The sequence below is a fragment of the Rhipicephalus microplus genome, chromosome 1 (assembly GCF_043290135.1).
Source record: "Rhipicephalus microplus isolate Deutch F79 chromosome 1, USDA_Rmic, whole genome shotgun sequence".
NCBI classification, from domain to species: Eukaryota; Metazoa; Arthropoda; class Arachnida; order Ixodida; family Ixodidae; genus Rhipicephalus; species Rhipicephalus microplus.
This window is the reverse complement of record NC_134700.1, coordinates 255124424-255196512: the sequence shown is the minus strand read 5'-3', so window position 1 is coordinate 255196512 and position 72089 is coordinate 255124424. Positions and strand designations below refer to the sequence as shown.

The 72089-nt window shown below is 44.3% G+C and overlaps 3 protein-coding genes across 4 annotated transcripts in view; 2 read left to right on the top strand and 1 right to left on the bottom strand.

The window, feature by feature from the left end:
• Positions 1 to 29264: 29264 nt before the first annotated feature.
• On the bottom strand, positions 29265 to 40865 carry temp (protein prenyltransferase alpha subunit repeat-containing protein tempura). The gene is made up of 7 exons (XM_037435275.2): positions 40599 to 40865; positions 40039 to 40122; positions 39259 to 39419; positions 33845 to 33920; positions 33651 to 33755; positions 31275 to 31446; positions 29265 to 29906 (listed from the first exon to the last, which is right to left on the bottom strand). The coding sequence occupies exons 2-7, from the start codon at positions 40116 to 40118 to the stop codon at positions 29514 to 29516; spliced, it is 987 nt and encodes a 328-aa protein (XP_037291172.1). The 5' UTR covers positions 40119 to 40122; positions 40599 to 40865; the 3' UTR covers positions 29265 to 29513.
• Positions 40866 to 41129: 264 nt separating this feature from the next.
• LOC119186910 (uncharacterized) lies at positions 41130 to 56985 on the top strand. The gene is made up of 9 exons (XM_037435266.2): positions 41130 to 41217; positions 42052 to 42664; positions 43964 to 44098; positions 45120 to 45209; positions 48393 to 48524; positions 51739 to 51877; positions 52701 to 52907; positions 54062 to 54140; positions 56817 to 56985. The coding sequence occupies exons 2-9, from the start codon at positions 42056 to 42058 to the stop codon at positions 56935 to 56937; spliced, it is 1512 nt and encodes a 503-aa protein (XP_037291163.2). The 5' UTR covers positions 41130 to 41217; positions 42052 to 42055; the 3' UTR covers positions 56938 to 56985.
• A 10686-nt stretch (positions 56986 to 67671) lies between these two features.
• LOC119186889 (uncharacterized) overlaps positions 67672 to 72089 on the top strand; it is a 47361-nt gene continuing 42943 nt past the window's right edge. Inside the window, exon 1 of one of the 2 annotated variants that reach the window (XM_037435262.2) lies at positions 67672 to 67830. In XM_037435262.2, coding sequence (XP_037291159.2) covers positions 67713 to 67830 — 118 coding nt within the window. In that variant the 5' untranslated portion in view covers positions 67672 to 67712. The remainder of the gene's footprint in view (positions 67831 to 72089) is intronic. The other variant, XM_037435257.2, reaches the window with a different exon arrangement.

The window sequence follows — 72089 nt, the reverse complement described above, 5'->3', positions numbered from 1 at the left end:
CTGACGTCACGCCTTGTCACGTGGGCGCCTCGTCCATGCATTGGTGCTGACCATGCATTGCGGGAAGCCAACTCCTCAGGGAAACATTTAGCTCGAAACAAACGTACAGTACACCCACGTGAAAAGGTGGGACGTCAGACAAAAGTTGAACCTTATCAGGGGTGATAAGGACCTGAACTTTTTTCACCGGATTTGGCCATGCACTGCGCGGAAGCCAACTTCTCAGGAAAACCTTTAGCTCCAAACAAAAGTACAGTACGCCCATGTGATGGCGTGACCTCAGGCAAAAGTTAAACCTTATCAGGAGTGATAAGGGCCTCAACTTTTTTCACTGGTTTTGACCATGCATTGCGGGGCAGCCAATTTCTCAGGGGAACCTTTAACTCGAAAAAAATGCAAGTATGCGCACGTGAAAGGGTGTGACGTCAGACAAAAGTTGAACCTTATCAGGGGCGATAAAAGCCTCAACTTTTTTCGCCGGTTTTTACCATGCATTGCGGTAAAGCCAACTACTCGGGGCAACCTTTAGCTCGAAACAAATGCAAGTATGCCCACGTGAAAGGGTGTGACGTCAGACAAAAGTTGAACCTTATCAGGGGTGATAAGGACCTCAACTTTTTTCACCGAACTTGACCATGCAATGTGGTGAAGCCAACTTCTCAGGGGAACCTTTAGCTCGAAACAAACGCACAGTATGCCCACGTGACAAGGCGTGACTTCAGACAAAAGTTTAATTATATCCGGGGCGATAAAGGCCTCAACTTTTTTCGCTGGTTTCAACCATGCATTGTGGGGAAGCCGATACATCGGGGTACCCTTGCCCTGTGTTTCTTCCTTTCTAAACAACATTTCCCCGATTACCCTAAGCAATGCCGTATGGTCAGACGTTTGCTTGATCAAACGAACTGGGCGCATTCTCGCATTCTTTCGCTACGCTGAAAACCTTGTGGAATGGTCTATGGTTCTGCAGCGATGACGTGTAGAACGTCAGCGCCCAACGCAATCAACGACTAAAATTGCCTGCCTGTCTGCGTTTATGTCACCTATAAAGAATATAAGCAACAAAAACCAATGAAACGTGCTGTTTATTACTGCGATAGCAATTATATGGACACTCTCGGGTGGATTTTGCCGCTGGCGTCTGCGTCGACGTCGATGCGATGCACCGTATATGTATGCGTACATATTTATGTGAAAACGCAAGAAAGAAAAAAAAACCAGAAAAAGAACACTCCGTTGCGCGGAATCGAACATGGGACCTCTGCGTCGTGAAACCATGGCGTTAACCACTAAGCCACCCCGAAGAACGTTTCAGACCGTTCAAACAGCGAGGTATTTAGATCTACCGTTTACCACTGCTGTTTTTTCGGCATTACCAGAAAGATGGCGCAATGAGCGCACGTCGCCACATCGCGCCGTGGCGCCCGCTCTAATTTGCTACGCGTACTTTGCCCGGCTTACAGAAGGGGAGTGACGCTCCCTCATGCGCCCTCATCCCGCGGTGGCGAGGAGGAGAGCATCATACGACTTGGCTGGCCTCGGGCTTTACGTGGAACAATTCTGCTGTAGTTACCGGGAGCACAAAGGTCACTGCAATCATTACAGTCTCCGTTCGCGAAAAGCACGCGCTTTTCAGACTCAGCGAAGTAAGAAATGAGACGCTTATTCGCGTGCATCCGTACCTGTGAGTAGGTTTCCTGGATAATTTGTGTGCGAGAAACGCGGGGCACGTTTCGATCTGCCTTCCATTATGCGCGTGACTTTTCAAATTGTTGCTGACTTTTTCATTTCTTCGCCTTTGCAGCAAAGCTGCGACTTTTTTAATAAAAAAAATAAACTCTCATACAGTGTCGGGAGTCGAACCTAGCCCCTTCGCTCTGAAGGCAAGAATTTTAAGCGTTAAGATATGCGCCGGCATCTGCAGAGATCAAACGCCAGTGAGCCAGATAACTGGACCGTACCGGTGATAGAAATAATAGTACTAATAATATAATATTATTATTAATAATACTTCCTGCGGTGCCTTTGTGCTTCTTGTTTTACTGTAAGAGCGACGTGAGTGAGCCAGCTGGGATACACCATGGTTGCTGCAAATGTTTTTTAATTGGTATAAACGTGTTATAGAACTGTGCTGCACCTTTACTCACGACTCGAAAGAAAGAGATGCAGAGCGAGAAAGTGCATGGCTCATTCACAGCGTGGAACTGGTCGTACACCTAAGCTGTCCATGCTTGATGATTCCTTTGCGGTATTCCTTGGAGAGGCCTTTGAATAGTACCATGAACACTTCCTTACCGTGATTGCTCGGCTCCGTGAGCTTGTGTGAGCGGAGGCAGAGTATGTACGTTGGCTTCGAAATGCAACACTGCGTCTTACACGGAAACGTCTATATGTTGTCTAGCGAGCTCGTGTGATGTACTGAATACGCCACTGTAGATTTAAATGAGGAATGAATACTTTAATTAATGAGCTCTCCGCCGAATGCGCTGGAAGGAAGTGATCTCCTCTTCAAGGGAATCCAAATGCGTTTCTCGCCACCTGGCCCCTCGTAACGAGCAGCAGCCGGTCTTTTTGGGCGGAGCTGCAAAGAAATATCTTCCACCGCGGGAACATGTTAGTGGTGGGGTGACATAGGAGCAGTGGCGGGTGAGTTTGGTTGAAGCTACATACTTCTATCATGTGTTCTAGTGTTTTTTTTTTTTCGTTCTTGGCACATGGGCCATTCCTGGCTGTTCTGGCTCGGCTGCATTCTTTAAAGTATTCGGGAATGCAGTGTGTCTGTTTCCATCTCGCTATTTCTCCTGTCTTGTCTCTCTATTGCTATCTCTATTGCTCACACTTAAGCACGTGTACGGCGCGCACACATCCCATGCGTGCCCTGTCCCTTCATACATGAACACGATGCAACGACAAATCAACACGCCACACACGCGGACGCGTTGTTACGCGTACGTGTGGTTAAGGCTTAAAACCGCTTGACTCCACTAAGTATCATTTACTCAAGACTTGATAAGACGAATGCTTGGGCTAGTTGGCGATTGGAAATCAACATATTTGCACAGCGCAGGACTACGAGTAGTTATGACGCAACTACAGAAGAAGAGACAAGGACAGAAAGAGTGCTGCGCTGCTGTAGTTGCGTCATAACTACTTGTAGTCCTGCGCTGTGCAAATATATTTACTCAAGACTACACTAAAATTGCCATGTTCCGCGAATGAAGAATTACGGGTAATTGATTACAGCGCTGACAAAAGGATATGTTTTTATTGGGCGGGTAGAAAACCCACTTCAAGAAAGTTCATTTGGGCGGTAGAGGGTGGAAACGGGTAATTGGGGGACTTGTTCTGTGTTCTGAGCATGTTTTTTTTTTTTCTGGGTGGAGGCAAAGGGAGGCAGGCAGCAATATTATGGGGGGGGGAGTGCACTACCCCTTTGATGGCGGCGCCCCTGATCGGTAACATCCAGCAGGCCGAGCTTACCTGAGAGGCGAAGCTTACCTTTGCAAAGGCTTTTACGGGACATTCTACAATAGTTTCAAAAGATTCTGGCACATTGAAGCACGTGAAACATTACTTCCAGCACCTTAAATGCTTCTCAACTACTGTAAACGCCTTTAACGTTGTATCTTTAGGACTTGAACTGGTATAGCGCATTACGGGGAAGAAGAAACGGCCGAGCAGACCGACACAAGAGGACAGAGCGCTAACTTCCAACTGAGCTTTATTGTCAAACTGCATTAAATATGTAGACCGGCGCAAGCATACAAAACCACCCTAACGCAACGACAAGATAACACACAACATCGCACCGTCCCATATCACAGATTCATAGGCGGTTATCCTGATTAAGGAAGGCCACTTCATGTTCAGATAAAACTTCCGATCATTGCAAATATCTGAACCAACACCAACTTTGCTCTCAAACCCAAGGTGCTTAGGTCGATAATTTCAGCAGGTGTAAAAAGGGCTGCGTGACATCAAATATGACCGGCAAAATCGAAGTATTCGGGTACACAGTCTAAAAACAGACGTGTTTTTTTTTAGCTGCTTCCCAAGCAACCAGTGTTGGATACGAAATGTCATCACGGAAGAGATGTTGAAAATGGTGAAATCGCATCTGCATGTTAAGTTGTAAGCTCGCCTACCAAACATGTAAAATTATTACTTTGAACAACAGGTGGACAAACAGACATTTCCACACAAGGCGTACGTAGGACAACAAGTTACGGCATATTCACGGGGTGAATGATGATGAATGGGCGAAGCTCCGAAGGGATTCATCGGTAAACTGTGAATCTTCCGTGTAATTCGCCCAGTCGATCATCATGTAAAGACGTGAGAAACGCTGTGTGTGTATATACACAAATCAACTTTTATTTGTTCTTAGACGATGGATGGCTTGCGATGTCCCTTGCCTCGCGCGCTCGCACATCGGGATTCTGTCTGCGAGCGCGCGCTGCTGCCGCCTTGCGCTCTCTCCGCTGTGCAGCCTTATCTATCCGGCGACTCCGAGCGCGCGCTAACAGCGAACGGATTTTATTACAACGCTCCCCCTAGCATACGTCGCCGCACTAAATCGAACGATTGCCTTCAACCAATGACACGCGCCATATGTGACATCATTCCTATTTTATAAGATCTCGCGTCTTTCATCAACTACAAGTACCGCTTTCTACTTCATAACATCTTGCATCTTTTCATCATCAGCTACAAGTACCACCATCTAGTAAACACTACAAGAACTAAACGAGAGGTGGCTACATACAGGGGACGGTACCGCCATCTAGTGAACACTGCAAGAACTAAACTAGAGGTGGCTACATACAGGCTACAGGGGACGCACAGCCCACGCCCTAAGGAGCTTCGCCCCTAAAAACATTGTGTTTGAACCGACAATTTGGCAAGCCCCTCCTTTATGAAGCTAAGACCATTTGTCGAAACAACTCCGCCAACATTCAGTGTTGAATATTCATCTCTTGAAGCCTTTATCATCTCTTTTTTTTTGGTTGTACAACTTGTGAGCATGTTGCATATGTCGTCCCAATGTCTAGCAAACAATTTTGTAAATGATTTGCAGAACACTGCGTGATGCAACCAGGCTTGACGTACCAGTCAGGGCAGCAGAAATGCGCTCTACTGCCCGAGCACCAGCGAACGCTACGAAAATGTAAAACGCACATTACATTTTAATGTTATGTATTGCAGTAACCATAAAACTTAGAACAATGTATATGGACACAACTGCTCAAGCCCCAGGACAAAGAATCTGTTAAGAAACCTGCAGGTGTAGTCAGGTTTGATATAGAAGCTAGATGGGAACTCGCACTTACTGGACAAAGACGGCATGTGGTGGTACTATGCATTAGAATGAACATATTGCATACCGCTACACTCTCTCAATTGAACAAGCCATATGCCATGGCCAAACGAAGGAAAAAGTACTGAAATCATAGAAGAACGACATTGTACAAGTAAAGTACTTTTAGGCATCTGTTACTCCACATTTATCAACCGCAAATGAGCAGAGCAGCACATAATAAGAAATTAAACACAATCCTCGTCACTTCTGAAATTCAGGATGTTTCACTAATAAGGACACTAAATACATCTTTGCCCTCTACTACACTGCCTGATACAAGTCAACGGCACTTCATCAAAGGCGTTTGCACAGAAGTCAGCAGCGATGGGCATGTACTCCGGCTGTCAACTCAACAACCAGTTTTTTTTTTCTTACAGAATATCACACAGTGCATGAGCAGGACCATTTCTTTAGTCGCAGGCTACGTGCGCCCGTACTTCACTTATCTGGGCGGGGCTCCTACGGTGACCGTATTCTAAAGTTGTACCCGCCTACATATTGATGAACAGGGTTACGAAAACGTGTAATAAAAATAACCGCGGTGACAACAAACAGAGGTGGGCATGTACAGCTAGGAAGTAATCACCGGGTGAGCAATTGCTTGCAAATTTCGCAAGGTTAGTTCCACCAGCCACCTAAAACGTCTTAAATTCTAGTTGGCTAAAGCATGGCCCCTTCAATGCCTCCTTCAATACAATCAAAATTCACTTAGCGACACGTTTTTATGTTCCCCTGATTGAAAATCAACATTCTAGAACTTCACCGGGAAAAACTTCCCACCAAAAAATTAACGGCATATCCACACAGTAAATAATGGTGAGTTGGGCGTAGCGTTCGTTCGTGAACTATACGAAATCGTCAACTATACGAAAACCACTAACGCCATTCAGGGATGTTATTTACAAGGACATACAGACAATGCCATCGAGAGAGTAATTCTTAAAACTAGAAGTGGCTACTACTGCAACGTACTACGGCGAGGGACACGACCCACACCGTCAAACCCACGACCCCCTGAAAGTACATAAACATCCCACGGTGCTTATTGCCTTCGGGCCCATGTATTTCTTTTCTTCAAAAGCCTACACAGGGAAACAGTAACAGACTAAATAAATAGGGGCCAGTATTACGTGCCATACATATCGAAACCGACTCCCATCATAGTGAACGTTTTTGTTTGTCAAGATTATGGCTCGGCCCCGCATACCCTCCAGTCGAATCGTGCTCTTTTTGGCATTTTGATGCTCTTACATGTTGATTGATTAATATGTGGGGTTTAACGTCCCAAAACTACCATATGATTATGAGAGACGCCGTAGTGGAGGGCTCCGGAAGTTTCGACCACCTGGGGTTTTTTAACGTGCACCCATATCTGAGCACACGGGAAATGCAGCCGCCGCAGCCGGGATTCGAACCCTCGACCTGCGGGTCTCTTGCATGTTTACCGGCACGGCGAAGGAAGACTAAAGCACGCAAAGTGCACTGCCGAGTTGTAAAGTCAATACCAGCAGAAACAGACTGGAGGATGTAACAGGTAGTTGGGAGAAGCTCGTGGACCATAACCAGGTGACCCAAGTGTTAGCAACAGACCATATACGAATGCTGTGGATGCTCCCTAACCATGATACTAGAACAGATTCCAAAGAAATGAAGTATTAGCCAGACGTGACGGTGCTTCAGCTGAATCTCTTCATTGGACAAACAAGAATCTGCCGAGCACGTCCGCGCAATAACCTCAACACTGAAGCACAGAAGCACCAAGTTCAGTAGGCAATGGGCGAAACGGAAAAGCGTAAGATGCGCAACGAGCACGTACAAACACATGCACGCACAAAAGGAGTCACCCAGTGAAAGATTGATTAGATGGAATTAGCCGAGTTGCCCAGCTTTCCATACAGTTTAAAGCAAAAGAGAATCAATATACCACTACATGGCACAATGTGAAATTATGCTTCTATCATGGCTAAGAAAAACATGCAAATATGCTGACCGATTTCAGTGCAGTCGTATATGGCGCTGAAATACAAGCATGGCAAAAAGTTCCACCAAACGTTACGCTTGTGCAACTTAATAATATGGTCCGACATTATGACAGTCGCTAAAAACACAATGTTACGCTGTTCGGCCGTCATACAGAGAATATAAAAAGATGCAACATGATCTGCAAGCCTTGAGATCATCCCTGAAACATCACCGTGCGATACAACTGAGGTACACCAACGTCTGGATGTTTCACAGCATTTCACGGTCACCAGGGTGGATCTGGAGATTGATGGCGTGTTTCGCAGGGGCAAGGTCAGATACAGTCTATCGCCCAATCTTCATTCGCCATTGGTCACAGTGCAGTGATGAGCAACAACACAGAATGGGGTGCCTTAACGAAGTGAAGGCAGACGGGCAGGCCAGACCGATGGGCTGTGCTGCATGACGCATTGCCCAGAAGGCAAGCAAGAGCACGAACCCGAAGACGACTCGTAGCGGACGAAGGGATGGCATGGCCACAAGTTTCCACAGATAATCCATCGGGTGATAGTGAAGGTGGAAAAGCTGTAAGGACGCCAAGAACTATTGTTCATGTGTTGTGCACATACACAAAGTGCGCACGCATAGTAACGCTCGATCACGGGGAACAATATTGTAGACGTCTACTCCTTTCCACTTGATTGTTAGAAATAAAGATAAAGACTACAATGCCTTCTATGCTTTAGATATATATGTGGGGCTTAACGTCCCAGAACCACCATATGACTATGAAAGACGCTGTAGTGGAGGGCTCCGGATATTTCGACCACCTGGAGTTCTTTAACGTGCACCCGAATCTGAGCACACGGGCCTACAACATTTCTGTCTCCATCGGAAATGCCACTGCCACATATCTTCTGTGCTTTCTTTCGGCTGATTGTTAGATGCAATTAAAATAATTTAACAAAGAAATGAGCCTATGAGCCCCTTTTGTTCATTCGGAGAGGGAAGCTCGCCATACGGTAGAATTATCAGCCTAAGTTAGCACATGAGGTTTTATTAATAATCAGCCATCTCGAGCCAAAATCGCGTGCCGTCCTCAGATGAAAATGTTCCACACACCTCACTTTGCCCGCAAGTGGCGCTAGTTAATACTTGTAGGGATTACATGCATCAACACCCAAGTCGACGGGGACGCTCATCCAAGTTCGATTGGAACAGCGTTAGACGTGAACTTTGAAGGTTGTGGGTTCAGCTCCCAAAGATAGGTGGTACGCGTGCTTTTTGTCCACTTTAATTCGTTTTAATTTAAAGTAATACCCTGCGGTAGAGCAAATAACTTCACCTATGCTTTCCTTGGCTTAGTTGTCTGTTAATTTGTTTAAGTACACCTAAAACAAGTTCACACTGGACACTCTACTGAATGAAAAATGTCTTTAGCTACAGTAACTATATTCAGCTTTTCGAAACTCTCAACTTACACAAACGAACAGTTTAAATTCGGTTCCGCGCAAGAGTTCTTGTCCTACAGGCGTGTCTCCAGGTGCATCTATGTGCTCAACTTGGACGACATAGTCTAGTTGTTGAATTGCCAGTTAATGTATTCCGCATTAGAAGTTGCACCCATGAAACACTAAGTGCAGTGATAGTTGCGAGCACATGCAGTCTTTGGAATCCAATTTACAGAAAAAAAAGCATGCATTAGCACGCGACTTGATCACATGTACACAACAGTATAATTGCTGAAGCAACACAAGGTACTAAACTTCTTAGTGGCGTTGTAGAAAGAGTGTCCTTAAAATAGGGAGACTAGGTCTGTCAACGAATTGATTAAATTTGATCAGTCCATATAAAACTATTAAGATTAGTCTCCTGGGCATATATATGAGCCTTTGCCGACGCGGTTACAACATTGCAAGAGCTCCCAGAGAACGAACTGCCGTGAATGACAAATTGTCGCACACCAAAAGTTTAAGGACGGGGGCTTCCTTGAGTCTGGCCTATATCCCTCATAAGTTCATCAGCTATTATGTGATCCTGGCAGGCTTCTTCCTGACGCTCAAGTCTGAAAGGTCAGTTTCAATGTTTTTTCCACCATTTCGTGGGCTGTCGCTCTGCGATCAGTTACGGCAGCAGACTCAAGGAGCCTTTGTTTTTGCTAGAGAATCGAATGACAACAGCGTATACTTTCCCAACGAAATCATTTAAGAATTTATATTGATACATGCCGATCTGATCAAGGAATCTTTCAGCAGACTCACTCGTTGTATCACAAGGGCATACCGGGTAGATATACATAGGACAGCGGGCAGAGATATGGGAGCACATGGACATATTTCTCCTAACACACGCACATGATTTTTTACATGGGGAGCATGTTATACTAGGGACTAGTCATGCGCCGTCGCCGTGAAAAATACCTGAAACAACCACTGCAACGATGACCCTTCGTGATAGTTGGCGACTTCAACGTCGACGTCATCAAGGACGATTGGTTCCATCCCCTCCTCCCCCGTATACAATCTAAAGGCACCAAGTCTGCCAGTACGAGGCCCTCGTTAATGAATAAGGGAAACAAGTGTATACTTAAGGGCTCATTTCTTGTGTTTTTACACAATATTAATGAGATCTAACAGACAATAATGCCAAGGAAGGTATAGGGGAAGTTATTAGGCCAATTGTAATGTAAATGAAAAGAAAGAAAAGTGCGTGAAAAGGTAACTTGCCGTTGGCAGGATCCGAACCCAAATAATATATATATATATATATATATATATATATATATATATATATATATATATATATATATATATATATATATATATATATATATATTGCCGCGCGCTTGATCTGCCAGCGCAAAAGAGGCAGACGAAGTGGCAGTTCCCCTCGTGCCATTGTTCTGTTTTTGGCTGCGCTGAGCCGACCGCTCTTCGGACTTTTGTGAGGACGCCTTAAAAACGTCTCCTGTCTCTTTAACGTGACATTTTAATGGTGGAGGTGCGGGGTAACCTCACCTATGCAACAGACTCCTTCTAGCAGCCGGAACGTGACCCAAAACCCAGAGCTTACGCCGGTACACCGTTTCAGTCGGAGGATTCGAGGACTGTCCCCCGAGTTTGTGCCTCACAGTACAAGTACGTCGACTGGTATGGAGAATACTGTTGCTGTCACCGCTTCCCCTACCGCTGGAGCCGCCGCTGCTCCAACCGCTGCACCCGCAGCTGCACCCACTCATTATACGCTACAAAAACCACGTGTTCCGAGTCCCTTTCGTGGTGGCCTCTATGAAGATGTGGAAGATTGGCTGGCTGAGTACGAGTACGTAGCGGATTTCAACGGGTGGGACGAAGTAGCGAAGCTCAAGAATGTGTACTTTAGTCTTCTGGATGGTGCTCGCACATGGTTCCAGAACCGCAAGGGCCTCCTAACGTCGTGGCATGAGTTCTGTCACAGGCTCCGCGAAACGTACTCGAGTCTCGATCGTCGAGAGCGCGCTGAAAGGGCCCTCCAGTCCCGCATGCAGATGCCTAATGAAGGTGTGGCTACATACGTGGAGGATATGGTTCATCTGTTCACTCGCGCCGATCCAACCATGCCGGAAGACAAGAAGCTGCGACACTTGATGCGAGGTGTGAAAGAGCAGCTCTTCGCTGGACTCATTCGTAGTCCGCCTAGAACGGTCGCGGAGTTCCTCACTGAAGCCGTCGCCATGGAAAAGGCGCTGCAGCAGCGGAACCAGTACGATCGGCAAGTGAATGCTACCTATACCACCGGGCTAGGCTCGTTCCCGACCGACGTGGGAGCGCTTCGCGAGCTGATACGTTCGGTTGTTCGCGACGAGCTACAACAGCTGCAACAGCTGAACCAGGCGCAGCAGCAGCCTTCCACGAATTGCATCGCCACCATCATACGTGACGAAGTTCAGCATGCGCTCGGCACACTTCGCCGCGAGACACCAACGCAGGTTGCTGCACCACTTCAGGCGTTCGCAACTTCAAGTGAACCTCTAGGGGTGACCTACGCAGACGTATTGAGACGCACCGTTCCGTCGTCCACGACACCATCCCCAGTGAGTGGTTTCCAGCGTACCACTTATACCGACACGTTCGAACACAACGCACCTGCACCAGTCCCACTACCAGCCGCAACCCCGTACGCCACACTGCAGTCCGCACAGGTGGTCCCTTATTTTGCAGACACTCGACCCGTCATGCGTAAATCCGACATATGGCGCATGCCCGACCGACGACCGCTTTGCTACCACTGCGGTGAAGCGGGTCACCTCTACCGAGACTGCCAGTACCGCCGACTTGGGCTGCAGGGTTTTCCTGCCAATTCACCCCGCCCCCGGTTTGGACAGAGACCACCAGAAATTGAAGATTTTATCGCTCGGCAGAACGTCCCACTCAGGCGTCAGTCGCGCTCACCGTCACCGCGGTCGTCATCTTATTCAGGCAACGGAAATCGAAGGCCGCAAGGACGGTCTCCGAGCCCTCGCCTGGAAAACTAACGCCAGCGACCTTTCGAGGCGAGGCCGCTGATTCTCGACGTGATGAAGACCTCGCCCTCCAATCGACGCGACATCGGACCAACGGAAATTCGACTACGCCGGCGCCTGTATCCCAGCTGAGCGACTTTTCAATGGACATACCTGTGCTGCTCGACGGTCGCAATTTAACTGCCTTAATAGACACTGGTGCTGACTACTCGATTATTAGCGGACAATTGGCACGTACCTTGAAGAAAGTGATAATGCCTTGGACAGGATCGCATGTACGTACAGCTGGCGGACATGTTGTAACGCCGGTTGGTTTGTGCACGTCCAGGCTACAAATACGAGGCTGCACGTTTTTGGTCAGCTCCATCGTGCTACGTGACTGCTCCCGCGAATTAATTCTCGGCCTCGATTTTCTTCGGGAATATGGCGCCGTAATCGACCTACGGCGACGCTGCATTTCCTTTTCGACAGTCAACGCTACGTCAAGGGACTCCAACCGCCGTACAACCGCCCTCCGTGTTTCCGACGACAGTGTCACAATACCACCTCGTGCAAGTATCCTAATTCAGGTGACTTCCGAAGGAACCAGTGACGGTGAAACAGTGGCAGAGTGCAACGTCTCCCTGCTGCTGGCGCTTGGAATTTCTGTGGCACGAGGCATCATTGACATTCGGAACGGTACAGCCGAGGTCATGATTACAAATTACACCAATGAGCATCGTCACCTTTTCCGGGGCACTGCGGTCGCCTACGCTGAAGCCTTGGAGGACGTCATTGAGTGTTTTGCCTGTGAAGACAGTAGCCGCAATGGACAAACCGTAATAGATGTTGACATGAACAGTGCACTGCCAGAAGAGAACCAGAGGGCCTTGCGAGAGCTATTGTTTGAATTCAGGGCGTGCTTTGCTCAGTCGTCTAAAGTGAGTCAGACGCCAATTACACAGCACAGGATAATCACTTACGACGACGCAAGACCTATTCACCAACAGCCATACCGCGTCTCGCCGACAGAACGCGCAGCTATCAAGCAGCAAGTGAAAGAAATGATCGACGACGGCATTATCCAGCCTTCGAACAGTCCCTGGTCCTCACCGGTCGTTCTGGTTAAGAAGAAGGACGGTACGCTTCGCTTCTGTGTAGATTACAGAAAGCTCAACAACGTCACAAAAAAAGATGTTTATCCGCTGCCGCGTATTGATGACTCGCTTGACCGACTACGACGAGCGAAGTATTTTTCTTCCCTGGATTTAAAGAGTGGCTACTGGCAAATTGAGGTTGATGAGCGCGACCGCGAAAAAACCGCCTTTGTCACGCCGGATGGCCTCTACGAATTTCGGGTGCTACCGTTCGGACTCTGCTCTGCGCCAGCTACCTTCCAACGCATGATGGACACTGTGTTGACTGACTTAAAATGGCAAAGCTGCCTTGTGTACTTGGATGATGTGGTCGTGTTTTCAACCAGCTTCTCCGAACATCTGAAGCGACTACGACAAGTACTTGAGGCGATTCGGACGGCTAACCTTACGTTAAAGCCGCAAAAATGCCATTTCGGTTACGAAGAACTAAAGTTCCTTGGACATGTCGTAAGCGCAGAAGGCGTCCGTCCTGACCCTGAGAAAACCGCCGCTGTCGCAGCCTTCCCGACTCCTGCCGATAAGAAAAGTGTGCGGCGGTTTCTTGGTCTATGCGCGTACTACCGGCGCTTTATAGGCAATTTTTCGAAAATTGCCGAACCATTAACTAGACTCACTAGAGACGATACGCCGTTCGTTTGGAGTGCTGAACAAGAATCAGCATTCACAGAGCTTCGGCTTCGCCTGGCATCACCACCTGTTCTTGGACATTTCGACGAGGAAGCCGAAACAGAAATTCATACCGACGCCAGTAACGTCGGTCTGGGCGCGGTACTCGTCCAACGGCAGGAGGGAATTGAAAAGGTTATCGCCTACGCAAGCCGAACCCTAACACGCCCGGAGTCAAACTACAGTACCACGGAGAAGGAGTGCCTTGCTGTCGTGTGGGCAATTGCTAAGTTTCGACCTTACCTTTACGGCCGTCCATTCAGAGTAGTGACGGATCATCACTCGCTGTGCTGGCTTGCGAACCTCAGAGACCCCTCCGGACGACTGGCAAGGTGGAGCCTACGTCTGCAGGAGTACGACGTCACTATCGTGTACAAGTCCGGTCGTGCACACGAAGATGCGGACACGTTGTCACGCGCGCCAGTTGAGCCTGCCGCTCAGAGCTTCGAAGAGGACTGCCCTTTCCTTGGCTCCGTAAGCGTAACAGACTTGGCTTTACGGCAGCGAGCAGATGCTCAATTGCGACCTATCATTGAACATCTAGAGGGCCGCAACGTATCACTGCCCCAGCATATAACTCGCGGATTGTCATCCTTCTGCTTACGACAGGGCGTGTTGTACAAGAAGAACGCAGCCGCCAGCAACAAAACTTACCTGTTGGTCGTCCCCGCAGAGCTGCGTGAGGAAATTCTATTTGCCTGCCACAACGAGCCTCCATCGGGCCATCTGGGCATCACCCGAACCATCGCTAGGGTACGAAAGTCTTACTACTGGCCGAAACTTGCCGCTTGCGTTAAACAGTACGTTCAAGCCTGCCGCGAATGCCAGCGCCGAAAATCCCCATCTGTTAAGCCTGCGGGATTACTTCACCCTATCGAGCCACCCAGAACACCCTTCGATCAAGTCGGCATGGACCTCCTGGGTCCGTTTCCCTTGTCATCTTCCGGCAACAAGTGGATAATCGTCGCTACAGATTATCTAACCCGCTATGCTGAAACTAAGGCGCTTCCTAAAAGCACGGCTTGTGAAGTTGCTCAGTTTTTCATCGAGAGAATTGTATTACGCCACGGTGCTCCATCCTGTGTCATCACAGACCGAGGAACAGCGTTTACAGCAAGGCTCCTTGAACAAGTTTTTCAGTTAAGTTACTCCACGCATCGCAAGACAACAGCGTATCACCCTCAGACAAATGGACTGACCGAGCGGCTTAACAAAACGATGACTGATATGCTGTCTATGTACATAGACGTACAGCACAAGACGTGGGATGAAATACTGCCTTACGTAACATTCGCGTATAATACCGCTACGCAAGAGACCACACGATTCACTCCGTTTCGTCTTCTATACGGTCGGGACGTTCAGACGATGTTGGACGCAATGCTCCCATGCGACATTGACAACATCGAGAATCTCGACGAAGATGCTGAGTGTTTCGTGCAACGAGCCGAGGAAGCACGTCAACTAGCCCGCGTAAACATCAAGAAACAACAAGGCGTCGATGCACAGCGCTACAACCGCTGCCACAGACAAGTCGATTATAAACCAGGTGACCAGGTGTTGGTTTGGACCCCTGTGCGCTGCAAAGGTCTCTCTGAGAAGCTTCTCAGTCGGTATTTTGGCCCGTACAAAGTGCTACGACAAGTGAGCGACGTCAATTACGAAGTCCTTCCGGACGGAAGCCAACCACCCCGACGCCGACAGCTACGACCCGAGATTGTGCACGTGGTGCGGTTAAAACCGTACCACACACTGTGACAATGTTTTTTTTTTTTTACGATACACGCTTCGTTTAGCATCGAGGCGATGCTCTTCAGGGAGGAGGGGCAGTGCCGCGCGCTTGATCTGCCAGCGCAAAAGAGGCAGACGAAGTGGCAGTTCCCCTCGTGCCATTGTTCTGTTTTTGGCTGCGCTGAGCCGACCGCTCTTCGGACTTTTGTGAGGACGCCTTAAAAACGTCTCCTGTCTCTTTAACGTGACAATATACGTGAATTATGGCGGCGGCGAAAAACCAGCCGAGACTGTGCATATAATTGCTATTGCATTAAAAAGTCACAGCATGGCCACGAAGTGAATAATAATGAGTGGGGCGGAACTTCGGAGGGTTTAGTCGGTAAACCATGAATCATCTATCTATCTATCTATCTATCTATCTATCTATCTATCTATCTATCTATCTATCTATCTATCTATCTATCTATCTATCTATCTATCTATCTATCTATCTATCTGTCCATCCGTTTGTCTGTCTGCCCGTCCATCTAGTGAACACTACAAGTACCGCCATCACGCATCTTTTCATCATTAGAGTCACTGCAAAAAAATCTCTATTCATCATATACCGGTAACACCATCCAGTGAACGCTCCAAGAACTGAACTACAGGTGGCTACCTATAACTACATACGTCAAGGATGTACAAGCCCACGCTTTTTTCCTAAAAAGACAAAAAAAAAGACGAAGGCAGTGTTTAAGTAAGCATGGTTTGTAATGGCTCTTAAAAGCTGCTTTACACTATTCTGGTTGTAATTTGGTTACAAGGCCATAATCGCTGGTTACAAAGCGGCCCCAGCCGACATAACTATCCGGGAGAGAAGGTCGTTGCATGTCTTGTGCTGAGTTTCAAAATAGATAAATGAGGGATCTTTTGGCAAGCCTTAAATAGCGCAAGTGGGTGCTCTAAATACACGAATAGGTGGACAACGTCGTCACGTTCATTGGGATGACGCTGAGTTGGAAAAATTACTTTACTGGGGCCCTGCAAGGAGGTGGATCTTGAGCTCCCACGCTGGCACCAGGAAGCCGAGCGTGGTGACCTCGTGGGACCTCCAGGAGGCCAAGCATAGGTCGCAATGTCTGCCCCATGCACACGGTGCCATAAGAGAGAGGGGGGGGGGTGCTACGACAAACCATGTCCCCCCCCCCCTTATAAGGAACCCTGCGCACACCTATGTGAACTGCCGACTCCATCCACCCTCTGGTTAAGACAGTTAAGGCTCGTTCACACCGAAGGCGGGGCGGCCTAAGTGGCGAGGCGGCAATGCGGAAAAAACCTCCTCTCCAGGTGGCGAAAGCGGGAGAAAAAATTGGCCCGAAACTACATGTTACACTGTAAATGTCGTCAAAAGACGATAGTCTTGCGTCTGGAGAGAGTGAACAAAACGTTTATTTGATGTTCTGCGCAAGAAAATCGGTGAATGGTATTCTGCAGGCGCTGCGTCAGAGTGCCTCGAGCGTGTGGCGGAGGCGAACGAGCGCATCTAGGCACGTTAGACACAAGTGCCATTTGGCAGTTATCTTCGATAACGAAGGCGTGCCGCCCGCGGAGAAAGATGCGCGCCAGCCTCACAGGTAATAAGGTGTACAATGCAAAGCGACGGGTAGGTGCCACCACCGTGACGTCGTAGCAAAGCGTTGGAAACAACTTTTTGAGCATCGCGTTGCACTGTCAGCGCAGCGCGATTAAACGCTACATTCCTTAGAGTTACTTGTGTGTGCCTCTTTTAGTATAAAGGCAGACATAGAAAACATCGAAGAAGTAGAGAATTATACACACGCGTTGAGTCGAGAACACTGGCACCAAATTTGTGACCGGCTCAATAGCCAATTAGCTAACAAAAACTCCTGGTTTCTACTCAGGCATCCGATAGATCCCGAACAAACGAATTCTAACGCAAGTATGAACCTGCAGAAGCTCATCCATTCCTATCCTGGGGAGGAGAATGACCTAATACGGGAACTGCAAGGCAAATACTTCAACACCAACACGGATATGCCCACTCCGGCTAAATATGAAGGAGAAATCAATCCAGCTTTAGATAACGATATAGACGAAGCTGAAGTTTAAGCAGTGCTCAACCAGATTAAAACCACTGCCACAGTGAGGAAAGACAGAATAACAAACAAAATGCTCCGAAATTTAGATGACCACTCGATCAGCCAGATCACAAAACTCTTCAATACTTACTGGGCTCATGAAAAAGTTCCGCCTAGCTGGAAACATGCTACCGTCATTTTTATTCCAAAACCGGGCAAGAAGTTAGAACTAGGAAACCTTCGACCAATTTCCCTCACCTCCTGCTTAGGCAAGGTCATAGAGCATATCATATTAATCCGACTCAATGATTACATTGAGAAAAAGCATTTGCTACATGACACCCTAATCGGCTTCAGAGAGTGTCTATCAACACAAGATATTATGCTTCAACTGCAACAAGACATCCTTGACCCAGGCCCAGTACGAGCCACTCGGACCATACTGGGCCTGGACGTCAGTAAAGCTTTTGACAATGTCACGCATCAGGCCATCCTAAATGGCTTATCCCAGGTGAACGTGGGTGAAAGAATGTTCGCCTATATTTCCGACTTTTTCAGAGAAAGAACGGTCACCATCCAATTGGGTGAAGTGCGCGGTCAAAAGTTTACGCTGGGCACAAGAGGAATCCCGCAAGGTGCCGTCCTCTCGCCCCTACTCTTCAATATCACCATGATGAACTTACCACAACAGCTAAACAGGATACCACATATCAAACATGCCATATACGTGAACAATGTTACAATCTGAACAAACAGTGCCTCGGACGGTGCGATAAATGCCGCGTTACAGGAGGCAGCCAACGTTGTGCAAGAGTATGTTAGACACAACGGGTTAACATGCTCCCCCTCGAAATCCGAACTCCTAATCCTTAGAAGTAAGCCAAAAAGACGCCAGGCACGGACGCCCAACAACAAGCACCAATAAAAATTATATTGGAAAGCGGCCCGGTTCCTCTGGTTCTGACCATTAGAGTGCTGGGTATGCTTATTCAACATGAGACGCAAAATACCATGGCCTTCACAAAATTGCAGAACGCCGCCAAACAAATTGGTGGATTGCTCAGGAGAGTGGCCAACCCACATATAGGCATTAAGGAGATGGACTTGTGTAGGCTCATTCAGACCTTCCTAATCAGCCACATAGTCTACTCTTCCCCCTATTATCATCTCAAGAAATCAGACAAAGATAAAATTGAAGCTATATTTCGACAGGCGTACAAATGGGCCCTAGGTTTGTCTGTTTATACCAGCACCGAGAAGCTTCTCCAACTTGGAATGCATAACACCCTAGAGGAGCTGATCGAAGCACAGAAAACAGCACAAATAACACGGCTTTCAGACACGATAACGGAACTACATATTCTGCATTAACTGAAAATTCAGCCCATACACACCACGGGAGGCAGAGCACCACTACCTCCCACAATCAGACCTTACCTACAGATCAGACCAACACCCAAAAACATCCTGGCGGGTAGACACGACGCCAGGAGAAAAGCCAGAGCAGATAGGCTAAGTGAAAAGCACAAGCAAGACCAAACCGCGGTCTTCGTCGATGCCGCCAACCAGGAACACAACACATACACCCCGAGTGCAGTGGACAGAGAACTTAAAATCGTAAATGTGGCTTCCACTAGAGCCGCATCAATCAAAGAGGCCGAAGAAATGGCCATAGCGCTGGTCATTATGCATCCAACCACCCACACTGTCCTTAGCGACTCTAAGAGCGCTATTCTCAGCTTTGTAAGGGGAAGTGTGGGACTAAATAGCCAAGGTCCTGAGAAACATCAATCAGAATGATCAAACCAAAATCAATCTGGTCTGAGTTTCCGTTCACTCAGAAAACCCTGGTAACGAGGAAGCGCATAAAGTGGCCCGAGGGTTAGCAAACTGGGTCGCGCTTTCATTGGAACCGGGCTCCCCGATAAAAGAGGTAGTGACCTCCTATAACGAACTTAGGAATATGTATAAAGATGACAGCAGATTATATCCCATACAGCACAGCAACCCCACGAGAGCGCAGGCCACTATCCTCCGCTGAATTCAAATGAACAGCCTAACCACTCCTCACTGCTTAGCGATATTCAGAGGTGGAGAGGTTGACTCAACATGCGAAAATTGCGACAAAAATGCCATAGCAAACCAAAGTCACATCCTCTGGGAATGCGAGGGCCTTCGCCCACCCAGAGAGCTTCTGCCAGCTCCCTCGAAACTGAAACGACATGGGAGATCTTAATACGGTCCGCCGACGAAAAACTGCAGAAAGCAGTCATTGCATGGGCACAAGAGGTCGCCGCAGACAAGCGGCCAGCTCGAAACCCATGAAATTTCTTTTAATAAATTTGTATTCTCCTCCTCTATTTATCGGAACAGTGACATCTTCCGAGTGAAATTTCGAAGTTTCATTAGTTTTTCTAATTTTTGTTCACTATCCCTTTAAAGCTCCCTTCCCCTCCCAATTTTTAGTGACACTCCTCCCACTATGCACCATAGCTTTTCTTTATTCCGAACTGTAGCTCTATGATAGAACACCTGCCTCCCACTTGTACCAATACTTTAAGCATAAGATCTGTATTTTCATACATATAGATCAAATTTTTGCTCACGAATGCACTTTTTTTTTTCACAACCACCTATGCCGGAATCTGCGCAATATGAGCTATTATGCTATCACTTTAGTAGCTTAGCCTAACGACTGATAATTAGTGCTTTTCCTCTTTACTGGAGGTGCGAGGTGTCATAGAAAAGGTATCTCCTTGAAGAAGCTAATGCAGTAGCTAAGCGAAGCAGTTCAGTGAACAGAAAAATATTAAAGAGATGTGAAAACACTCGGAAGAGAGCCTCATTAGACCAAGCAGACCCAAAACCATATGCAAACCCTGAAATCCGAGACATTTGCCTTTAACTCTGGAGTTTACTTCAGTCAGACTAATATGAAACTTATATGAAAATGCTACCTAGCCCAACTGGCTTTCTTGGTAAAAAGGCTAGGCTGAATTTCCACATTTCAGTTCCATGTTTGCCATAAGACGAGTCCATCAGCATTGTTTTGGCAAGCTTACAGAGATATAAAGACATCTTTTAACACAAGTGTTTTATGCAGGGGTCTACCAAGGTTTCAGTGACGTAATCCTGTCACAGAAATGACAGTGAAATAATAGTACAGCCCCAAGACAAAAAAAAGCATGTTCCGTGAACAGGATTCTAACCCATGAACTCTGGGCCTACGGCAAGGGACACCGAGCTCGCGATATACTCTGGTCACATACTCTGCATGCTTTTTGCACATCTACAATGCCCTCTCAGAGCGTTCTTGGTTCATTTATATGTAAGGTTTAACGTCCCAAAACCACCATATGATTATGAGACGCCGTATTGGAGGGCACTGGAAATTTTGACCACCTGGGGTTCTTTAACGTGCACCCAATTATGAGCACATGGGCCTACAGCCCTTTCGCCTTCATCGAAAAAGCAGACACCACAGCAAAGATTTGATCCTGCGACCTGCGGGTCAGCAGCCGGGTACCTTAGCCACTAGACCATCGCGGCAGGGCCACAGCGTTCTTGGTAAACTGCAGTAATACATCAAGACTGTAGCATCTGTGATTGGTTCTTGCAGCGCGACATTTCTGAGTCCATTGCATTCAGTGCGTTTCCCACATAAGTGCAATTTGGTGAAGGCTTTAACACACACCCAGGTGCAGGGATCTTGCCTCAACTGTTGAAGTCGCTCATAGCATACATTCATATGGCTCTACAACTTCTGGAACACGCCTGTTTCGCCTAGATAAAGCTCCACGTTATTCACTTGAACTTGCCTCCTGAATAAACGCGACCGGCCAAAGGGAAGGCACCACACGCGTTGCTTTTCTTTCTGGTCGGGCGGTGTAGTTCAATAACTCTAACATGCGGCAAGTAGGTGACCTTCGCCCAAGTTCGGCGTCCAATCAGTCAGCTCTTCTGGCTGTCACATTGCTTTATCTGGTTTCGCTCTCACCGTTTACTACCACTACCACAAGCATTTTTGACCACAAGGGTTTCTTTACTCAATAATGGACGTAGTCGTCGGGATGTAGATGTATAACTAAACGTGAATGCATCCACATTAAGCGCTGCTGTGGCTGTCAAACACCAATAGACAATGCGCAAGCTCTCTTATATCAATGTACAGTAAACATTGAACTTCTGTAACAACACATTCTACTTTCATGTTTCACCAATACCTATGATAGAGAAATAAATCGCGTTTCCTTACTGCTCATCTTTGCTCATATGAGTGTCAAAATCACTGTTACCACACCTCATGCAAGTTCACCCGATACTTTGGTGCTTCACAGCTACTCTAAAAACATTTCTGCCTCTATATGTGAAATGATATGCTTCCTGGCCAAAAAGATCTTGCTTTCCTTTTTCGGCTAGTTTCCTTTCACCAACCTCCGCATTCACATCAGTGGGGCTATTAGTTTGACCCACTTTGGCGAGACACAAACCCTCTAAGCAAAATGTAAGCATGAATCAAGAACACAGCAACAGTACCAGTAAGAACACTTTCAAAAACACTCTCTTCTTTATTTTAACAACTCATAGGCTTTGTCATGGTGTCAAGTAAAAATATACAGATAGGTTAACAACAGATAAGTACAACCAGTTTGTACTGTGCACACACATGGTAAATAGAGCTTTCTGTCGGCAAGTTTACCTAATAACCTACTGTGTATTGCTTGAATGAAATTTTCATAGCAGATGAAAAACAATGCATGCACTCAAACATGGTTGTACACAGGCCACAGTTGCTAGAAATAAGAGCGTAATGTATTCACAGGAGCTAATCAGATAGTTTCAATGAAAAAGTTTTTTTTGAAGTGCTATGGCTTTCTCATGATCCGTTAAGCCATAGCAATTCCTTAGCAATTAAGTTCATTCCACTAATGTAAACTGTTATCAGTCATGCTATACACTATTATTCACACTGCAGTCAAAGTGTTCCAGCAAATCTTGGCATTACAGAATTCATGTACATACTGCTGGGACATATATTTCTGGCCAAACCATTCATGAAAAGAAAAAGCAAGTACAGCCAAGCCGCGAAATAAAGTCACCAGGTATTCCACACAATATTCAACTTGAAATAGAAAAAAAAGACACATAGATTACCAAAGGGTCATACAAAGAGGAAAACATACGCTTTTTAATAGGCAGTGCACACAATTTAGCCACAGCATCTTAACTTCTATGCTTTGTGAAGGAACTTTGTTTTTGACCAAGCTTATCTGTTAACACAACATTCAAGTACAGGCTGAATTCCACATAAAACTGATGCGACAAAATAAATGCTGCCTTTCAGAGATGAGGAAGCTTTTTTTTTAGTGGAATAAAAGCAAAACTTTAATATTTACATGTAGCTCTGGCAAATGAAAGACACCAACGAAAATTGAGCGAACGATCATTAAGCAGACAGTAAAGCATTTATGGCAAACAAGACATGGGGCTATCCCAGGTACAACTAGATACCTGCTGAAGAAAGATGCCTGCTTGATAAGTCGATTTTCAGGCCACTCCACCCACTAAATAACCACTAGTCCCGGACATCTATAAGCAGCATATAAATGCAGTTTCAGCAATACTAGCCACAACTCAACAGCAACAAGTGCAGCAGTTACACGAAGGAAAGCACCAAAGCACAACTGGTGACCTTGGTATGAGCCGAATGGACGGTGAAACCGCACATAATACAATAGCATGCACAAACTTCACAGCTTGGTGAAAACCTTCATGAACTCGTGCTACAAGTCCACGGCTGCAATCTGATCGACTCGTTTACAACTCTCCACCCTTTTACCACAGCTACAATGCTTCTTCGTGAAACTTTTTTCTAAACAAAACTCGCTAAACGCTTCTTCGTGAAACTTTTTTCTAAGCAAAACTAACAGGCAAGCTTCAGTGCCTTGCTGGCATGTGAGCTCTATTTATAACAACCTAGTAAAATGCAGACATTGGAGACGTCATCCTTTTGGCAACTGATAAAGGGTCACGCAGCTTTATATACCTGCATTTACGACAGCTTTTATTGAGGCCTGCAACACTTATTGATCAATGCAAACTTCTTGCAACAGCCCGCTAGGCAGGTGATGCTATAAACAACGAACCAAACCAAATCACAGAAAGATTTACATACACGATCTAACAAAAAAAAAACAGTGTTTATTTTTTTATTTTTTACTAATGACTGAAATCTATGTCATACAGTTAACCTCAATATAACAAACTTCTTTAATAATCCAAAGTGTCATGTACTACCCACGTCAAGTGAAACGCAAACAGTGACAAGCATTTGGGATGGTATAGCATACCTGCCAACCTAATGCTTGACTGACTGATATGTGAGGTTTAATGTCCCAAAACTACCATATGATTACGAGAGATGCCGTAGTGGAGGGCTCCGGAAATTCCGACCCTCTATGGTTCTTTAACGTGCACCCAAATCTGAAACAAGTCTTACAGCAAATTCGCCATCATCGAAAATGCAGTCGCCGCAGCCAATACCTGCTAATCTAGCAGGATTAAAATTCGGTGACCGTAGCATGAAGGAGGGGGGGGTGTACTTTTTTTGTTTTTGCATATCTGACATTGCGACGCACTGTCTCCATTTCCCGACGATGGCCGTTGTTCTCTTGTGTCGGCACTCGTACCGCTTCGCACCCTCGCAGTTTGGGAGCATTTCCTAAATAATGGCCCTGCGTGATCACTTACGCTCAGCAGCACGTTGTGTTTTACAAAAAAACCCTTGAATAAACATTCTGCGCTGATCACACTGTCTTCCCAGCTTTTTTAGATGAAACTTCTGCTGTTTTCCTGCCCAATTGCCGGCCTTGCCACCGTGCGATATGCTTACATCACAGGCGCTTTTGGTGTATAAAATCCATACTTGCCACGTTTCCATGAAGTCACAAAGCACAGAAAGTCAGTTGCTTGAGAGTCCAGAAGCTTCTGCGAATATCCTTTACTTTTCAAACTGCCATTGACCTTCCAACTAAATTCGGGAAAACACACAACTCCCCAATACCACGTAACAAACACAATTGACGCCTAGCAAAGCAGTGTAGGCCCAGCATACCTTGCAAGGCACACATATGCAAAATTTTTGGTCGCCTTCTTTCGGTACGGTGGCGACCGCCTTCGCCCAGATTCCCGGTACTACAGTGTCTAGAATACACTTAGCGATACTCTACGGTATCGCTACAAAGAACTAGAAGTGTAATGGCGAGTGCTATTCCACAGAATCGCAACTGTCGCAGCAGGAAAGACCGACGTACGCACATGATTTAAAAAAAAAAAAAAAGCGGCCCTGCTATAACGGTAACCTTACGGGAAATTCGAGACAGCACTTGTACAATCGGGAAGTCGGGCTGAAATTCAGGAGTCTTCCGGACAATATCAGGACAGTTGGCAGGTATGTTATAGTGCGAAGGCTTGCTGCTGTTTGGGTTTTCTTTGACACGGATAACCTTGATGCAAGAAAGTGTGTTTATGTGAGATTTCATTGAAAACATGGCCATGCTTTATTTTTAGCAGCTCTTCCACCGCCAGCTTGAATTTCGATCTCACATGAGCAGGGGTCCGCGCTCCAAATCTTGTAAGAATACCGTTCACTGTGGGGGAGGACTTGTCTGGGCTTTTATAGTAAGTGAGAATAAGTTTAGCAATTTCTAAATCTGACACAGGTTTTTCTTCGTGTAGGCACTGTAATGTTGTCACGTGAAAACATCTAGCTGCTCCATTTATGATTCTTTTTTTTATATTGAGGGAGCTCCACTGAACGGTGGTTTTAAGAATTGGTAGTTCTCTTATATCCCAAAAAGTTCCAGGGCAGTGGTGGTTTGTAGTCCCTGTAAATGCTTCCACAGGAACATTGTGGTTGCTTTTCTTGTTGAATGGGTTATGCAGTAGACGGCACACACATTCTCTTCGTAACTTTTTTGCTGTGCCTACCTCCACAACTATTGCATTTGATTTAAACATTCTTGCTCATCTGCACCTTGTTATAGCTTCATGCGACTGTATACTTCGCCTGTGTCACTCAGACATGGGAAGCTCTATGTTCTCATTGTCTTTGTAAACTTTTTACACACACCGGTGTGTGCTAATGCCAAATAAAATGTCGCATCAGCTGTCAGCAGCAGTTATGCTAGCTACATGTTTAGGTTTTGAGAGATGAAGATTTTTTTCTGGATGTTAGGAAGTTCCCACTTTAACTAAATTATTCCAGCATGGTCATCACTTCACTTAATTGAATTTAAACTGCATGCCTGATATCACAAAGCATGAAACATGGCCAGCATGACCAAATGACCAAAGGTGCCACAATTTATGTTTTAAAGACTACACTCCTTCTTGGGATACATGAACGCAAAAGTTTTGGCCCATCTGTTTTTCTGTAAACGTGTCTGTGACACAGACAGAAAAACAGACAGAGCAAAAAAATTTTTTGACCACGTGGTTGAATCATGTCTATTACATGATTAAGTCACATGGCCAAAGTTTAAGCACTATATGTATGCCCAGCAATTTCGAACTGGTGACTGCGTTCATACTCATGAACACTGTAGATAAAAGAGCAATTATTACACATATCTGAGGCACAATATTATAATACCTAAGTATTAGGTGGTGTGTTCCTCTACTAGAAAATACCTAGATACATAATTGTAACTACTCTAGTGTTTCTTACACTGCGCTGAAAATGTGACGCCATGCACAAAAAAGCCCTCTGCCGACAATAAGGTGCTGCCACCTGGCAGGACCGAAACGGTACGCGAACAGCATTGTGGGTGGCCGTGGATGAGAACAGGACTCATCTATTACGGGCGACAGAAGACAATAGTCTTTCAACATTTGCAGGGAATCGCGCAGATAAGCGGCCAATTTTTTGCCTCGCTTTCATTTTTTGCCTCACGTTTGTGGAACGCAACCATTATTTAAGCTTTTAATTCACTGCAATGCACAAAAAGTTAGTAGTCCTGTTTGCAGAACACATACAGCACAGGTATTCTACAACCCTTCACTACAATAAAAATTTAGCAACAAGCTACAGAGGCAGAAAGGGCATCAGTTCTTAACTTACACAGATTACCACGTCACACTGGACCTGCTTTTCTTTTGGCTGTACACGTGATGTATGGCTGCTATGAAGATGACTTTGCTAATATACATTAAATCATGGTTGCGGAACTTTAGGTTTAACAATGTTATCAAAACTAGTTTTTTTCTGTTTTTCATACTGCCTCATTCTAATATTTTTGCTAAGCTTCCCATGTAAAACCTCTTAGCAATTATATAATTATATACTACATGGTTTGCATAATGATCAACTTCAATATACCAAAGTTTCCAAATGACGAAGCATATAACTGATAATACCCGATATGTTATATTGAGGTTTCCCTGCATCATATTAAAGAGTGGCATAAACTAACTTTAACTAGTTATTTACTAGGTCTTATTCCACGCTAAAGGAAAGCTTGCAGACAGACACCTCAAACACTTGGAAAAGAGTAAAACCAGATAAAGGAACTAAGCATGTATTCACAGCTACCTGTCCCTAAATTCAGTATGCAGGATAGAAAAGCAGGTAAAAATAGCATCCAAATGAGCAACAATGCAAACTGCACTACATATACGTTGCCCTTGCTAACAAAGAACAGCAGAGTCTAGCATTCTAGAAAGTTTCAATGGACAGAAAAGCCTCGAGGTCACAAAGAGGAAAGACATGGCACATACCATTGCTCCGCTGACAGAAAATGCACATAAAAGTGTTATTTGAAGAAATGTGCGGGACACTTGCCCCTTATGTACCGAAGACATCACACAATAAAGTTAAAAAGTCTTGTGGTGCCCTCTTCACGCTAAAATAACTATGAAGTACATGACAGATATTGTGAAATCGGAAGTGAGGGTGCTATAAAGAGAAGAGCATTTTTCAATAAATAAAAACATTAAAAGATTATATGTTCACCTCGAACAGCGAAAATCATCCCCATTCGTAATGCTTGCACAAGTGTACATATTTGATGCAATTAGTGAATAAAGCTTAGTTGGAAGTTACTGCTCTGTCCTCTTGTGTCGGTTTGCTTGGCCATTTCTTCTTTACCGTAACGAGCTATACCAGTTCAAGTACGAGGAACCAACTCACCCAATATTCAACACTGGCAGAAAGCAAAGCAAAAGGAATGGCAAGCAGCACTATGCCAGATCTAGCGAAAATACTTCAAATAACTAAACAAGGTGAGATGCTATGCTGCAGGCAAGTATGTCCTTCAAAATCAATGTTTTGTGCACTCCTAATGACAAGACAATGTGGTACTAAAATGTTCAAATGGCATGGTAAAGTACAAATAGAAAATTAGAACACTTCATAAAGGTGATAACTAGCAAACTGCAATTCCACAATACTACTTATTCAGTCATCGAAAATTCTGTAGACCTCCAAACTAGTCTCGATAAGCTAAAACTACCGCGTCAACATTGGACAATAAGTTACCACATCAACCAAATGAATGAGTCCATACTTGTACATGACAAAACTAGCGCAAAGCCAAGGCTACAACAGTGCCACCATTGCTTTAATGTGGGCTATACCCAAAAGAGACTTAGTCAACCAATCGCAAAATGGGGAACTGTTGTCTGCATTTTCCATGCAACGAGCATCTTTGCTTGACTTCACACTTCAAAAATCGTTGCCTGCCTGAGATCATGTGCCTCTTTTGAAATGAAGGTGTTCCTATGAACGTAACCTTTTCTTTCTTTTATGTGGTACACATGATCACAACACGCAATATTGTTTTGCAGGTTCATTACCACATAACTTATGTGGCAGAGTTTCAGGCTTTTGGCTCAGAAAATTGGAAATGCAAAGCTACATGCCATGCCCAATACTCAACTTGACTTCCTTCCTCTTGGCTTCTGCTTCAAAGTGGACATGACATGCTTATCACATCTGACACAAACCATTAACAACAGCTAAGAATGATTGAAACTGGTTGATTTTACCTACAACTGCGATGTTTACATTATCCTCAGGCATGCAGTGAAAATGCAAGAATAAAAAAATTTCATATCACAAGCCAGTGTTTTCCATATAGACAAAATTTGTTTAAGAAAAAGATAAAATGCACTTTCCCCCGTCCATCCACCAATAAAAAGAACAAAAAGGCTTCGCATGTGGCTAGACAGAGTTCCAAATTTTTTTTTTGGTAGCTTCTTGCTAAGTAGTCAATGTCTTTTTTTTTTCTTTTTTTCTTTTTGTTGAAGACTTCAGTGAATTACCAAGTTGTTTGAAAGTCTTCATTAGCATATTCCTGAAAGTTCATCAACAAAGCTTAGCAAAAGGATAGCAAAAGGAATGGCTCACGTGAACTGTGCTAGTTGCCCACATCAGTAATGTTCCATTTGCAGGAGCACGTGAAATAGCTCCAGGTATGCCAATACCTCACAGTTAGCAACACCTAAATGATAACAATGACACAGCCATGCAGGCAGTTCTTGTTCTTTACATTCACTACAATAACCGTAATTTATGCAAGCTGACACACAAGTAGCACTACTGACAACTTCACCAGAGCAGTAGTCGAGCAGTGCTGTGACTAAAGTGCATCCGATACATCTGTTCCCACACGTAAGCCATTACGTACACTTCTTTGGCACGACTGCACATGCCTCTGGCTACCTTGATGGTAGGTGCTGACATCATGCTTTTTGGTCAAATTCCTCATTATTAAAAAAAAAAAACACACTTTTTTTTTCTTTCCTCCCAAGATAAAATCACAGCCATATCTCTCTTCCAAGCTCATCTACCTACACTTCAAGCACTGTTATTTCACTCTTGTAATGTCCCGTGACTTGCTTGAGACTTATCCGTCACAGTGGAAGCAAATGCAAGGTAGCACGAACTTCCCGCTGCCTTCAGACATTTATATTGTTTCTGACTACATCAGGAGCTCAAACCTTTTCTCCTGAGACGATAAATCACAGCCACTTCTCTCCCAGCCCGTGTCGCAGGAGCCACTGCACTGCTGCAGTCACGGTGCCGTACCCGTCCAGCCCAGGACACTGCGTAACCAACGAACGTGACGCACCACCAACTCGTCTTGCCATTCCCCACAGCCCGACGCTCGCTGCAGAAAGGCCTCCTCGGCTTCCGCCCAGTTGGTGGCACCACGAGCTTTCTTGGCCTGGGTCTCCCCATTCGTGGCAGTCGGATGCAGATGCCAGAGGCAGAAGCGCCGGTGCATCCAGATCGCTTCGTGGCCAGGGTACGAGAGGCAGAGCTCCTCGCACAGGGCCAGCTCCTTCGACAGCAGCGGAATACTTCCCACGCGGCGCAGCAAGTACTGCCGGTAATGGAAGCCGCTGCAGTCGGACACGTGACTGCGGACCCACTCACGGGTCAGTTGAATCTCGGATTCCAGCATCTGTATGTATCGGTGAGAATCGTCAATATCGAAGAGACCCTTAGGGCAAATAGCACATTACATCAGAGTGAAAGGAAAATAGTTGAGAAAATTTGAAACACTGATATTAGTACATGCAGCAGCAATTTAGTAGGCAAGAAATTAAGGTAATTGTTGGCCCCAGTTCGTGCCACCAACACGTTTAAAAACACAAGCCATATGACGTAGTATGGCTGCTGTAGAACTAATAACAAGTACCAAAACTACTAAATAACAGAAAAAAAAACATTTCAGTACATTACAAGACAGAATAAATTGGAACTAGCACATTTCGGTATAGTTCACAAAAAAAAAAAGATCTTGAAATGTATTTTTGCCATGCTGTGCTCAACTAAAGCTCCTGGTTCCGTTGCACCTACACACCGATTGTTGGGCAGTACAGCAAGTACAGGGCGGGCTTGGCTACATCGGTGGGCTGTTCTCAGTGGTGGGTGTTTGAATTGCACCAACAATACGCTAAGCACTAAGACGCAAATTTTTTTTTCAGATCAATCATTTTCATGGCATGGAACAAACACTCTGTGGTTTCTGGAACACCATTTTGACAATCAATGATGATTTGACATGAACCTTTAGTGCACCTTTAAGGTGGGATGTGGCAGTATGAATGATCAATTTGGTCAAAATATTCAATTTGTCAATATGTTTTTTTTTTTCTGCAATCGTCACACCATATTTTTTTCATGATGAAATATTAGATTAAAAAGAAATCTGACTGATCTCTATTTCTGGGAATCATTACAACACAAAAGTGAAATGTGTCTTCAAAGAGGTAGTTCAGCATTTATTGTGCATTGTTTTGCCAAAAGGGCAAAAGAATGAATGCTACAGCAACAAATTGCAAAGTAACACGAAGAACAGTAAGCAGCTCAAAACTTGCAGCTTGCACCTCAAGCAGAAAGTGCAGACTAAATGAGCATACATATGACATGCACGGCCTAACAACTGTCACCGCCCAAGTAGGTGACACGCTGCATGCAACTAGCCAGGGATGATCGGTTCCCCGTGGCAAGACCGCGCTTCAGTGCCATGGCATCCGTTCATTGTAAAGGTGGTTGAATTTGCTTGTGAGCATGCAGTTGGTTTCACTCAACTCGCAAAGAGGTCCAACTTGTCACTAAAGGAATTATTACTGCTTTTAATAAAAATGCGTGAAAAAAGCGTGGTCACTAAGTGCACGTTTCAAAAAGGGAGTCTGATTAGCAACCACTTAAAGGTGAGTTTGTATTCGCATTTGATCTCAAGTTATTCAAACCAAATCGCTATTTGCATCAAACGTACTATTTACTATTGAAGTATGGCACAAGCCTAGCAGAATTTTTTACTCACGAGAGGGTTACCATGGACAAAGGTGTCCATAAGCCATATCCTGTATGTCCAGGCATAGTAGTTGCACCTGTACTTCTCGGCAGCGGCAAGGCACACCTTGAGCTCCTCTTGTAGAATGTTATTGGCGCGGTCAGTGGTGTAGCTTCGCAGGTTATGTTGCATAAGCCATCGCCTAGAATAATAACCACAGCCAGATAGTGAGCTCAGTCAGCAGTACTCATTTCACGACAGACAACATGTGTGGAACTTAAGGGCCAAGCTTCCTCACTAAAGCTAATGCATCATGCTAGTACAGTGCCATAGTTACGGGGAAAACGACAAGTTGGAGCTGTAGGGGCATAGCCAGAAGTTCCTCTTGAAATGGAGGAGGGAGGGGTTCGAAGCTCTTCCCTCCCTTATGTACAGCAGTTAAAACTCCATCTAACGAAAGCCTATTTATTAAAGATCCCAATATAATTAAATTTCCTGTCAGGTATCTATTGAGCACAATGATGACATCAACCTGAATTAACATGACAAACTTGACTAAACTGACATTTTCCTTAGAATAAATAAGTAAAGACAGAGGTGACTTTTTTCCAATTTTGACAGAAACATGTATCTCTTCGAGCTTCAGCTCCAACGCTGTCATTTGAAAAAATCTAGGTGGCCCAGTCATGACCCTATCTTTATTTTGATAAGGCTACATGTCAAAAGAACAACGGATCTGCAGACCCAGCGGTCAATAGAGCTCTCAAGTACCGGATAGCACTGGGATCCCAGTGGTTCCTCATTAATTCACTGTGCATGCATCAAATGAAAGAGATCCTCTCCCAGCAATTTTGTTGCTCAACCAACTTGCACAATGAGTGCATTCATAAGCCCGTCCATGAGGACCAGCGTGCTGTCATAGCTTCACTTGATGCAGCCCAAGTGTCTACATGGCCTGCGTCGCTCAAACAGTGGATGTCACGGCTGCCCATATGGACTTCTCACATAAGCAGGCATTGGTCAGCAGCAAATACAGTGCTACAGTAGCTTTTTGATGCCGCCACAACAGAAGCTTGAATTTTCAAGAACTGAGAAACTTCTTTCTCAGTTTCAAGCAGCTTCCGATTTAAAGAAGTGGTTTAAGGGTTGTTATCACTTCGTTAAATTGAGTTTAAACTGTATAGAAATAAAAAGAACTACAAACAGTACGGCATCTGCATACTACACTGTTCACAATTTTTTAAGCAGTTGTAACCAAGCTGGTAAAACTCGCAGCATCTCTTAAGCATTCACTTCAAATGACTCGAAGGCAAAAGCCATCCTCTTTTCTTTCACGGTCGACATACCGACCCTGTTTTAGCCCTCTTTAAAATCTTTCCACACCTAAATCGATTTGCACTGCCTCGAAAACCTGAGGCACTTCCCTTGGTTTTGCATTGCCTCCGTGATTAGACCACCATAGACCAAGTTGCAATGCCACGTGATGTCATGCGACATTCCCCCAATGCGACGCCATAACCATGTTTTGGATTTCTGTTTGTACTTACTATTGTACTCCCTCCTTGTTATGACCCTCAAGCGAGGGTTGACAGTATTAAAATATAATAAAATAATAATAACAACATCACAATCTTTAGCAATCTGCGACGTCATCACGTGATAGTGATACAGTATGTTGCATCGCTTGCCCCCGACACCACAAGGTACCAACGGTCAAATTTTCCATTTGTTGACGCAGACAAGGCTCTTGCTCCATTAAAAAGCCACAAAGGTCGTGCATGATAATGTAGCATCTTTTTATTAACACCGACATAACAGCACGATGAAAACAAATCGAACGGCAAAGCCTTGACACTTCTTGCTGTTCACGTTTGTTTCATCACCCCAATGTGTTCATGCCTGTGTTTCTACATGCACATACATATCATAAAAATTATGACGTCGTTCAAACCTTACAAGTCGCCCTGTGGTTATGCCGCATTGGGTAAACATCATCTATTGATGGCATCATCGCAATCCCACTCTCAATTGAAGACCTCAGTTCCAGAATCTGACACATTATCTGAAGCTTCTCGTTTTATAAAGCTGCTCGTTACTTCACTAGAGTGCAAAGGCCCATGGCTATAGTTTGAAGAAAAAACTGTCTGCTATCGTGATGGAAAGCTTCAGCTGTGAAAAATACCATGCATGCCAGAAGAAGCTAATAACCATGAAAGATAACCTCGGAACTATAAAGTGAACAAGCACGCAGTCAGGCCATTGTCTGCTTGCTTATCTACAATGACAAATCCCACAGTGCTCTTCATAACTGCCAAAGATTCTCTTCGTTAATATGTTTGTTCTAACTCATCTAAAGATTGTAAACATGCAAATGAAAGCAATATGGGTAGTAGTTCCAAGGCTCACCTGTGCGAGAATACTTCTGAGCACTTTGGCTTTCGTGTCAGAACAAGCTGAGAAAACTGAAGCTCCTCGTGAAACGTTGTCTGCTTGCACAAGAAGAGCTCTTTTCTAAATGAGAGGAAATGCATTTGTCAAAAATCATTTATCATATTGTGCCTGCAGAACTTCATCGCACATTGTAAAACTGAGCTTCCCACCTGATATTCCAGGCAAGCTGTACATCCGGATTTATGAGGATAACTATTCTTGACCATCCAAGAACAACATCTTTCTCTGAAAAAGATTAAAATTGTGCAGTGTTAGAAGTGAAGATGATAACCACAATGTGCAAACTGATATCTGGTTACAACACTGACTTGTGAACGTGACACCTTTAACAATAATGCCCAGAACTAGGTCACTTTGTAAAATTATGCACTGTCAAAGTTTAAAGAGAAAATTTAATTAAGAAAAACTTTGCAAAAAAGTCCAGCAAGGAGAGAAGATTACATAATATATAAAATTATAATTTTTAGTGTTGTGGGTCAGTTCTTAATTTTTCATGTTTTGTGTTTCATAAAATTTTAATTACACACGGCAGCCCATGTTCCAGCATAATACACGACCACAGTAAGGGCACGTAGCCAAGTTTGCCAATTTCATGTCCATAGGGTTCCACATGGGTTCGGCATATTCGACAGTGAAAAAAATGAGCCACTTTTATGTAATTTTGTTTTGCATGTAGCAACTGTCAATGTACAATTGATGCAGCCTACAATTACTATAGCCCAATTTCTTTGGAGCTTTATTGCTGGTGTATTCAATATTGTCACGCACATTTCTCATTTTACTGTATTCAGTTTATGCCTCAAAAGACTGTCAGCATTGCTCAGAAGAAAAAGCGCCTTCAGTGTTCGAAAACCTTCACAGTAGTAGTACACCGTCATGCTAAGATTGTGCGCAAGAGCCGAACATTACAGATTCTTCAGGAACATAAGTGGCCGCTAGCGATAATGCTGGAATATTTGGAACCACATGCATAAATGACAATGCTCATCACCGCTTGTCAGTTGACCGACGGCCGACGCTCTGTTCGCCGCTATCAGTGCCAGTGTGTATTGCTGCAATTCGACTTTTCGTATACAGGCCACAAGTTCAGCCAAATAAGCAGTTTTGTCTTGGACACACAATCTGCTGTCGTTGCCACTGTCACGACCACATGACAATATGCTTGGACTAGGACATGCTGTACGCGAAGTTGACGCAAAAGAAACATTTGCATGAATATGAAAAATCAGAACTGAACCAGACTTCAAGAACTTATTTTACTTAAAAAAGCTCAAGAAATCTAAGAAAATTAAAGATTACGGATGCTCACATGCACCGTGAGAATCAACATTATGTGAGCAGTCTGAAAGGAGGCTGCTAGAATGCATTATATAATGTTATTCCAAGCATTATGAGGTTGGCCTCCTTAATAGGTTGTGAAGCTGCATGCATGACACAAGCATAACAGGCAAGAACACTGCCTGAAGTCTAGCTCAATGTCAAACATGGCACTGGCAGTTGCGTGTAAATCCAAACATCAGTTCAATCAGAAAGAGATAACTGCTCAGTGGCAGCATCCGTCCCAACCAGTATTTGTTGGCATGTTTCAGCGGGGATCAAGCAGCACTAGACTATTAGAGGAATCAACAGTATCAAAGCAGTGATGCGGATCTGGCACCTTAATGGTGTATGTATAAAACTAGAGAAAAAGCAAATCGTCAACACAATAAATAATCTGAAAAGCGTCTCAATGCAACTGCTTGCATGACGAAGTTTCCTCACAAAACCATCACAACTGTTGCAAATGCAACAGCTGCCTGGGTGCACAAGCTTTTGGCTGGTCGACTTGCGGTATTTAATGTCCCAAAGTGACTTGGGCTGTAAGAAAGGCCATATTGGACGACCCCAGACAATTTCAACCTGTGGTTCCTTTACTTACACTGACATAACACAGTACAGAGTCCTCTAGTGTTTTCACTACATGGAAATGCTACTACTACGGCTAGGATCCAACCAACAGCCAAGCACTGTAGCCATTGAGTCACTGCAGGGGCCAACTCACACAGGCCTGCACGAGGGACATTCTTAAGTGTGATCTATTCCACCTGGGTCTGTGACACGATGGCCCAGAGCTTTAATTTAGCCATTAGAACACCTTTACTCACAAATAATAGCATCACAACGTTGAAGACTATATGCGGTAAGAGCGCCATAGGCCAAAATGCTAGGAAATGCTTTGCAGTTATAGGACAAAATTTCTTCAGTAGAGGCTGGCCCCCTTCTTCAGCAATCTCTTCTCGATACATTACCTGTATTCTAGCCTTGGCAATGCTACCTCACTTTTAAATGCAAATCAACGTTGGCTCGTCGATGTTCTAGGAATGAGGGCAATGGCGTTTAACTTTTGAATTTGGCTCATGGGAAGCAGGCGAGTGAGGTAACATACTCATAAACACATGTAATAAGTCAACCTGAAGTACTGATGTAGCTATACAACAGCTTATATAAAAACTGTTTAGCTCCTGCAAAAGGCAAACTATTGTGTGTTAGCCCCATTGCTCCATGCACCGAGTCCTCTTATCTTGAATGTTGCCATATACACTCAAACCCCATTATAACAAAGTTGCATCTAACACGAAAATACGTTCATTATAGGCAAAACTCGTAACAAAGGTTTATTTCTAACACTATATCTATTGCAAAGACTATTTTTCCCTTATTTCGTTATAACCCATATTACGTTATATGGGGCTCGTTATATCAAGGTTTGAGTATGCGTGGTGCTGTTGTGAAGCAGTTTCATTATTCTGTGCATTTTTTGTGGTCTAAGCATCAGCGTTGAAATGTTGTTCCTTCTATACAGAAGCTTAGCTCTCATCTGCTCTTATGAATAATTTTAGCATAACTTCTCTTGTGAATACACGAAACTGAACTCTTGGGTGAACAAACTCTTATATATTTTTAGTAATTATCCTTTGGTTATATAAACAAACATGAATCAAATTGGTTCAAACAATTTTTTCTTCATTCAAAATTACAAAGTAACTGAACTTCACTGAATCACAATGGAAATCTCAACAAGACATCGTTTTAGTTGGATGAAGAGAACACTGCAAAAAGAATATTCCTGTAACACGACACAACTCACAAAAATGAAATGATGAGGAAAAGTTGAATGGCAATGAATTCGCATTTCTCCTCAAACACCACAATCATACCAAAAAAGCGCAATCAATCCGAAACATTTTAAACACAGCCTAAAAATTTTGATAAAGCACAAGTCAGTCTGTTTATCTCCAAAACTTTTTTATGCAAGTAATACCGTAATTACTCGAATCTAATGCGCGCCTTTTTTCCGGTTAAGCGAGTTCATAAATCGCATGCGCGTTAGAATCGAGTACGAACAAAAAAATTACGGTCAATCTATTGCCATCGGCAAATCCAAAATGGCCGCCCCCTACGTGCGTCGGCATGGCGCGTCGGCCATTTCTGCCTATGTGTTTCCCATGTGCGGCACTTCGTACGTGTGCTGAGGAGTTCGTCATCTAGTAGTGCATTAGCATCGACGGCGTGGAAGGGCTGACTTCAAAAACTCGAGTGCACCACGATGCCGCTTTTAAAAGAAAAGTCATCGCGTGTGCAGAAACGGACGGAAATCGGGGCGCATCGCGGTCGTTCGGAGTTCCCGAAACGTGCGTGCGGGACCGGCGGAAACAAAAGCAAAAGATTGTCAACAGCAAAGCTTCACGCAAAGGCTTCAATGGACCACAGCAGGGTCGGTTTCCGCAAATTAAAGAGCTGCTCGGCGAGTATGTGCTTGAGCAGCGAGCGGCACAGCGGCCCGTGACGACAGAACTGCTCCAAGTGCGGGCTATGCAATTAGTCTTAGAAAAAAGTCTAATGCGGAGCCAGTTTAAAGCGAGCAGGTGCTGGCTAACTAACTTTATGAAGAGGAAAGGCTTTTTCCTCCGAAGGGGAACATGCATATGCGAAAAGTTTTGCGAAGGAATACGATGAAAAGCTTCACAATTTTCAGAGGTTCGTCCTAAACTTGCGGCGCAACAGCGGCTACCTGCTTGGGCAAATCGGGAATGCCGATCAGACACCTCTTTACTTCGACATGCCTAGCACCACAACCGTCGAGAAGAAGGAGGCGAAGCAAGTTCATGTGCTGACATCGGTCCACGGTAAAACTACAGTGACGGCAATGCTCTGTTACACGTCAGATGAGCACAAGCTTTGTCCGTACTTCATATTTAAATGGAAGACGCTCACGAAAGGAATCGTTTTTTCGAGTGGTGTGATCGTGCGGGCCAGCGAGGAAAATGGGTGCGCGTTGCAATCGATGCCTTACGTTTTTTTTTTTTTCCGCGGTGGAAATCGGGTGCGCGTTACAATCGAGGGCGCAGTAGAATCGAGTAAATACGGTAATTAACATAACATGGCCTAGCAGCCAAAGGCATGTGCACAAAGATCCTATAGCGCTATGTATAATTGAAGAGTCAAAATATTTGGCTTGCACTGAAAACTTTGTCTGCAAATATAGTAAGTAAACTACAGCAGCTGCTGACAACATTGTGTACAACCACTACATAAGAGCGTTGACTCCGTGCTTTAAAGTACCACATATTATTTAGGACTTTAAAATGAAAGCAAAACAATGCCATTCATCTCCTCCACAGTTCCCCAGTAGTTTGAGGCGGCATATTTGCCACCACTTAGGCAGGTTCATTACCCTTTCCAATAATTCTTTAAAACCCCGCACCATTCGATACGCTACATCTCTAGGATACACTGCCCAGACTGTTCCTTGCGTATAAATGTGTGCAACCATTTACACAAGCGCAACGGCTTTCACAGGGCACAATAGACAAGATATGAGAAACAAATGCATGCAGTGTATCTTCAGCTATAGCCTGCCCTATTAAACAATTGGTGAAAACATGGGACAGGCATGAAAAAGCTTGTGCTTTATGGAGATGCTACAACTACATATTGCATTATATTAGTAATTAAAAAAACTATTTCTTATTTGTCACAGCAGAAGGCCTAAACCTCAAAAACTGGCTGCAGAGTACATTTCATCAAGACTGAATGGTGTATGCACCATGGGAAAGTGCCCTTTGCAATGCTAGATGACAGTATCAGCAGTTAAACATGGGATACTGAACCCTCTGAATTTCCCAAATGTTTCATTGGGAATCATACCAATGTAAAGTACAAACAATAAATTCAGCTGTCCTAGATGATTACAATAAAACAGATACTTTTTGTTGTTGGAATAATTCACTGCCTCTGTTACTTTAGCTTCCTTCTTCTGCATTGTTCTTGTATAAAAGTTAAACCAATACAACATGACAAAAAGCCACGGCATATCCTCAGGCGAAAATTACTGAAATAAGAATCACCAAGGCTACGCAGTTCTTGCATACACGAGAAAGGAGAAAGGTTACTGGGATGTACACAGCACAGCTATGAATATTTCAATGAATGCCATGAATTTTACATATTTTTCTGTCTTGGTTTCAATAAATCCCACCAAACTTTCAAGCGGTGCATCGTGATGTGCAAGCAATACACTCACCATGCCTTGCAATGTTGTTGCGTGCTTCAATCAGCCTTGTGTATGCATAACTATACACATGAGGAACACACCAGCTTCCAAGAGCCAAATGACCATCCACACACACCACTGGACTGCGATTGCAGGACGAGTTGCTTACTGGAACCACGTCGAACTCTTTCCTGTCAGAGTAGTAAATGCTTGTTAGTTTATTTGAATGCTACTTACTGCCACACCACACTGTCATAACAAACAAATTCCTTTAAATCAAACATCCACATTGATATTACAATTGATCACAAACACGAACTAAAGATGCAGATACGTGTTCAGTGTTGAAGGAGAATAAGATATTAATTGAGGAGAAAGTAGGAGAGGTAGGCCTGGAGAGCATGCCTCTGGCCTGCTACTCCTCACAATAGAATAACGGGAAACAAGAAGGACACAAATGGAGAGGTACAGGTGCAGGTAGCTGTGCTGTAGTATGACTAACTGTACATGTTTCGTCCTATGTACACGTGGGTGCTACCAAATACGCGCAAAAGTCTTCGTATAGCACACACTCTAGAGACGAAAATCTACATCTGTCCACTTGGGAAGTTCATCATGACTTTTAACGTGCATTACGCATGGTAAATATGTCTCCATGTAACCAAATGTTTCTCCTCCGAAAATTGGCCGCGAGTCCAGACAATTAATCGTGCACTTAAGCGCCTTTTGCTGAGCGGCATATTCATGGCACATGCAGAAGATGTGGTGTACAGTCACATGAGCAACAGTCGAGACACGTGCAGCACGTACACAAGTGGTTCCTTCTTAAAGACGTTTCCGAGATCTTGCAAAATGCGCTCGGCAAGCGATTCACTCTCCATGGTAGCCATGAACCTGCGAAATAGGAAAGCGTGATCAGAGGCACATCAGAAGACTTGTACAGATCCCGGCAGCCGAGCAAATTGCAGATGCTTTTTTTAAACAAGTGTTTCGTTCTGGGGTTTTACGTGCACAAAGGACGACATGATTACGAGGAACCCCGTAGTGAGGGAGTCCAGATTCCTATGGACCAGCTATGGTTCTTTAACGCGCACCTAAATCACAGCTGAGGCTTTCCGTCTACATCGACACCGTTAGGTGCTTACGCGCGGGAAACATAAGGCAATGTAATTAAATAGCACGCCTTTGTATAGAGAGTAACAAAATCCGAGCGATACAGTATATGCAGACACAGGCCTTCAATTAACGAGAGCCAGCTTGCAAAAATGTGCTTGCAAAAAAGTCGCACTTGGCAACAGCATAAGAGACTACTTGCGATCTACTTTGCCGACTGCGCCATATATGACGCAGCAAGTAGACTCGAGCTTTACCTGTTCGATGCCCTTTTCTTTGATGCTCCTTTGAAGACAGACTCTAGTATTCACCACAAGATGCACCGAGCCATGCCGAAAGTGACATCGCAGTCGCCTTGTAAGCGACGAGCTCTTGGCAATGTGCGATGAGCGTAGGTAAAAACGAAAATAACAGTCATTACAAGACTTGATTTTCTATCAACTATGTCCTAGAATCGTGCTACGGGAAGCAACTGCGGCAAATTAGAGCTCGTTCAGGCCAATCTGCTGTATTAGCGAGGGCTCAAGTCTCGTTGCTACCCATTTCTTGTTTATTTTTTCGTGCTTTGATCGAAGTCGAAGTCGATGTCAGCGAAGCCGGCAAACAATCCAGCGAAGCGAAGATGGAGAAAAGACGCAGTTCCGCATGCAATTCATAAATTAGTGTTTGTTTTATTACGGAGTAATTTGTATTATTGATAATATGTTCAAAATTTATATATTATTTGTATGTTTGTACAAAACCTAATAAAATTTTGATATATTGAATTTTATTGGCATGTGATTTGACTGATTCCACAACGCGATCTTTCTGTTGTGGCGTTTATCTTCCTCCACGATCGCGTGTTATCACGATCTTAAAACAGTGTGATGCATGGTAACTGCTCCTACTAACTGATTCGATTGCAATAAATTTAAATGCTGATGATTAAGATTTGCGATCTACAAGTGAGAGCTTTGTTTAGCGGCACAGATAGGTCGGAAGTGCCGGATTAGAGCAACGCTTGTAAGAGTCGTTTGTGCCGTGTCGCCGCTCATCGCCCAAGTAGTTGAAGCAGAACGGAATCTACACTTGTCCGAGTAGGGTATCTAACAGTTCTTGGTACTACTAGCTGCCGCCTCTACTATCATTGGCAGGCGGTTTGTGCTTGAGACCTTTTTATGAACTCTGTCCTATCCAGTGAAATCTCGAAAGAAGTGTTCGAAATACGCGCGTAATGATGCACGCTCGTGTACTTGTAGCCTATGTATTGAGAAATGTCTAACGTGTGTTGACTGTAGCCTAATAATCGCATAGAGCAGACTGGTGCGATCAGCAAAAAAGGCGGCTTAACATGGTCACTGTGGGGTCGAGAAGTGGCAACGGTGAAGATTAAGCGTAGTCAATAGCCCCTAAAAGTCAAATAACAAAGTTTATTTGCATAAAAAAAAGGAGACGGAGTAAAATATCTGGCATGGCCGAATATGCCACACGTACTCAGTGCGAAGGGTTGTTTCTATTTCGCCACTACGAATAATAACAATAATAAAGCATTGCACATACGTTGGTAGTGGTAAAATGGATGTCCCTGTGGTACATATATAGAATATCCCACTTCATTGGAGACATAATTGTAATAAAAACATTTTCAGTGTTAAATGTGAGAGTTTAAATTTTCACGTAAGGTAACTGATCACGAGCATTGAAATTATTTGACACATTTTCCTGCAGGGCAATGGCATTTTGGCATCAGCATCGGCTGCCACCTCCACTGCCTCAGAGCAATCAGGGTTTTGGAGGTGATGAACAGCCAACTCTGCCTAACCAGAGGTTCCAAACATGGCCCACTGCACCTCGGGGCCAATCACTGCAGTCTCCCTACAGTGTGCCTCCACCGAGTGTGCCACCACCTGCACCGCAGCAGTTTTACCCACCACCCAGTGTACCTCAGCCACAACCCCCATTGCAGCAACACCCGTTGCAGCCACCTCCAATGAGGCTACCCCCGTTGCAGCCACCGCCGCTGCAGCCACCACCGTTGCAGCCACCACCGCTACAGCCACCACCGCTACAGCCACCACCGCTACAGCCACCACCGCTACAGCCTCCTCCTCAGTTTCCTGAAAACAGTGCCCTTAGACCACCACCATGGATGAATAGTGTACCACCGACGCAGCATGTTAATGTGCTCACAAGCGAGATACCACCAGAGGAAGCTTCGACGGATGACACGCAGGCTAAGAGGCTACCACAGTGGCTGCAGAAGAAAGTCAAGCAGTATGAATTGAGCCAACAGAGTTCCATCAAGAAGGAGAAGGTGTCAACTGCTAAAGAGGAAACATCCGTAAGAGCATCGCATTTAGTTCCTATGGCTTGTTTTTGTGTGCTGATCAGAGGTGAATTATTCTATGGCCACCGAAGAGGCTAGTTATTAACACACAAGTGTCATCGATTCTAGACCACGGTGGCCTACTTTTGCGAGAACAAAATCTGGAGACTTTCTAAGCATTCTCGGTTGTGCTGTAAGGCTGCGTTATAAATGTCGATCTTGAGTTTTCACTTGCTGGAGTTATTAACAATGCTCCTCCTTTTCTTTAAGAACATTTCTGCGCTCTGTGTAGTTATAAAAAAAATCATGCACTGCATATACGATATACGATATACTGCATATACGATATACGATACTGCACCATACGTCACCATTAGTATACTGATACTGGCTTAGAAAACTAGAAATTTTCAAGGCAAATGTGTGCCTAAATTAAAACAACTATTGTGTCGTGCAGCTCTTTTTGTATTGCTGAATTATTACTTTCAACAGGATTGTCACTTTCTCTTGAGGTAATGAGCAGCATAGTACCATTACAGTAACTGAGGACATTTTCAATGTCTCAACAGTTTTCCTGTAACCAGGACACGGAGGACCTCAATGAAGCATTTGTTTGATTGAAGTGCCCAAACAGGTGATAAGTGTCCTTTTAAATCTGGGTTTTATGTTGCAGTCTTTCTAGTCACATCTTACCCAGACAGTCACTGTACTATACAGCTGTACCACAAGCAGTGCTATTTCTGGTAAAAGGGCCCTGCAACGCTTTTCCAAGTAATCATCTAATTGCTTCATTAAAGAAGCTTATTGCCTCTCTAATCAACTGCCCGAATAATATTTAGAATCCGTCAAGTACGAGCAGAGTTGCAGGGATTCGCTGCGTGCATTAATCACTTTCTCTCTCTTTTCGTACCCAGCCTCCCTGCGTGCTGAAAGCTACGCAGGGAGGCAGATTGCCCCTTGGTCAGCGCACATCTTGATGAAGAGCAATTTCTTTTAATTTTTTCGTGTAATGCATAGCCATTTCAGCGTGATCACTGAACGTATGTTTATGGCACAGTAATTTGTGTGTATGGCATCATTTCTCAAGGGGAGAGGGAGCGATTTCTATCAATTGTGAATTCCGGGCCGCACGTTGCACTGTAATGTTTCACTCGTGTGTTCTCAGTAGCCTCAACTACCGATTAGCAGTGTTTTATGACCATGCTGATAAAGTGTTGCAGGGCCCTTTTTATTCACATTTCAGCTCTCTGTGATGATGTTCAAATCGAGAATTTCCCGAGGGACGAGTTTTAAAACCATTGTTAACTATTACAGCCCCTGATTGTGCTTAGAGAAGCACTAGAAGCCCTGGAAACTCTGAAGAGTCTGGAAAAATTGGCTGAAAGCCTTGTTCGGCGGGGAAACGATGAACAGTGGTCGGCACTCATGCAGCATGTTGAGCTGCACCAGGTTAGAACTTTGTTTCTACTGCATTAGCATATGTGAAGATTGTTTAAGACACGTTACAGTGACTTCTTCCTCAGGGCTTTCTTACCTTCGAGGAAGAAGCCAAGACTGGCTTCAAAACGTGAGGTTTTCCTAATAATATTTTGGTTGAAGTTTTCTCATTCTTTCTGTTTATAGAATCCTGCGTGTCACCAGCACTCTTGATAAGCAGTGGACTCTTGCACATGCTAGGAAACTTCCCCATAAACTTCAGAAGCATGGTGCTGGCAGTGCAAGTGCATGCCGTTTTTAAATTACCTGTTATTGACATACAAGCGAGGTGTGCAAAGACAAACTCTGTTTCAAAGCATTTTTCAATATGGCCTTTGCCGACTGCCATCTGACAGATTATTGTACAGAGCCATATTTACTCACCCAGTCTTCTTTCTTAGATTTGCCTTAAGTGGCCATGTTTTTTTAGGACACAACTCATTATTGTCTGCCACCCCTCCCCTTCCCATTTTTTTTTTGCTGTAGTGTTTGTTTATCATGTCTGCCTATAGAAACTATAATGTTGAGATATCTTCTGTGCAATATGTGTATATTTTTTTGCATTCTCCAATTACTTTAATTTGCAATTTTCAAGCTCCTGAACAATGAGAGAGGAACTACATGTATAGTATCCTTTGTTGTAAATATGTTGCATGACAGAGGGTTGCAGCACTTCTGTATACTTGTCATGCCTATTGCTTGCATGCTGATTGCTCTTGCTCTCAGCATTGAAAAGAGTGCTGGTAGATTTATGTGTATCATCGGAGCTCTAGAGCTCAACTAAAATGGCTAGCTTAGTTTTCCTCAAACATGAGCACTTCTTCGCACAACTACCTATCTTACACTACCCTACAATTTACAAGCTTAGCGTGAAAATGAAAACATTGTACTACTTGTGTATCGTGCATGTGCAATCATGTGCACTTTTTGTTATTCCCACTGTTGAATTTTGAAATGAAAAGATGAACCTATTTATTCTCCAACTCTCTCTCAGGCAAAGCTCCAGTCACGATGTCAACAGCTCTCCAAGGAGGATGTTCTGTCTCGACTACTTACTTCAGTTGAGCGAAGACGAAAGAAAAGGGTACATTCACGCGGGCTTTCTTTTTGTGTCAGTGAGCAGCTAGAATGCTTGCCTTTTTTATGTGATGCACCTTGTGTTGCTAAAATGTATCGTAAAACTGGTCTATATATATATCCGAGTTGACTCTGGGACCTTCTTTTTTCTTTTTGTCATGTTTGCTAGTTCCATAGCCCTTCTGTTGTATTAGCTCTTTGCTCTGCATGTTCGTATAGTCTAAAGGTCATAAGTATAGATATAAATATAGACAGTGTGTTGAGAGTCTTATAGCAATGGCTGCACAGCGTGGCACATACTTTAACTGTGGTGTTTTACGTATTGTGCTGGAGAACAAGCAGAAAGCAGGTTTCTTTTTTTGTAAGCTTGTTAACTCTGTTTCTAGTAATCAAGTGATAGGATTGTGCCCACAGTGCTTCATAGTGCAGTCACTTGAGTGAATCAGAAATACTTGAGTCCTTCTTAATTCACTTACTCCGTAGGTTTTAGTGCTTAAAGTGGTCTTGATACACTCCTCGGGCTTGGTGAAAGAATGCATCCTACAAACAGCAGACACTGCTATGAACAGTTAAGCCAAAGTTTGCAGGTGTGCATGGCATGTATAGCTTACAAGGGAGGCGTGAAGTTGCCACTTCCTCAATTGCCCTCTTTTCAGACAGAGGCCCTGTTCTCACTCACTTCGTTAAGTGTAGAACGAAGTGTAGAAAACGTGAAAGAGGGACCTGGACATCTGGCTGTGTAGAAGGTATTGGAACATATGAGCAAGCCAGCGTCCAAGGCTGTTGCTCTTGCCCACGCTCCTTCTCCCTCCTTTCTTAGCAGCATACTCCCATAGCTGGCAAACTTGCGACAAAGTTTATGTGTGGAGTGGCAGAAGTTGAGGCGGGCATTTGTGAACAAGATGTGAATGAGTCAAATTGGAGAGAAGCCTCCTACCGCGAAGCAGGAAGTGCAAAAGCACAAGTTGGCTTAGGTCCTCGTACTTCGCAAATGAATGATTCAGCGGGCGACTGTAGGAGCGAATGATGCGACTGTTGCTGGCTGTGCTGTTGTATGTGCTCCTGCTGAAGTTGCTGGCGATGCTGCATCGGCACTTGCTGTTGATGTTACTGGTTCTGGACTTGCTGGCAGTATTTTTCACAGATTCGTGAGGGTTCTTGATAACGTTCATACTCCTTGAGAGTCATATTCGTCAACTGCTGCTGGCATTGTATCTGAAGCTTCTGCATGTGCTGCATAATCATTTGCTGCTTTGCCCCTTTGGGAACCAGGTAGTCCTTGGCATCTGCTTGGTTCACATGTGCATCAGAGCTGAGTAAATACTGCCAGGCTGACGACGATTTTCCTTCCTCAATCAACGAGGACGACGACAATGCCAAGGCGTTAGGGATTTTCGAAGGCCGTGGAAATTCATCCAAGTGCACTGTTGTTGGCAGTGGAGTGTCAGTGTCCATCTGGATGTCCAAAGGGATTGGCTTGCTATTTTTCGCCACAATTAAAGCAAGCACTTTCTGGAGGTTCTCATCAGGGGTCGACAAGTCTGCCAAAAGGGCATCGAGCATTGAGATGTGTGGTTTCATGTCTTTTCGCTCAAATCGGCACAATGTTCAGAGTCGATTCATGGTCAAGAGTCAAAGACCAGACGACCAGGTGGTTTTCGGTACCAGAACTATGTGTAAGAAAGGCGAAGGAGGGACCAGGACCTGGACGTCTAGCTATATCGAAGGTATTAAAACAACTGAGCGAGCCAGTGGCCGTAGTTGTTGCTCGTGCCCTCGCCCCTTCTTCCTACTTTATTTGCAAAGTACATTGCCAGCTGTAGGCCATACAACACCTGATTGCAGCTATTATCTGATAGCTGGCATAAATCAAGAGCTCGTTCAGATCAGAAAGTGCCAAATGCAAATTGCTCCTTCAGAGCGCTCTGAAGTGTGCTTAAATTCAAAATTATATACTTCAATGTGCTACGAAATCAAAATTTTACAGCCCCAAAAATGCTTTCAAATCGCATATTCTTACCAGCATCACTGAATTACTTCATTTAGTCATGGGACGTTTGCTTACACTTATTGTGTTCATGTAAACTAGGCTTGTGTGAATATTCGAATGCTTCGAATATTCGAACGAATAGGAAGGTATTCGATTTCGCTTCGATTCGAATTTACATTATGAAAAATTTCGAAGTATTCGCAAGGAACGAATAAATGCATACAATTTCGAATGTACCCCCTGTAAAGATAGTTTCACTGCGGTGTAGGGGTGCTAAAACGTGAAAGCATCTGTTTAGAAGAAATTCGCGTTGCCGTGAAGCCCTTCTTCAAATTTAAAGGGGCCCTGAAACATTTTTTGAGCATTGTTAGAAAATGCTGCGGATCGGTAGTCGAGGCTACCGAAAGCATGCAAGCCAAACATTATAGTGTAGCACGTGGCGTGCGATTCATAACAAAGTCTCAAAGTCAGCAGAAAATTGCTCTCTTGTCTCGGCAAATGACTCGACAAGCTCGGAAAGCATGTGTGACGTATTTTCTTTCCTAGTGCTATCCCTCCCGGCGTAGCTTTCAGCACTTTCGTTGGGACGAGAACAGAGAATTCAGTTGCAGCGTGCGACAAATCTTTGCAGCTCCGCGCCTACTGGAAGGATTCTAAGAATTTTTCAGGCCGTGAATTCATTAAGCAATAAGCTTCTTCAGTAAATCCATTCCATGGCTCCTTGAAAAAGTGTCGCACGGCCCCTTTAAATAGAAATATTACCCTCAAATTAATTCATTTTATTAAGCTAAAAAGCTTGTTATAATGGCTTATATGCTTCGTGTATAATATAAAGGTAAATATAATATAAACTTAAATTCGTATATATAAACTTAAATATGTTACATATTATAAGGGTTATGACTCGCATCCTGCCAAAGTCAAATCCTGCTACTACTCAAAGTTTTTTTTGCTTCTTTTGAACGAAAAAAGAAAGTGGCATTTGCGATATTTCAATTTTTAAAAGATATTGTGCAGGTTAGTTGGGTGATAATAAATATGCCTGTTTTTTTTTTCATATGTTATATTTCGAATCCGATTCGAAATTATTCGATCAAAATCACTATTCGCTTCGAACTTAAAGTTCACTATTTGCACAAGCTGAATGTAAACATTCTTGTAATACTACATATCTCTAAAGCTTTTTCATTTTTTGTCTAGGAGAGGTTGAAGCGACAGCGTGTACGACGAGAACAAGAAGCTGAAGAGCATGCCAAGCAGGTTGCCATGGTCGAAGCCAAAATTAATGCACGCCGTCAACGGATATTGGAGCGAGCAAATCAAGAAAGACAGGTGATTTGCTGTGGTACAGTAAACATGTCACAGCAGTTTCTAATGAGCAACCTTTTCTGTAGATCGAATTGAATAGACTTCTATTCATATTTACATTATTATGCTTGGGAGGAGAAGACAAAAGGCAGAAACACCCAGCAGAATCTTCCAAGATGGGGTGACGATTGCCACACAAGCTGTGGCTACAAAAACAGAAGTTGTGATCTAGTCTTTAGAGAAATTCATTTAAACAACAGATGCAGTGATTACAACCAAGATAAACCTGTATAAGCTGCACCAGCAAAATGTTTAATGAATTAGTGCAATTTAACGGTGACCTTAACTATAATTGAGGCAAAAGGATGTTATGGTTAATTATGCATAGTTGTTGTTATGAATTGGATAGAACTTTTGTCCCCTTTTAAACCCACACTTTAAGGTCCAAGTATAAATTTGAAACTCTTACAGCTTGCCCCCAAAAAATAATCCCACTATATCGTTCTGGGTAGTTTTGTCATTTTCTTTTTTTTGTTACTCTGGATAGAAAAGATAAATGAAATGTTGGTCGAACGTTTCCGAATGTCATCATGATAAAAATTTTGCAATGAATTGCTGCCTTGTTTAGACTGCCAGCTCGTTTGCACACAATTATAGTGCCATATTTGAGGGTTACGATGCATTTTATTTAATGTTAATGCTTCAGTGCAGCACTAACCTGTTTCATTTGAAAAAATGCAAAAGCCATCTGCAGCTCTATTGCAGTGCTACTTTCAAGTCATCATTTGCTAGGATCTTCATTTATTTGTTTATTTCCTACTGGTGCAGAAAAGTTTCTCAGTAAACCTGTATACTTTGTCAAATGCCACAAGGACATTTATATTGTAGCAGCACTGTTCACTTTGATGGCCAGTAAGCCTGAACTGTAGAAACCTTATTTTTAAATTCTACCCCTGCATGCTAAATCAGGTTCAGCTGTTGCTTTAGAACAGTAGAAAAGTGTTCTAGTCAGTAAGGATTCATCATAAAGGAAGTTTCGTCGTAGAAATACAGACTAGAGAACAGCGAAAGACTAGACAAAACTCTTTTTCTTCTTTTATGCTCCTGTTCTTGCACCCTAACATTTAGCTTTAGTATTTAATATTGAGGGATAAATTAAGAGCACCTATACGAAATTCTAGCTATAAGTTATCTCTACATGGGAATATGCAATGTTCTTCATAAGTGAGGGCCAGTTGTACACGAGTACTCTAGCTGAACTGCCGACTCATTTTCGCTAAATTGTCTCTCAGATCAAGTATTTTGCAGTGGACTAAGCCTAATGCCAGGTTTATGAGCACCACATACTTCTCTTTTGACAGTAAAATCAATGTGCACTTCATCAGTTGGTAACCAAGCCATCTCTCGGAACTGCAATGCCTTTGTGCTCTTGAGAGAAAAAAAAAATTGATGAAATGAAACCTGTAGCCATGCCTGCCTAGAAAGATAGATTTCTCTACGCTGTATGGTGGGTCGCAACTTTCACCATAGTGTGGAAAAGTCGTAAAATGAGGCCATATCTCTGTCGCACACAAATAAATGTCTCTTGAGGGACATTATTGTCTATGGTGTGTTTATTAGCCTTCTCTAAATAATATACAGTAAAAGCTCATTAATTCGAACTCAGTTATTTCGAAATCCCACTTGATTCAAAGGATTGCCGCTATCCTGTGTTTTGCAATGTAAGTTTAAGTGGTTAATCTGAAGCGTCGGCCGGCACCAGTCCGGTTAATTCGAAAACTTTAGGTGTCGTGTGCCAGTTCCATATTCCGATTTCGCCGCGAATCCGTGGAACGACGGCTATCAATAGCCACAAGGCAATGCAACGTATCGATCCTAACGAGTGGCAGCTGAAGCACCCCAGCCTCGCTACTTCCAGCGCAAAAAAAAAAAAGAAAGAAGAAAAAACGGCCTCGTGGTCAACCAAAATGTGCGCCTGTAAAAAACAAGCTATGCTTCACTGCAGGACAGCGGTGACACGCGGGCAGCTTACCGCATTTTTCTCGCATTGTCAGCGGGTCGTGGTTTACCCATTCTTTCTGGAATTGTAAAGAAATTAATAAAGGACAGTTTAGCTAAAATCGCGATGTATGTGCACCTCCGATCGCCGGTTGCTCCAGCAATTCGTGTCTTTGCACTGGTGATAGAGTTCTTGTCAGCAACACCTACTTCAAAAACTAAGTTTGAAAGTTTCAAAGATAATTTTTTCCAGCCAAAACACATCGTAAGCTTCGTCATACTGGCAATTATAAAATTCATAATTATAGTAGAACGAATGTGCGAATGGTCCCATCATGACGTGCTGACAGAGCGAGGAGCAGGCGACATGCTGCCCGCATGTCACAACTGTGTTGCAGGGAATATGTCTTGTTTTCTGTGGGCGCACATTTCAGTCGTTCACGACTGCGCTTTTCTTTTTTTTTTTTTCTGTGGCAGCAGCGAGGCCCACTGTTCTTCCATGTTTGCGGCAAAATAAAGACCATATATTGCTGAATAACATGACCTTAGGAGCCGCAAGCTAGCCGGCACAGCAAACGACAAGCACTGATTACTTTGAATAGTTCCAAGTTCCTTGCATCCCACTTCTTGTGTGTTCTGTTAATTCTAAAACCCGCTTAATCCGAAGCTTTTTCGCAGCCCCAGTTACGTTGAATTAACGAGGTTTTACTGTAATCAAATAATGGCTGGAGACATAATTCTAAACTGATGCTACAGCAACATCCTTCCTTTGTGTGTCATTTGAACTAGAATCAGACAGCGGTTTAGCTGAACACATGTGTACATCTGCCGCAGTTGTTTATGCAGAAATCAAGTTTTGTTTTCCCAGTAGTTTTGTTTTGTGCATAAACATGTATAGATGTTTATTAAATGTTTCGTTAAAACATTTCATATTTGACGCAACAGTTGCGCGTCGAATCTGGTGCGACGTTCTGAAGAAGCGCAATAACACTCAAACCTCATTATAATAAAGTTGCATATTACACGAAAATAAGTTTGTTATATTCGAAAATTCTCTATAAAGGTATATTCCTAACACTGTATTTATTGCAAGACTATTTTTCATTTACTTCGTTATAACTGATATTTCATTATATCTGGGTTCCTTACATTGAGGTTTGAGTGGATTATATGAGTTTATAAGATATGTTCTCAGACTGTTGATACTGATGCATTGTGTTTACTTTTACTGTGCCAATAGGAAGAAGAAATGAAAGAGGAAGTGGACTCTATCCTGGGAGAAATACGGTTCAAAATTAGCCGTACAAGAGAATATCTTGATAAGCTCGAAGCCATAAAACAGCTTCGGGCCGCTCGCAAAGAATCTTATCAGCAAAAAGGTTTGCATGTCGTTAACATTGAACCTTAGTTTTAAGACACTAGTGTTTTTATTAAAAGTATTTGTGAGCTTTAAAAAAAATAAACCGGTTAGTTTTTTTTATCTTGTACTGCAGAATTGTGTAATGATATGGAGCTGTTCTAGCAAAGGACTCTGTAAACATGAATCTTCACCTGGCTCTAAAATGCATGGGTCACATATACCTTACTGTGGCCTTAAAGCTGTCCACTTTGTCATTCTGCGCACTATAGATGCAGTGCATGTGCTCTTGTAGTTCACCATCACTAAAGAACTATAAAACGAGGCTTATACCGAGACACAGCCAAGCTTTTACGGTATTTCTTGATTTACAAAATTAAAAAGTACTGAACATTTTGTTTACATCAACCAGCAAAATGTGGTGCCCTTAATTGTGTCTGCATGATTTGTTACTTTTATACCATCCCTGTCACTGAATGTTACATTTACCATGTTAATGTAACACTTAACAGGTATGTGGTAGAAAACAACAAGTTTTATTCATTCACGTGTATGAAGGGAAAAGCAGATGAAATAAAGCAATCGTTAATAGTAATGTCTTGTGGTTTTAATAATAAGTAATGTTGCAGACAATTTTTAACAATTCTCTGTTACTCTTGAGGACTAGGAGCATTGTTTACTTAGATGCCTTTGCATTGGATTGATAATATGTTATGCACTGAAGGTGTTGTGTGAAACGCAGTAAATTTTAAAAAAAGGCTGGGAATTGTGTTGTATGTTGCTTAAAGAGTAGCACTATGAATTTCACTAACTAATCTTTCTATTCTTTTTTTTCTTGTTTGTAGGTCTCTACGTCGCTCCAGAAGCAGATAGTAACTTTGAAGAAGGGTTCTCATCTGTGCACCGCCTTCTTGAAAATCAGCTTTCAGATTATTTGAAGGAGGAGACTGCTCTCAAAGTCATGCTCGAAACTGAACAGAAGGAACAGTTCGAGAGCAAAAAGCTTGCAAACAAACAGGCGGCTGTCCTCAAAAGCTTGTTCGGAAGCACAGGTATGGCTCTTGTTTGGTTATCACTACTACTCGCAAATGTTGCCATATAACCAACTAGAACCTCGTTGATACGTTCCCGAATAATTTTCCAGCTTCTACGCATGCAATTGTAAAAACTAAATATAACCCTATAGAGCTGTTTGTAACACATTTCCATAAAATATTAATATTTGGCAGCAATGTTCAGTTGTGTACTTCTGAAGCTCTAAGTCCACCGCGCAGCGACGGCGGCTTCTCCATAGTGCCCCTCCCCTCCTCCCCTCCACGTGTTCTCCGAATCACTTGATCGTTCCCTCGGTGTCTACTCTGAATAGCTTGATCACCACTGATTGTCAACCACACACCAACCCGAAGGCACACTCATGCTGGCCGTCAAAAATGTTCAAATAGATTAAAAAAAAAAATCTTTTCGGTAGCATGTGACACGATTTCACTGAGCATTGCATATCTTTCATTCCGGAGCTAACAATGCGACGCAAAAAATTGAGGCTGCCGCTCCTCTGTTCCGCAACAATTTGATAAAAGACCTACGAAAACGCACATGCTGCCACTGCGTAACATTCTGCAACACTAATAATAGCAATGCCATCATTTTACCCAATAAATATGAAGGATGAGGCATAATTTTGTCCACGCTTTTCTCCCGGAGCACATTCACTTATTTTTGGGTTACTCTGTCCATCACCTGGCACACTTCTGGTTGGTGTTCGTTTTTCTAGTGCTGAACTTTTCTCCCTAGCCTTGGGTCGTCAGAAGCAGCCTGTACAAAATTGTTGTGGAAGATATCTTGAAGGTTTCAGGCTGTCAGGCATGAAAGAGATAATGCTCACTCACCCCAATTTTGTGAGGACTTGATGGATCGCAACGCAGGTGCTTGGAGACTTGCTTTCGGTGGTGGGACTACCAGTGGCAGTGAACATACCGCTGCATGTTTAAAGTTAAGACAGAATGCAAATTTACCAGCAAGTTTGCAACATAGTACACGACAGCTGTAAGCAGCTGTTGTTTTCAAGGGCACTTATCACTGCGTTTATTAAATCGCTCTTTTCTGTTGATTGTGTTACCTATCCTAGTGCCTGTGTCTTATTTCATTCTTCACCTCATCTCTTGTTCTGTCTGCTTTTCTAAAATGAGCTTCATTTTCTTGTGTGCAGAAGTCAACTCCGAAGTGCTTCCATTCAATAAACTTTATACATCTTCAAACGAAAGCATTGATTCCTTAGCATGGGTTAGGTAAGTACCTTTGTTTATCTTAGCTATGTTTAGAAAATCGAAATTATTAGGCTTGAGCCAATTGTGAATTTTGGGTTCAAAGCTAATAGTGATTTTGGTGGAACAATTCCACATCAAACTCGTATAGTGTATATTACATATTTTAAAGAAAAATAGGCATACTTCACATGACCCAACTATTTCGCAAAATATTTTTTTAAAAATAAAAACAATGCTTGTGCAGATGACATTCTTTTTGCTTCAAAAGAAGTGTTCACAATGTTAAGTAGTAGTAGGATTTGACTTTCTCATTGACATGTGGGGTTCAACGTCCCAAAATCACCGTACGATTATGAAAGACTCCGTAGTGGAGGGCTCCGGAAATTTTGACGACCGGGGGTGTTTTAATGTGCACCCAATTCTGAGCACACGGGCCTACAACATTTCCGCCTCCATCGGAAATGCAGCCGCCACAGGCGAGATTCGATCTCATGACCTGCGGGTCATCAGCCGAGTACTTTAGCCACTAGACCACCGCGGCAGGGGCGAATTTGACTCTCTGTAGAATACAAGGGATAACCTGTGAAATATGCTCTTTTGAAATTTACTAAGAGGAAGTAACTCGGGTGCTGCAAGCTTTTAAACAAAAAATTATGAATCGATGCGAGTGTAGAAATTTCATTTAAACTTGAAAAGGGGCTTCGCGAAAAGGTAGATTTTCTTGGGGGCAGGTGTTTTCGCAGCTTAATAATTCTTTATTGCAGGGAAACCACTTTTACGTGGGTTAACACGCAGGTGTTTTTATGGCTTAGCACTTCTATACTGCAGTGAAACCATATTTACAAGGGGTTACATGTGGACTATATTCAGCAACAACTTTTTTTGGCATTGGAGCGAAGGCTACAGAGCCAAATCGCGGGCATCCTACTGCCAGTGAATGTAGTTCCACAACAACACCCGTATTTTCACGGTGACATATACAAGTTCCCCCTTTATTTTTTATGTGGAGCTATTTCAGACAAGACGCAGCTCCCACCATTAAGATAGCCATATTTACTTTCATTTATTCGTTGTCACTTCGCGTTCTCAAGCGTGCGAGAAAGTGCCACCTTTTTATGGGCACCTCAAACACTAAGCAGTGTGTCCGTTTACATGAAACGCTAATAGTGCGCCCCCATCACTTTCCATAGCATTACGAGACATGTGCGAAAACGGACTACTTCATGTAGCGCTACATGTGCAGAAGCTCCGCCTCCATAGCTTCCCCTTCAGTGCCAAAAAAAGTTGTCGCCGAGTACAATATACATCTGTTCGTTCATTTCAAATACTTCAAAATTTTCTGTGATGTTTGTTTGAATAATGAAAGCATTTGAATATTCGTACAAGCCTAAAACTAACATAATAACTTTGCAATGTGCATATGTTTAATTATTCATTTATTGTTTATTGCTTGGGTCAAGAATTTACAATTTCCCAAAAATGACTGTGTTATGACTTGCCTCTCTTTTATGCCTTTTTAGTTGTTTATTCCCAATTACAGCTGCAACAATGCATGGACCACATTTTATGAACAGCCCCCTCCAACATTTCATTGTATCAGCAACAATTTGAAATAGTTGTTTGCTGTTGTGTATTGTTTCCTTGCAGTAATGCTTTTATTGTTTTTTGTTATCCATCACAAAGCATCCTTTGACTGCTAGCTTGGCTAAGGCATGACAGACTAAGTGATTGCTTATCAACCAAGATAACTCACTGGACACTGCACATTTTGCTAGGTTACTCATTCTGAGTATCAGTATAAACATTCACGTCTAAATAAGTTACTAGCAATCGTTTGGAGCAGTGTATGACATTTTTGCTTTTCTAAAAAACAAACTAAATTGTGCACCAGATTTTTTTTTTTGCCATCCCGACTCCTCTGTTTTACGAATCTCCAAAAATTTCAATGTTGCAAGCTTTGAAGATTCATGTTTAAATTCGCAAAGTCTGTCAAATTATTTGACGGACCCGGCAAATGCTAATATGGGCTTCATCATCGTTTGCTCATGGGGTGGTTTAAAATACTACTTTGATTGAAATAGCAGTGATCCAATTCACACTGCACAATTTAAGGGATGTTGAATGGTTTATACATTCTTTTTTTTAAATCTAACTTATTTTTTATACTGCTCCAAATTTGGTATTTCAGGATAAAAAAAATGTATGATTTTTCCCCGTAAACTGCTCCAAATTTGGATTTCAATGCTCCATAAGTAACATTTTGCTGTTCCAAAAATTGCTCCATATTGTGTTTTGGCTGTTGCACCCCTGCATTAGAGCTCTCAGGGTGCAGTTTATCTATCTAAAACAACTCATTTCAACTTTTCTCTTTAGCATTCTTTGAACTACACAGCAGTGTGGGTGTAAATGGGATAATATATGGACATTTATTTCGATGCGTAACTCATTTCGAAAAGCTCAACTCAAATGCACTTTGAGAAATATTAGTATACTCTCCTTTGTTGCTTTATTTATCCATGATGGAAGGAATGTACAATTCATTGGAAGTACTAAAAACATGGAAGGTGCATTATTATTGTCCTTAATATAGTACGAAACAATATACATGAAAGATCAATCAGCTTGCTGTTTCGCTATATGCTGTCTTCTGTTTGTTAGTCTCTCGAGTATTGTATCTTGTTCCCTTTCTTATTCTAGAAACGCTTGGGACACCTTCCTCGTGCCTCCAGATCATCCAGCGGGTTCTTCTGTGCCTGTGCAATGGGTTGTGCCTCAGGAGCCCTCATCCCACTCGTGGGCTATGTACTGCACATCATAGACAGGCCACTCAACGTGAAGTTTGTAAATAAATGAAATTCCAATGGTATTCACTGTCTTGTGTACTGCTGGCTGGAGACACTTCTTCATGTAGACAAGCCAAAATGATTCCTCGAACGCTTTCATTGCTTGAGACATTTGATGCACATTTAAGCATTTTTTGTGAAATTTGCCAAGGAAAACGTTACCTTTCAAGCCATTTCCTTTTTTCCACGGAAATCCTTATGAAAGCGGCTGTCTAGCTATAATTTCATCGTGAAGTCTGCATTACGTATGTGTTCCAGCATTGCAGAGAAGTTTTTTCTTTTCTCTGTAGATTCAGGTGGCGGTGATGCGACAGGTGTGTGGCTCCACCATTTTAAGAGGGTTGGCACAAGGTTGGATAATTACAATGTCAGCAGCAGCATTTTACAATGCCTGGATATTTGCTTTCAAAAAAATCACATTTTGTTAATTCTTATACACTTGCACGTCTAGCTTTAGAATGCTGCCCTACGGGATTAAATTTTGGTACCCAACATATCAGTTGCCATGCCTACGCAGGCAGTGTGCGCAATATGCATGTGCCAGTGATCTTGGCAGAGGCGCCTGTAGTAGTGATGACTGCATGAGTGAATCGCCTGTCGGCAAAGCTAAGGTTGAGGAATTGTGTTGACAGCTTTATGTGCAATGAACTATTAATCACACACTTTAATCCCTTTCTGAGAGGCTTGTGCTGGAAAGCAGATCTTGACCCTTATATGAGGGGTTTCTTATAAACAGGTCCCCAGGCTCATTTTCTGATCAACCCCTACTTTGATGTAGATTAACTAATGTCTCCTATACCCAATATTTTGTTACATCAGTGCCTTATATAAGGTGGCTTAACTGTACCATTGATTCGTGGCATAGCTAAGGGGTGGCACATCAGGCCCGTGCCCCCCCCCCCCCCCGTAATTTTTTTTTTCACCATGGCATGCATTTGCACAATGACCATTTGCCTGCCCTGCGTGCCTGCGCCCTTGCTTCGCTGAGGCGTGCGCACGAGGCGGGGGGGGGGGGGGGGGGTCATGAAGACTTTCCCAGTCACAAAGAGGGGGAGGGGGTGCTGTGAAGAACCTTCGCCCCCTCTGGAGGGAAACCCTGCGCACGCCTATTTACACAGCTGTCGGAATGTGAGCTCAGTTTCAGTTTGCAGGTGAAACACCCTCATGCGCTAACGATACCACATGGCCTCTGCACCCAGGCGAAGACGGCTGAGCCATTCATGACTCGCCGAAGCCTCCAGGACATGGTTACAGTCGCCGCGAATAACGTACGCCAGCGAATAAAGTTTCGCCGGCTTTATCTATAAACGTCGGTGCACATACATGGGCGTGCACAGGATTTCTCTCGATAGAGGACATATATGTTCATCGCAGCACCCTCCTTCCCTATACCACAATGCATGAGACAGACACTAACCCCCCCCCCCCTTCCCCCTAACAGATCTCGCGCCCCCTTCTTAGATGACTAGGGGGTGCGGTCGCCCCCTTCGTGCGCTCGCCTATATGTGCACATACAGCGCGGGGTGGCCCAGGGGTGGATATAACCACCTGCAGTGACGCTTGATGCGCATTTTTCCTGGTTCCGCCATCTTGCTTGTTATCCGATAGGCAACGATGCCACTACTATATGATGTAATCAAATTAATCACTAAAGCTCCACCCACGAAAAGCCTGGTGCTTTTTGTGATTTAGAACAGTTTCAGAGAGCCGCCGATGCGCTGCAAGTTGTCCTCTACCATCACGTGACAGAAACGAGCAAACGTTACTAATTAGCGCATATTAGCTCCGATTCCTTTGTCTTCGAAAGCATGTGTCTGCCTTTTGGTCGTTTCTTTTAGGTTAATTATAAGTGACTTATGGAACCTTACGAGGTATGCAAGTTAGCATGCATATATTTATCGCAAACGCGCCCGGCATGGGGCGGATACCTTTCGGGATTTTCTGTTTCGATCCGTACAATTTTGGGAGAACATAAAAAATCACACACATCTCCCTATAAAGGGAACGCTAAGTAGTGTGCGAAGCAGCCAAGTGTCGACTTAAAGTTCTGTAAAAGGGTGTTCTTTATTTACAACCGTGGGACCCGGCCCTCCCCTCACTTCCGTCGCACTCATGCTCATGCACGGAGGAAGGAAAAGGTAAGGAGAGGCCCTGACGTCACTCGTTGTGAAGCCGCGATGAAGCCGGAAGTCGGCCATATTGAGTAGGCAAATTCTCCTCTCTTGTTTACATATGAATGCGAAGCAGAAGGCGCGACTCCCTCTCCGGCTCGGAAAGCACGTGGGCTGCGCAGCGCGTGTGTCGTGACGATCCGAAACTAATGAAACTGGGCTCATCACTCAGAGCCAGCGGGACACCTTCAGCGAAATCGCTTCGTCCGAGTAATAACAAAGAGTAACAGCTCGCTGACAACGAAGCAACTACGAGAGAACGCGCGCTAGATGCACTGACAACGACGAGTGCTTTCACGTCATTAATTCAGCAACTGTACAGACAACACGATCGGTCGTGTGCCTTCTACGGTTGCATTCCGCCAAGCGACTGACGCAGCGTCCTGCCACTGTGTCCGTGTTCCGCGTGAAACTCACCTGCGTCAGCATTCTGCGACCGTGGTGACTTTGAGCACGGTGCTAGTGACAGTTGAACGTGGTTGCTGCTACGTTGAGATTACATGCAATGCTGGTGGAGTGTGTACCAAGCGGAACAGAAAAGGTGTTTTAATACGCACATGCAAGTTGTTACTGTACACACACAACACGAAACTACGTATGTGCACATGGTCCTCACGGCGTCTTGCTGGGCTCAACAACGTCGTCCGTTGTCACAAGCAGGACCACTGCTCAACCGTCACTGACCTGCAAGGCGTTCGTCGTCATTCAGCTTCGTCATGGTGCCCAACGCCATTTCGCTGAACACTAACTGCTTCATCCGCGTCATCCGCCGCACGACACATGGATATGCACTTGTTCTACGCACTGTTGAAACCCCGTGATGGACAAAGAGACTTGTAAACGTTGCTAAGAGTAATGTAACAGCCAGACGAACACTGCGTAACCAATAACGCACCGCAGAGCACAGATATTGTCCGCCACGGCTCAGCACGAGACCTGGGGAAGCACACATTCCGCCGCCAGCCGCGGCCGCTCACTGCTAGACCAGCTTCACTGCGCAACACGTAACCATAACAACGCCGCCATTGTGCCTACTGATAATGGCTGCCATGATGTCATTACCGCCACACTTTATACGCCCTGCACCGGCTGGGCATGCCCTCTCCTTACCTTTTTCCTTCCTCCGTGTGCTCATGTGTCCATTCAAACTACCACGCTGTGTGTGTGAGATCTAGATTACCTTCCTCCGTGTAGATTAGCAAGCGACTTTGTTACATGGATGGATGGATGGATATGGCTGTACCCTTTAGATCGGGCGGTGTCTAGCACCACCAAGCCGTAATACTTAATCAACCCGAAACTATATTTATTTTTTTCCCTTAAAAAGTGAGTTTGAGGATTCGTACTTTGCAGTGAAGAGTTTAATTTTCACTCGTGCCTTGACTTTAGCCACCAATCAGATAACCTCCTTCGAGTTAAGTCTACTTGCTTAAAGTCTATTTTGCCCTTCCGGTCCCTAAACCCCAGTGCTTTGAAAAACTTTGCGCCATCATCCTGAATTATAGGGTAAAGCCCTTTACAGAACATTATCAAGTGTTCGGCAGTTTCTTCTTCCTCTCCACACGCACTGCATACTGTGTCTACCCCTTCGTATTTGGCCCGATATGTCTCGGTTCGCAGTACTCCCATCCTTGCCTCAAACAGTAGAGAACTACCCCGAGTATTATCATAGATCCTTTCCTTGGCAATTTCCTGCTTAAAAGTTCGATAGATCTCTAGTGCGGACTTCTTAATCATGCCTATTTTTCACATGTCAGTCTCCGTTTCCTTCACTTTCTTCTTAACCGATAGTTCTTTTTGGTTTGGCCACCTGCTGTTTTCTAAGTATTTACCAGTCAACTTCCTGGTTCGCTTCCTCCTTTTTGTATCGACATTCTTCATGTACAAGTAGCTGAAAACCTTCCTAGCCGAACGCTCCTCCTTCATTTCTCTCAATCGCTTCTAAAATTTTATCTTGCTGCTAGCTTCCCTGCCTTCAAATGATGTCCATCCCATATCACCTTGTACTCCCTGATTTGGTGTATTCCCGTGAGCTCCTAAAGCAAGCCTACCTATTCCACGTTGCTTAATTTCTAATCTTGCTTGAACTTCTGATCTCATGCACAAGACCGCATTGCCGAACGTCAGCCCAGGAACCATGACCCCTTTCCATATTCCTCTCACAACATCATACCTATTGTAATTCCACAGTGCCCTATTTTTCATCACTGCTGCATTCCTGTTACCTTTAGTCGTCACGTATATTTCGTGTTCCCTCAGGTACTCGGTCCCATTGCTTATCCATACGCCCAGATATTTGTATTTATCTGTTATCTCTAGCGTGACCTCCTGTATCCTAAGCTCACTACCTTCGTTGTCATTGAAAATCATGACTGCTGATTTTTCCTTACTGAATCTAAAATCTAACCTATCTCCCTCATTACCGCAGATGTCCATCAATATCTGCAAAATCTTCCTTGTTGTTGGCCATTAGAACTATATCATCTGCGTACATTAATGCTGGTAGTGCCTGATCAATAAGTTTTCCTTGTTTGACTAAAGAGAGGTTGAAGCCCAGCCCACTTCCTTCTAATTTGGCCTCTAATCCTTGTAGGTACATCATGAATAATAAGGGTGACAGGGGGCACCCCTGCCTAAGCCCCCGTTTTACCTCTGCAGGCTTGAATACCTGTTTTTCCCACTTTATAACTACCTTGTTACTTTTATAGATACCCTTTAAAGGATTAGTGACTACATGTTCTACGCCTAGTGTGTCCAGTATTCCCCACAATTCCTCTTGAACCACGCTATCGTACGCTCCCTTGATATCCAAGAATGTTAGCCACAGGGGCCTGTGTTCCTTTTCTGCTATTTCGATGCACTGCGTGAGTGAGAACAGATTGTCGTCCAACCTCCTGTGTTTCCGAAACCCATTCTGCAGTTCCCCCAGCACCCCCTCATCGTCTATTTATGCCTGCAGTCTTTCCTTTATAATCTGCATCGCCAGCCTGTAGACCACTGATGTCACTGTTATAGGACGGTAGTTGTTTATGTCAGCTTTGTCCCCCCTTCCTCTATAGATCATGCTCATCCTGCTAAGAGTTTCCATCCATCGGGAACTTCACCATCGATTATTATTTTGCTCACTGCCTCTCTCAAAGCTTGCTTAGACTTCGGACCTAATGTCTTTATCAGCCTAATTGGGATGCCATCTGGGCCTGTTGATGTACTACTAGAAACCCTTTTCTCAGTCCTTTCCCATTCTCGTTGTGAAAATGGAGCCATTGCACCACTTGATTCGTCCTTGTCTATTGTGGTGCATAAAGTACTTCTTTGTTGAAATTTTTCTGTCACCCTTGTTCTTATATATTCAATAGCTTCGTCCCCTTCTAGCCTGGCACCTTGGGCTGTAGTTATAAAACTCTGCTCTAGGCTCGTCTCATTTCTTAGGGAGTTTAGATGGTTCCAAAATTTCGCAGCTGCCTTTCTATCTTCTTTATGTACTTCTGCCAGCCACTGAGCTCCCTTTCTTCTAATCTTTTCATTGATCAGAAGGGATGCAGCCCTTCTACAGCTTAGAAAGGTTTCCATTTTCTTTCAACATCATCTGTCGGTTCACCCCGCTGCTTAGCATGTCTGTGTTCCCTAGAGGCTTCCTGACGTTTTCTATGGCTCTCTTAACTTCCTCATCCCACCAACTTTTGGGTTTGTGTCTTCTTTTCCGGTGTGACTTGTTACGCGTCTTAGCAAGCTCTAGCTCAAAGAGTCTAATTAGATTCGTGTATGTCCACACTGTCTTATTATCCTCCGTGATTACTTTCTCAATTTGTTTAGTGGCTATTTCAATTTGCCTTTCTGAATAAAAATTTTCCTGTAGTTGCTCATCTTGCCTCCTTTCCACTTTCACTGCTCTTCCAAAACTTAGCTTGATGCGTTTGTGATCACTAGTCAGACTTCTGGAGCCACCTTAATCTATGTGCATTCCCCTGAGCTTATCATACATCCTATGTGACATAAGTGCATAATCTATCGTCGACTGCAGCCTTCCTACCTCCCATGTTATTTGCCCTTCACACTTCTCGGTACTGTTGCAAATGATCAAATCAAGCCTTTCACACATATCCATGATCATTTTGCCTGTCGGGTCGGTATATTCATCTATATCTTCTATGTGCGCATTCATGTCTCCTAGTATAATTATCTCGCACTCTCTTCCTAACTCCTGAATGTCCTTTGATATACACTCTACTATTGCCTGGTTTTCCTCTCTGGCTTTTGCTCCCGTCCACAAGTACACGAAACCAAGGAGTGTCATTTGACCTGCCACTTTCCCTTTTAGCCATAAATGTTCCTTGCACTCCTGCTTGACCCTTTGCCAGTCTGTACTTTTATGAATGAATGCCCCAATACCACCTTCTTTCTGCTGCCTTCTGTTCTATTACAATATTCCCACGCGTAGTCCGGATTGTTCGGAGGTTGTTCCATGTCCCTGAGATGTGTTTCTACAAAACCGTATACCATCGGCCTCTCTTCCCTTAGCTGTTCTTCTATCTCTTCCCACTTCAGCCTGTTCCTACCACCCTGCATGTTAATATACCCTATGTCTGAATGGGCTCGGCGCTCGTGGCTACGTCTATTTATGCCCCGGACTCTACCTATCTTAGACATTGGTGCCACTTTGGAATCGTATCTGTCCATAACACCTGTCGAAGAGTCTCCCTGGTTTTTTTCCTCGCTACTAGCTATCCTGCACCCCGAAGGGCTCGCTTGCCCCCCAAAAAAGCTACCGCGCGTTCTACAAGTCGCCAGCCCACCTCATGACCTAGCCGCCCATCGAAGTGAATTCTGTCTCGTTGAAAACCACCCCACCTATGCACCTCTCTGTTTATTTCCACCACCTCAAAGCCTTTCTCTCGACTCATCCGCCATATCTATTGGTACACAAAGCGCAGCAAAGCACCGCTAGTGGTCTCCACTCATACCAGAGCGCTCAGCGGAGTGAATAAGATGGATGGATGAATGGATATGGCTGTACCCTTTAGATCGGGTGGTGGCTAGCGCCCCCAAGCCGTAATACTTAAGAACCAAAAACTAGATTTATTTTTTCCCTTAAATAGTCAGGCTGAGGATTCGTACTTTGCAGTGAAAGGTTTAATTTTCACTCGTGCCTTGACTTTTGCCACCAATCAGATAACCTCCTTTCTAGTTAATTCTACCCGCTTAAAGTCTATTTTGCCCTCCCTGACCCTAAACCCCAACGCTTTGAAAAACTCTGCGCCATCATCCTGAACTATAGGGTGACGCCCTTTCCAGAACATTATCAAGTTTTTTTCTTTTTTTTCATTTGTGTACCCGGTTGTACTTAGAATGTGGCGATAATTGTTGTGATTTGTTCTGATGAAGAACTTGTTTTGATATTACTCATATTCTTTCCAACTGTATGTACCCCACTCCTGCAATAGCCCTGCATTGGGCTGCAGTATTTGAAAATAAATAAATAAATAAAGTGTTCGGCAGTTTCTTCTTCCTCTCCACACGCTCTGCATACCGTGTCTATTCCTTCGTATTTGGCCCGATATGTCTTAGTTCGCAATACTCCCGTCCTGGCCTCAAACAGTAAAGAACTACCCCGAGTATTATCATAGATCCTCTCCTTGGCAATTTCCTGCTTAAAAGTTCGATAGATCTCTAGTGCGGACTTCTTAATCATACCAATTCTCCACATATCGGTCTCAGCTTCCTTCACCTTCTTCTTAACCGAAAATTCTTTTTGGTTTGGCCCTCTGCTGTTTTCCAAGTATTTACCAGTCAATTTTCTGGTTCGCTTCCTCCATGTTGTATCGACATTCTTCATGTGCAAGTAGCTGAATACCTTCCTAGCCCAACGCTCCTCCCCATTTCTCTTAATCGCTTCTCAAATTTTATCTTGCTGCTAGCTTACCTGCCCCCAAATGATGTCCATCCCATGTCACCTTGTACTGCCTGATTTGGTGTATTCCCGTGAGCTCCTAAGGCAAGCCTACCTACTCTACGTTGCTTAATTTCTAATCTTGCTTGAACTTCTGATCTCATGCACAAGACCGCATTGCCGAACGTCAGACCAGGAACCATGACCCCTTTCCATATTCTTCTCACATCATACCTATTGTATTTCCACAGTGCCCTGTTTTTCATTACTGCTGCATTCCTGTTACCTTTAGTCGGCACGTATGTTTCGTGTTCCCTTAGGTACTCGGCCCCATTGCTTATCCATACGCCCAGATATTTGTATTTATCTGTTATCTCTAGCGTGACCTCCTGTATTCTAAGCTCACTACCTTCATTGTCATTAAAAATCATGACTGCTAATTTTACCTTACTGAATCTGAAATCTAACCTATCGCCCTCATTACCGCAGATGTACACTGATCTCTGCAAATCTTCCTTGTTGTCGGCCTTTAGCACTATATCATCTGCGTACATCAATGCCTGTTCAATGAGTTTTCCTTGTTTGACGAAAGAGAGGCTGAAGCCCGGTCCACTTCCCTCTAATTTGGCCTCGAATCCTTGTAGGTACATCATGAATAATAAGGGTGACAGGGGACACCCCTGCCTAAGCCCCCGTTTTACCTCTGCAGGCTTGGATACCTGTTTTTCCCACTTTATAATTACCTTGTTATCTTTATAGATATCCTTTAAAAGATTAGTGACTACATGTTCTACGCCTAGTGTGCCCAGTATTCCCCACAATTCCTCTTGAACCACACTATCACACGCTCCCTTGATATCCAAAAATGCCACAGGGGCCTGTGTTCCTTTTCTGCTATTTCGATGCACTGCGTCAGTGAGAACAGATTGTCTTCCAACCTCCTGTGTTTTCGAAACCCATTCTGCAGTTCCCCCAGCACCCCCTCATCCTCTATCAATGCCTGCTGTCTTTCCTCTATCAGAAGAGCGCTCTGCTGCAAAGCCATTTAGTGGGCGCTCCGAGTACTAGCGGGGCTTCGACGATGGACAAGGGACAAGCCCCGACTATATGCTGTTCGCATCCATAAGAAGCGAGTCAGGGTGAACCTTGCGTATTCGACCCGATTCGCTGAATATTACTCGTAGGGTCGTAACTTAGTTCGGAGACCTCCCAAATTATCGGCTACGTTTTGTGCTTAACCCTGTCCCATCTGCGCACGTGTGTGACCACCGCCCAATCTTTCACTGGATCATTGCGATGGTAAACGCACGCGAATATTCACTGAATGTGCAGTTTTATGCAGACACAAGAACGAAGAAAGGAGTCTGATATTAAAAGCAGATATTTACATACATGAGTTCTAACGGAAGTGTATATATACGGGAGTCAGCTCTCTGTTGATCTTGGTGAGCTAGTAGCGAATCGTGTAAGCGGAAACACGAAGAAGGAACGTCTACATGCGCAGAAACGCACGCGTGAGCAGCTAATGTGTAATATATGAAAGAACTGCCACTTGCGACCCGTCCCGTCACATGGACAGCGGAGGCGTGTCGATCGCTACTCTAAGTAGGCACTCGCCACCTAGCGCGGCCGCATCTGGAAACGGAGAGTCAACCTTGAAAGGAGACATGTTACCACGTTGCGCGCGTTGAGAAGCGGCCGCATAGTTCCGTTATTGTCGACATGCCGCAAGAACGACCCCGAAAAAGAGGAAAGCGATGTCCAAAGACCGTTGCAATGTGCCGCAATGCTTGTTTGTCATCGCGGTGGAAAGATGGCAATTAACGTATCGTTCTATCACTTTCCGAAGGATGCAGACGACGCGTGAGAACGGTACAAATCAGAAACTTAGCATTGAAAGAAGGTGACGGACACTACGATAGTTTGTTTCAATCAATTCGCTCGCGACGACTTGATTGTCCTCGGTGAGTACGCCATTACTTGGAGTGTGTGCATTCTTATCTATATTCGGGCATCTCTAAGCACAGAACACAGTTTCGTTGTGTTTTTCTTTCAGAATCAAAAAAACAGTGAAGGGGGTGGGGTGCTGTGACGACACTAGCCCCTACCCCACCAACCCCCTTATAGACAACATTGAGTGCGCAGCGAAAGGTGGGTTAGTTCGCACATAGTAATAATAAAATAATAAAAAAACAGGCTGGATACAGGACGAAGGAAGGCAACACGAGGGCAGGCGCTGACAGCGAACTGAACATTTTATTGAATAAACCGTGATATTCGATACAAAAAATCATGAAAAAGGTTATGTTACAGTATTATTCCAGAGCATGACGTCAGGTCACGTATTCTTGAATTTCACGCGCGCCTATGGATACCACAAGAACAATGACAGCAGAAGTTCGGCCGAGTAAATATGCGGGGCTGATTTGGCGACTCCCTTGGATGATCGAGGGCCCTTTTCCCCCACCCCTGCTTCCATCGTGCTGGACGCCACGAACAAACACTCGTGCACCATGGTCTCAAAACTGGAAGCGGGCAACGCAAGCTGCCCCCGCCCTTGTTGGCGCTCCGCGCGGTCTGCCCGCTTGTTGGCACCGTGCCACGTGGCTGCGTACGGGACCGTCCCGCGCGGGGGAGGCGAGGTGGCGCGACGCGCGCACTCGAATCGTCGTCACAGCGCGTCTCGCCTCTAATGAAGGACTCGAGCCACTCGTTGTTCCAAACAGGCCCGGAATCGCACAGCAGCAACAGCAGGATGCATCACATGCTATGGATATACGTCGCCCTCACAGTCCTGCCGGCTTTCGCTTGTGAGTCCCGTTTCTTTTTTTCTCTCACCGTGTCAGGCTGCGCGCTTTTCTTCTACAGAATCTCGTCACCTTGGCGCGGTTTCGTTTCACCTCGTAGTAGTTTCCAGCTGTGGACGCGCGCGCGCGCGCTATAGGACGCGACACCCACGCGCGAATATTTAGTTCCTCTTTGTTCCTCCTCAAGGTCAATACGGAAGTAGGTTCGCAACGAGCACCAACGGTAAACGGTGCTCTAGTTTGTGGCATGGTTTATTAGCATCAAAAGATGCGGTGCACACTCCGGCGTCATACGTTCGGCACAATGCGCTATCTTTTGGCGATATTCGAAAAAAGTGTTTGAAAGACTCTTGTTTTTACAGAATGAAATCATGACTGTTTCCTATGAAGACTGTCGCTAGAAATAGCAATACTTCATACCAGGATGCACAATTTTTATAGCGAAGATCTTGATTTCTTTTAGAGAATCAAAGTTATTATTCGGATATGTTCGACGAACTAAGTGTCTGTGACGTTATCAAATAAAATGCCTAGTTTAGCCGGGCACGTCTTGGAAAAGAAATTTACTCGTTGCCTCTTTCAGTTATATCTTCTTCCTAAACTCTACAGTTTTTCCGGAAAGTTTTATATTTAAGGAATATACCGTTCCACTTTTGATCATTCGCTCATTGGTAACATTTCTGGTGTCGTGGTGTGCTGTCTAGTACAGCAAATATTGTTCTTATGTCCGCCTATGTTTGTGAGAATTAGGCGGATGATGTGGCCAAGCCTACTTACGTTTACATTTCATAGGAGGTCCCATTGAAGTGTATACTACGGGACCGCCTTCTGTATATTCTTTTTTTTACATCGTATTATGAAATAACAAAACTTGATTTGATTTGATTTGATTAAAAATCGGAAAGAGCGGGAACAGCGATGTTAGTTGCATGGTAGGGCAGGCTAGGGATGTAATCGTAGGGCCAAGATTTCGCCCCGCTTAGAAAGCAGTGCAACGAAAGGCAACTCGCCGAAAGCACTCAGATTATGTAAACAGCGCGAAGGCGTGTTTACCCTTCATTAACACGCGCCGTACTCGCGGCATCATGCAAGCTGCGGCCAGCGCTCTCGCGTTTCTGGAATGTTGACTGACGAGCTGGCTGCACACGTACGCCGTCACGCATGGCAGGGAAACTGACTCAAGCGGGACTTTGTCGAAGCTCGCTTCAATGTCGTACTTTGGTTATAACGCCTTGATGCACATGAGTTGTGTCACAATATGTGTAGAAATCACTCCTAAGGTCGCAGCGTGAACAGTCGCGTAAAAAAAAAAAGAGAGTGAGAATAGAAAGCTAGAAAAATCTGGGAATACTGATAGATTTTTTTCATTCTCCGTGATTTCGTTCTAGACGATGGCACACATTTAATAAAACTATATTCTGAAGGTACAACTTATTTTAAATCGTGCAGGCTTGTATGTACACGTTAATAATTAAAGATAGAGGTTTCTTAACCGGCCCCGCCGCGGTGGTCTAGTGGCTAAGGTACTCGGCTGCTGACCCGCAGGTCGCGGGTTCGATTCCCGGCTGCGGCGGCTGCATTTCCGATGGAGGCGGAAATGTTGTAGGCCCGTGTGCTCAGATTTGGGCGCACGTTAAAGAACCCCAGGTGGTCAAAATTTCCGGAGCCCTCCACTACGGCGTCTCTCATAATCATATGGTGGTTTTGGGACGTTAAACCCCACAAATCAATCAGGTTTCTTAACCGATGTCATTTTGTGTGAATGGAATAGATTAGCGAACTACATATTGCCCTTTCCCCCTCCATTCCTCCCTGCAGCCACCGTTGTAGGCACGCGTGCGCGCACACGCACACCAGAGGCGCACTTAGAAATTTTCGGAGTTACAACCACACTTTATGTGTGCGCGCGTGTGTGCGGGTGTGTGTGTGTGCGTGCGTGCGTGCGTGTGGGTATGTACATAGCATATATATACGCGCGTGTGTGCGTGTATACACATATAAATTGGGAAAAAAAATGGGGGGGGGGGGGCATGAATTTTCCAAACATGCCCCGGCTACGCCAATGACACACACACACAAATGACGTCAGCGCAGTGAATGTGTACATGAGCAAACGAAAGTTCAGACTGCGGGATCTCAACTTGAGGTCTCTCTAGCATCGCTACCCACTGCTCCAACCACCGAGTCACAGGCTGACCATTTTTTAATTGCTGGGAGATACTTTATGTAGCCATCCAGTACTCCTCGTTGACTATTTGCAGACATCATCAGGTGGGATAAAACACCCTCAAAAACACCCCACGTAGATGCGCGAGATTTTTCATATTTGGAGCATTTCCCGAACATGTGACACTTTCCTTAAGCATTTACTTCGAGCACGGCCGGAATAGAGGGAAGACAACGACGCGTAGGAGAAAGGGCGCGCGTTTCCCTTTAAACTCGGCTGTGCGCACAGCAAGCCAGCACGTTGAGACTATTGACGCGATTTCACAACGTTGAGGGAGTGTCCTCGATTCGTGGTTTCATTGTATGAGGGTGAAAATTTCGGCACCATGGGGCAGATAACACCATCTTAAAAGAGCGCACGCACACGAACAGAAAATTAGAAAGGAACCGGCGTCATCAGTGCTGGCTATCAACTGAAATTTCTATTCACCACGCCCACAGATAAAGCACTTAATCAACGGCAATATCATACGCATTTACCATGAGAATAATTCGGTTGCTTACGCTTCTTGTGATTTAGGCGGGATCTTTACGTGCCTTATCAAATGCAAAAATGGACCGTCGGCGCTGTCAACGCAAGCAATGCAAAAAAATTATCGAGTGTTTACGTCACAGCATGACGTCCTCATGACGCCAGATATCAGTGAAATTTTTGATACCACTATGACATTATCATGAGGCCACATAACGCGAATATCATCACAATACGTCGTGGCTTGGTGAAAGACGAGTCCATCACCGAAGCAATGCAAAACGAGATGAGGCGCAGATATATCCTGCAGTGCCTCCAATCTCGGAGGCGTTATGAAACCATGTTAGATTCAAAAGGTTTTGGCGGTGAGCGTAGAAAGATGAATACATCGAGGAAGGAGAAGAAGAAGAAAAAGGCTTTCATTTACGAGTCATATTAGGTGAACACATACAGAACTTTGCGTCATTTCTTTTTTATTATTCTTTTGCACGTAACGTTCTCCTCCAGAGGCACAAACTTTTTTTTTACTTCTGTCGGGAAGTTACACCGAACTATGATAAGTATAGTACTGGTTCCTTTTAAGAGTGTGAGCTGTGCCACACACGTGATAAAGTACAGGTGTATACGCGTACGTATACACGACGACGAGATATGCAGCTTCAGCGTATAGCTTCATGGCGTCCCGGAATGGAAATTAAAACGGCAGGCAGCTCTTCGAGAGGGCGAGACGCGTAAGTCACGAGCGCTTGCTTTCAAACAGGCTCTCGCTGTCTCTTCCTCCCTTTCACTCTTTGCCACAGGTCTCACCTGCCCTAGCCACGTCGTGTCAGTGAGTGGTTACGCAACTGATCTCACCGTACACTTTTGCGTCAACTCGCGCCGCCGCGCAAGTCACACTCGCGCGCGCATCGCACACGGCAGCGTCCCTGAGCACTGCGCTGTGTTTTCCCGCCGGAAATAAATTCAGTGTCACCCGCATCTGTGCACGGCCGGGGAGGGGACCGCTTTTATTTTGGGCGCCAGCTCAGACGATCCCTGCTGCATTCTAGCCGCTTGGCAAGGAAAGAGAGAAAGGCGAAAATGCCTCGCCACTGTGAAAGCCCGTGTGTCGCTGATCCGTGGAGAGCCGGCCAAGCGTCACGGAAGAGGGTTACGTGGTGCGTTCACGGCCGCGTCTTGACTCCGGAGTCGAGCGATCGAGACGGCCTGGATTAGCTGTCCGGAAGCGCTGTTATAGAGATTCTCGCGACGGGATGCAGATGTGGCGCGTGTGGCTCCGCTCTCAGCCAGGCATATGTTTATTTCCATCAACCTGAACGTAGGTTTCACACTTTATAGCTTATAAGTTTGACTCAGTGTGGACGCACGCACTTCACTATTTCCAGCCTCTAGCCCGAATTCGATCGGACGATAATGTTTCGTAGAAGCTACACGGGTTAGCGAGAACCTACCTTGTAAAAAAAAATCACTGCGTTTCAAGCTGCTTGAAAATAATTATGAGGCGAAGCTTTCGGAGGTGATTATTGTGATTAAAGTTGAGATGGTACTCAGACTGATTGTGGTT

Bases quoted from the DNA above. Each gene is read 5' to 3' on its own strand.
- temp (XM_037435275.2), bottom strand. From the start codon at position 40,118: ATGGCTACCATGGAGAGTGAATCGCTTGCCGAGCGCATTTTGCAAGAT. The intron at 33,921-39,258 runs GTGAGTGTATTG...AATCTTTTTCAG, and splicing joins CAACAACATTGCAAGGCATG to AGAAAGATGTTGTTCTTGGA. The intron at 33,756-33,844 runs GTGGGAAGCTCA...CCTCTCATTTAG, and splicing joins CAGCTTGCCTGGAATATCAG to AAAAGAGCTCTTCTTGTGCA.
- LOC119186910 (XM_037435266.2), top strand. From the start codon at position 42,056: ATGGCATTTTGGCATCAGCATCGGCTGCCACCTCCACTGCCTCAGAGC. The intron at 42,665-43,963 runs GTAAGAGCATCG...TAACTATTACAG, and splicing joins CTGCTAAAGAGGAAACATCC to CCCCTGATTGTGCTTAGAGA. The intron at 45,210-48,392 runs GTACATTCACGC...TTTTTTGTCTAG, and splicing joins AGCGAAGACGAAAGAAAAGG to GAGAGGTTGAAGCGACAGCG.